Source organism: Oncorhynchus nerka, linkage group LG13 (assembly GCF_034236695.1).
Source record: "Oncorhynchus nerka isolate Pitt River linkage group LG13, Oner_Uvic_2.0, whole genome shotgun sequence".
NCBI classification, from domain to species: Eukaryota; Metazoa; Chordata; class Actinopteri; order Salmoniformes; family Salmonidae; genus Oncorhynchus; species Oncorhynchus nerka.
The window spans coordinates 44,078,183-44,150,271 of NC_088408.1; positions in this window are offsets into that span (position 1 = coordinate 44,078,183).

A 72,089-nucleotide genomic window follows, 5' to 3' on the forward strand; every position below is an offset into this window, starting at 1 on the left:
GCAGAGGTGTATTTAGAGGGGAAGTTGGTTAGGATGATATCTATGAGGGTGCCCGTGTTTAAGGCTTTGGGGGGGTACCTGGTAGGTTCATTGATAATTTGTGTGAGATTGAGGGCATCAAGTTTAGATTGTAGGATGGCTGGGGTGTTAAGCATGTTCCAGTTTAGGTCGCCTAGCAGCACGAGCTCTGAAGATAGATGGGGGCAATCAGTTCACATATGGTGTCCAGAGCACAGCTGGGAGCAGAGGGTGGTCTATAGCAGGCGGCAACGGTGAGAGACTTGTTTTTAGAGAGGTGGATTTTTAAAAGTAGAAGTTCAAATTGTTTGGGTACAGACCTGGATAGTAGGACAGAACTCTGCAGGCTATCTTTGCAGTAGATTGCAACACCGCCCCTTTGGCAGTTCTATCTTGTCTGAAAATGTTGTAGTTTGGAATTAAAATTTCTGAATTTTTGGTGGTCTTCCTAAGCCAGGATTCAGACACAGCTAGAACATCCGGGTTGGCAGAGTGTGCTAAAGCAGTGAAAAGAACAAACTTAGGAGGAGGCTTCTAATGTTAACATGCATGAAACCAAGGCTATTACGGTTACAGAAGTCATCAAAAGAGAGCGCCTGGGGAATAGGAGTGGAGCTAGGCACTGCAGGGCCTGGATTCACCTCTACATCGCCAGAGGAACATAGGAGGAGAAGAATAAGGGTACGGCTAAAAGCAATAAGAATTGGTCGTCTAGAACGTCTGGAACAGAGAGTAAAAGGAGGTTTCTGGGGGCGATAAAATAGCATCAAGGTATAATGTACAGACAAAGGTATGGTAGGATGTGAGTACAGTGGAGGTAAACCTAGTTATTGAGTGATGAAGAGAGAGATATTGTCTCTAGAAACATCATTGAAACCAGGAGATGTCATTGCATGTGTGGGTGGTGGAACTAATAAGTTGGATAAGGTATAGTGAGCAGGACTAGAGGCTCTACAGTGAAATAAGCCAATAAACACTAACCAGAACAGCAATGGACAAGACATATTGACATTAAGGAGAGGCATCCTTAGTCGAGTGATCAAAAGGGTCCAGGGAGTGGAGAGGTTGGTTTGGGGGTCACGGCGATTTAGACAGCTAGCCAGGACATCGGTAGCAAGCTAGCATAGGATGGAGGTCTGTTGTTAGCCACCTCTTGCGTTCCGTCAGTAGATTAGTGGAGTTCCGTGTTGTAGAGGGGGATTAGTCCAAATCACACAACAACAAAAAAATAAAAACAATAGATATAGTTATAGAGGCCCAAGAAGAAACATAGTAATAATAAAAATAAAAAAAATTGTCCGATTGTCTATTCTGAGAGCATCCGGTAAGACAGCTAACGGTTAGCAGGCCGCAGATGGGCATTCAGGTAACGTCGCGACGGAGGAGCCAGCCGGATCTCCTTCGGGTAGATAACGTCGGCAGTCCAGTTGTGAAGGCCCGGAGGGGCTCCGTGTAGGCAGTAAAACGGGTCCGGATAGGTGACTGCAGCCCAGGAGTGATTGACGGAGCTCAGGAGTGGTTGACGGAGCTGGCTAGCTTCCGGAGTAATTGATGTTTGCTCCGGAATCGACGAAAGCAGATAGACACACGGATAGCAGCCAGCTAGCTGTGAGATCCGGGAGTGAATGTCCAGAGAGCAGTTGAAATCCAGGGACATGGAGAGAAAAAAATCGGTCCGGTATGTTCCGTTCCGAGCCGCGCTGCGCCGTACAAAACTGGCGATAGATTTTCGAGTTAAAGGATAGCTGATGACCACAAACCGTGGTTAGCTGAATACGAACGAGTTGCCAGTAAAGAAGCTAACTAGCTTCTGATTAGCTTCTGGCTAGCTCCTGGCTAGCTTCTGGCTAGCTTCTTGGAGTTTCTGGCTAGCTTCTGGCTAGCTTCTTGGAGGATTGCAGATTTGAGGTAAATAATACGTATTTATACATATCAATTGGTGAGGCAGGTTGCAGGAGAGTGTATTGAAGATGAGTTGATGGAAAATAAAAATAAAATGTATGTGAAAAAAAGTTGGACAAAAGACGTCTGAACTGCTATGCCATCTCGGGCACCACCATTTTACCACGCGATACAGAGGGAGAAGCACACTTCCAGGAACGATACATCATTGAAGAGATATGTGAAAAACACCTTGAGGATTGGTTCTAAACAACGTTTGCCATGTTTCAGTCGATATTATGGAGTTAATTTGGAAAAAAGTTTGGCGTTTGGATAACTGAATTTTCAGGTTTTTTTGGTAGCCAAACGTGACGCACCAAACGGACCGATTTCTAATGCACAAAAAATCTTTCAGGAAAAACTGAACATTTGCTATATAACTGAGAGTCTCCTCATAGAAAACATCCGAAGTTCTTCAAAGGTAAATTATTTATTTCAATGTTTTTGCTGGTTTTTGTGAAAATGTTGCCTGCTGAATGCTAACGCTAAATGCTACGCTAAATGCTACGCTAGCTATCAATACTGTTACACAAATGCTTGTTTTGCAATGGTTTTGAAGCATATTTTGAAAATCTGAGATGACAGTGTTGTTAACAAAAGGCTAAGCTTGAGAGCAAATAGATTAATTTCATTTAATTTGCGATTTTCATGAATAGTTAACGTTGCGTTATGGTAATGAGCTTGAGGCTGTAGTCACGATACCGGATCCGGGATGGCTCGACGCAAGATGTTAAGCTACTGCATCGTAGTGCTTGAGCTGGGTTAGACCTGGGTTAGATCCCAGGCTCCGTCACAGCTGGCCATGACTGGGAGACCCATAAGGTGGCGAACAATAAATTCATAAAAAATCCTACAATGTGATTTTCTGGATTTTTTTTCTCATTTTGTCTGTCATAGTTGAAGTGTACCTATGATGAAAATTACAGGCGTCTCTCATCTTTTTAAGTGGGAGAACTTGCACAATTGGTGGCTGACTAAATACTTTTTTGCCCCACTGTATATATATATATATATATATATAGAATGACTTATCGTTATGGCGATTCTAGTAGTTATGCTATTCCGGCGCTCTGACTGTTAATGACCAAGAATACCTGGAAAAGAAATGGAAAAAGGACTCTACATGCTATAAAAATGCATGCATGTAAAGTATAAATAGCATAGCATTCTCTCAATTGAAGAGTAAACTAAGGTTAGCTAGCTGGCTAAACCAAACCAGCAATGCTCTTTTCAAGATAACTAGTTATCTTAAAACACATAAACTTCTATGAGATATCCCATTTTCTTGATCTTGATAAAGAACTCAGAAGATCCTCTATTCATTTCAGGTCTGTATCGCTCCCCTCCCTCTTTTGTTATCCTCTTCTCCTTCTGTCTTTGTCTCTCACTTGTTGTCTCTGCTCTATCCTGAGCCGTTCACTTTCAGAATACCACATGTGCTAAAACCAGATTCAGCATTACATAAGCATACTCTATGGTCTCCATTGCTGTGTTTGTTTATCTCCAACCAGAATAATGCTGCCTTATACTATATTTGCGGCACCTGAAGACCTACCGCTTTCGAACTAGCCAATAGTTTAATCCTCCCTGCTCGCCCAGAGTCTTTAGTATGGAAGCACATTTCCCCCCAAAATAACACTTGAGCAACATTAACATAATCACCAGAGACACTCCTGGTGTGGAAAAAGGCAAGTGTTCATTTTGAATGCCTTGACTGAAATTTGCCTAGACGTTTAGTTGAATTTGTGTGGTGGAGGTCGGAGGAACCCGCTGCATTTATTGTTAATGTGTTAACGATGCCAAGCCATACACAAGGTCAATAGGTCATGGAACTTACCAATGAAGTAATACTTCACCGACAGAAGCATCACAAGTGTGGCCACTGGAAAGCATCCCAAACCAAACAATATCCTATTGGTTACTTTATCATTAGAATGCATGGGCCTGCAGTCCTATTATACCTATTCATTCAACTTCCAGTGCTAAGGTGTGGGCAGAAAGTTGGCATATAAGCCCCTCTCAAAGCTATTATTTGTATACCTTGCCACTCGACAGCCCTGGCCTATTGACTTCTCCTGGCTCTCGTCCTGGCAATCGAAAGACACCTCACCTTGAGTGAGGTAGCGAAGGAGAGAGAATGGAGGCAGGAAGGGGAGGAGACAGAGGGGCACTTTGGATTGCCACTCAGGTTTTCAATTGGCGAGCAGAGACAGTCCTCTTTGGGATGACTGAGTGTCTGGGGGATCCGGAGGGAAAGCCAACCAAAATAAGGGTTGCAGCTTTACTGGGGGAGGGCGAGGGTGATGGATGATGGTTGTTAGATACAGTAATTGTGTTCAGGTAATTGACTGCCCCCCCTCCCTAGATATAAAATCCTCACCTTCATTCCATCGCTGTCTCTCCCATAGGAGGAAACATCAACTAAGCAAGGCTGAGCGTCATAGCCCTGGCTTTAGTTCTTGATTATCAAGCTTTGACTTTAGTGGCATGATGATTGACACACGATTATGTATGTGACTAAAATTACTAAACAAATAAACAATTGGGATATGATTATTTGCTATTAACTTTTCAGTATAGACAGTTATATATGAAGTCGTAACAGTTATTGCTGTTGTCAATGAGTTTCTATGGTAAAACCATTTAGGAAAGATGGGAGGAAGACAAAAGGCACTCACTGAAGAGGTGGCGGGGCTGTAGTGTTCTTACTCCTTTCCTGCATCAGCAAACGTAGGATGCATTAGGCTGTGGTCCTGTTTTAATAAAATTGTGAATATACTGCATGTCAAGTGCTGCAGTCAGATGACAACGCTTTTTTACTTGGAGTTGCGATATTCGTAATTCTCTAGCCCAGATCAGTGTGTTTATATCCTGTGATATGCACATCATGGTCACTGTGAGAGCAGGCATCCAAAATATGAAACATTCAAGTTCAATGATTTTCACTGTCTAGGGATTTCTCTCTTGTTCCGTCTCATGACTTGACTACTGTTGGTAATTACAATATCCTAGATGCTGAATTATGAAAAGCAATGCTTGTAGTAATTCCTATTCCAACACCTTCAATATGTCCATCTCTGGCGTTCTTCTCATGTTTTCACATGCTGTAGCTAGTGTTGCTAATTAGAATGCTTTAGACTGAATGAGCTGTGCACTGAACACAACAGCACAAATATAATTGTTATATAATCTAATCCAAAACTCTACCCCGAGACTCTCATTCTTAGTGATATCAGATTGCCTATAATTAAATCTTCCCCTTTCTTGATAGTCAATCTAGATCCAGTGAACTTTTTAGCACCACTTTTATGTCCACCGACTAACTTCAAGAACGCTATGATGTCATGCTATTGACAGTAAACACTTGGTCATATGTGTGAACAGCCCATTTAAGATCCTTTTATACTACAGTTCAATCCCACTTTTAGGACTTCACCATAAAGCACAACAATGTCACCCCTTACCAGGAATTATAAAACAACCTATTCCCAACTAGTCAGGCCATTGAAGGTTCTCTGCTTTTGGCTTGCAATTACATCAGAATGTCCAATCAAAAGTCTGAATACTGAAAGTGAGATGTGGTAGGTTTGACCTATCAGAGGCAATGACATTGCCTTCAGAAAGTATTCAAACGCCTTGACTTTTTCTACGTTTTGTTACAGACTGAATTTAAAATGGATTAAATTGAGATTCTGTGTCACTGGCCTAGCCATGTACACACAATACCCCTGTAATGATGGGGTGGTGAGTGGGACGCAGGTGCAACGTTTTAATAAAACAAAACCAATAACACAACACTAACATAAGGCAGAGTAGCGACACACAAGCACAATACCAACTGGTGAATGAAAATGGGAGAGTGATATGATGAAGGTAACAGAGTCCAGGTGTGAATCATAATGACAAAGTTGTGCGTAATGATGAATCCCAGGACCGGTGGTTAGTACACTGGTGACATTGTATGCCAGAGGGGAGGAGCAGGCGTGACAGTACCCCCACTCTGATATGTGGCTCCAGCCGCAGAACGGCGCCGACCCCGAGGATGAGGATTGGGACGATCGGGGCAGCGAAGGTGGAAATCACAGATGATGTTGAGGTCCAAAATGTCCTCCACCAGAACCCAACACTGCTCCTCTGGGCCATACCCCTCCCAGTCCACCAGATACTGGAGCCAACCCCCACGACATTGGGAGTCTAGTAGGGATCTGACAGAGTACGCCGGGCCCCCTTCGATGTCCAGGGGGGGTGGAGGTGTGTCGTGGGGGACAGCATCAGCTAGGGGACCAGGGACCACCTGCCTGAGAGGAGAAACATGAAGAGGGTGAAATACGGTAGTGACTGGGTAATTATAACCTGTATGTCACCTCATTGACCCTCTGGAGAACCTTGCACGGCCCCACAAACCGGGGGCTCAGTTTCATGCAGGGCAGGCGGAGTGGGAGGTTCCTGGTAGAGAGCCAGCCAAGATGGAACACAGGGGTCTCACTGCGGTGACAGTCTGCCTGTTCCTTCTGACGATGGATGGCGCGCTAAAGTCTCACGTCTGCATTGTTCCACACCTCTGCACACCAGAACCACTCATATACCACAAGAGCCATGGTCTGGCCGGGGTACACGGAGCCAGGACCGGCTGGAAACCCAAAACACACTGGAAAGGGGTCAACCCAGTGGAGCAGTGATGTAGAGATTTCTGGGTGTACTCTGCCCAAGGAAGGAAATGTTCCCACTCACCCTGCCAGTCCAGACAGTAACTCCTCAGGAACCTCTCCAGCTCCTGATTCAACCTCTCCACCTGCCCGTTAGACTGAGGCCGATACCCAGATGTGAGGCTAACCGTGACCCCAAGCTTCTCCAAGAAGGCCCTCCAGACTCGGGATGTGAATTGGGGGCCACGGTCCAAGACATGTCCCCCATGTCCCCCAGAAGATGTTCCCCAGAAGGCCATAATGCCGGAAGACCTGCTGGAAGAGTGCCTCAGTGACCTGGAGAGCAGTGGGAAGACCAGGAAGAGGGATTAATCGACAGGACTTGGAAATGCTATCCGCTACCATCAGAAGGTGGAAGATCAGTAACAATTCAATGGATAGATGGGACCAAGGTCGCTGAGGCACAAGAAGCGGCAGGAGCTTCCCTGCAGGAGCATTCTGGGGGACTTGGTTTGAGCACACATGTAACACGAGTTGATATACCGCGTAAAATCCTGCACCAAGGTGGGCCACCAGTATTTCTCAGTGAGGGAATGAATGGTGCGAGAAATGCCTGGATGTCCAGTGATAACAGCTGTGTATGGCCAGGTCAGCAGCCAATCCTTTATCCCTGTGGGAATGTTGAGGTGCATGGAAGGACAATTCCGGGGTGTGGGCTCCCTCTCTAGATCCTGGCGAATGTCCACATCACAAACCACTGGACTCGGGAGGATGGGATTATGGGTGCCCTCTGGACAGGAACCTCTCCCGAGTCGTAGATACGAGACAGGGCATCGGCCTTGATGTTCTTAGAACCTGGGTGATAGGTCAGCGTGAAGTCGAACCTGGTGAAGAAGAGGGCCCACCTGGCTTGGTGCAGATTCAGTCTCCTCACTGTCCATAAGTACTCAAGGTTCCGATGGTCGGTGAGGAAGATGAATGGTTCCTTGGCGCCCTCCAGCCAGTGTCCTCACTCCTCTAATGCCAACTTCACCGCCAAGACCTCCCGATCACCGACGTCAAGATTCCTCTTCGTGGGGGACAGTTTCTTGGAGAAGAAAACACAAGGATACATTTTTTGTGACAAAACTGCCCCCACATCCACCTCCAATACGTCTACCTCAACCACAAAAGGTAGTGTGGCATCTGGATGTTTTAGCAAGGATGCGGACATGAAAGCCTTGTCGGCTGCTGGAAACCAAACCAACCTACGAGACCCAGCCTTGAGGAGGGAGGATAGAGGGGCGGCGACGGTGCTGAAGTTCCTGATGAAGCGGCGGTAAAAGCTAGCGAACCCCAAAAACCTTTTAACCCCTTGATGGTAGTTGGAACTGGCCATGACCTTACCACATCTACCTTCTTGTCCTCCATCCTCACTCCCTGCGGGCTGATTTGGTAGCCCAAGAAGGAGACAGCCCTCCGGTGGAATTGGCACTTCTCTGCCTTGACGAAAAGGTGGTTGGCCAAGAGGCATTCCAGGACTGCTCGAGCATGAGTGATGTGATCTTCCAGGTTGGTCGAGAAGATCAGGATGTCATCAATGTACATAATCACCTGTCGTCTGAGCATGTCCCTGAACACCTCGTTGACGAATGCCTGGAACACTGACGAAGCATTGGTTAAGCCAAAGGGCATTTATTTTACCTTTATTTAACAAGGCAAGTCAGTTAAGAACAAATTCTTATTTTCAATGACGGCCTAGGAACAGTGGGTTAACTGCCTGTTCAGGGGCAGAACGACAGATTTGTACCTTGTCAGCTCGGGGGTTTGAACTTGCAACCTTCCGGGTACTGGTCCAACGCTCTAACTACTAGGCTACTCTGCCGCCCCAGGGCATAACCCCAGGGCATAACGAAGTACTCGTAGTAACCAGGAATCAAGCTGAACGCCGTCTTCCACTCATCCCCCTCCCGGATGAGAATGAGATTGTAGGCACTCCGCAGGTCCAGTTTGGTGAAGAACCGGGCTCCCCCCAGCAGGAGAGGGTACCGATACTTTGTGGTGATGTCATTTTGTCCACAGTAATCGATACAAGGTCGCAATCGTCCCTCCTTTTTGGCCATGAAGAAGAAACCAGCTGACACAGGAGACATGGACCTAAGGATGAAACCTTGTTTGAGCGCGTCTTGAATATAGTCCTCCATGCATTGGGTCTCAGCCACCGACAGAGGACAGATGCGTCTGCGTGTGTAGCACCGGAAAAACAGGTCAATGGTACTGGTGTGCTGACTCATTGGGTAGACTGGCTATAAAACATCCTCCCCCGTTGAGTCGCTGTAGACTGTGGAGATCTTCCATGGCCGTCCCCAGTTGAACCAGCTGATCATGGTGTTGATGAAGAAGTTGACCTTGTTCATCGATTGTATGGAAGATGTCCGGTTGTCCTGCTGCTTCCATATTTCGAGTTGGTATTCTGTAATGATGGGGCGGTGAGTCGGATAACTGTGTGATCACGCGCTCCATAGGCAATGAGAAAAACCTTTAAACAGGTCAACATTGACAAGGCCGCAGTGCCAAACGGATTACCAGGACGTGTACTCCGATCATGCACTGACCAACTAGTAAGTATCTTCACTGACATTTTCAACCTGTCACTGACTGACTCTGTATTACCAACATGTTTCAAGCAGACACCATAGTCCCTGCGCCCAAGATCACTAAGGTAACTTGCCTAAATGACTACCAACCCGTAGCACTCACGTCTGTAGCCATGAAGTGCTTTGAAAGGCTGGTCATGGCTCACATCAACAACATTATCCCAAAAACCCTAAAACCAATCAAATTTGCATACTGCCCCAACAGATCCAAAGACGATGCAATCTCTATTGCACTCCACACTGCCCTTTCCCATCTGGACAAAACATCTATGTTTGTGTTCAATACCATTGTTACGAATCCCTTTTGGCCCGACAGTCTAGGGGGGATGGTAATGAGACCCGTAACATAACTCATGCAAATTATTATTGTGACAAAGTAAAAGTGTGCACGAAATAACCACGACAACAGAAATCTACCGTCCAACTCTAGGTTTATTTATAAACACACGGTAATGGGGGGAGCAGGAAAAGGGGCTGAGCTGGTCCCAAGGAAAGAAACAATAAGTATTCAAAAACACCCCTAAGCTAGACTAGCCTACTTTAACAACAGCTAACTAACTAACCAAAAATACAGTGGGTGGTCCGCCCAGTTCTAACTAGTGTATTTAACAAAGTTCACCTACGGGTAGTGTATGCCCATGGGCGACTTGTCTTGGTTTCCCCCTTTTCCCACCAGCAAACAAACAAACACCATAACCAAAAACAATACTCACAGGTGATGACAAAGTGCTATGGAGGTGCTTAAACAAAAGAGAGGTTACGACACAAAGCAAGAGTGAAACACAGAGACCTACAGACATGGCATTTACAGAGAGATTGAGCTAGAGATTGAGCTAGAGATTGCTTCAGAGCAAACAAATGATGGGGTTTTTAAACCATGGGGAAGGAACTGTGATAGGGTAGGAAATAGGAGGAGGTGTGTCTTCTGATTGATGATTGATTGTTGACTGATTGGGGAGTGATGATTTTCACCTGTGAGGGGAGAAGGAGAGAAAAGAAACACACACACAGGATAACTGTATGCGTAACAACCATCTAGCTCAGTGTTCAATACCATAGTGTCCTCAAAGCTCATCACTAAACTAAGGACCCTGGGACTAAACACCTCCCTCTGAAACTGAATCCTGGACCCCAGGTGGTAAGGGTAGGTAACAATACATCTGCCAAACTGATCCTCAACACGGGGGCCCCTCAGGGGTGCGTGCTCAGTCCCCTCCTGTAGACCCTGTTCACTCATGACAGCATGGCCAGCGATGACTCCAACACAATTATTAAGTTTGCAGATGACACGTGGTAGGCCTGATCACCAACAACGGTGAGACAGCCTAAGGGGAGGAGGTCAGAGACCTGACCGTGTGGTGCAAGGACAACAACCTCTCCCTCAACATGATCAAGACAAATGAGATAATTGTGGATTACAGGAAAAGGAGGACCGAGCACGCCCCCATTCTCATCGACGGGGCTGTAGTGGAGCAGGTTGAGAGCTTCAAGTTCCTTGGTAACCAACAAACTATCATAGTTCAAACAGAGGAAGGCCCTAAAAAATGTCAGACTCCAGTCACCCTATTCATAGACTGTTCTCTCTGCTATGGCATGGCAAGTGGTACCGGAGCACCAAGTCTAGATCCAAAATACTTTTTAACAACTTCTACCCCCAGGCCATAAGACTCCTGACCAGCAAATCAAATGGCTTCCCAGACCATTTGCATTGCCCCTCCCTTTTTACTCTGCTGCTACTCTTCACGTCCAGATGCAAAGCGTGCCCAGAGTAAATTTGGATAGAAAACACTCTGAAGTTTCTAAAACTGTTTGAACCATGTCTGTGAGTATAACAGAACTCATATGGCAGGCGAAAAACTGAGAAAAATCCAAGGTTTGTAGTTTTTCAAGTGATTGCCTATCCAATATCCAGTGTAAATGGGGTCAGATTGCACTTCCTAATGCTTCCACCACATGTCAACAGTCTTTAGAAAGTTGTTTCAGGCTTCTATTGTGAAAGGGGAGAGAATAAGAACACTCAAAGCAGGTGGCGAGCTGAAAGAAATAAGTTGTTTATCACCGTGGCCGTGAGCGCGAGCTCTGTTCCCTTTCCTTTCTATTGACAACAGAATTGTCCGGTTGGAATATTATTGAAGGTTTATGATAAAAACAGCCTAAAGATTGATGATATAAATCGTTTGACATGTTTCTATGAACTTTAATGGAACTTTTTTTACTTTTAGTCTGGACTTGCATTTGTACATTTGGGATTCCTGGGAGTGCATTCCGATGAAGATCATCAACGGTAAGTGAATATTTATAACGCTATTTTTGACTTTTGTTGACTCCACAACATGGCGGGTATCTGTATGGCTTGTTTTGATGGCTGAACGCTGTACTCAGATTATCGCATGTTGTGCTATCGCCGTAAAGCTTTTTTGAAATCTGACACAGCGGTTGCATTAAGGAGAAGTTTATATTTAATCCTATGTATAACACTTGTATCTTTCATCAAAGTTCATGATGAGTATTTCTGTAAATTTATGTGGCTCTCTGCAAATTCACCAGATGTTTTAGAGGCAAAACATTTCTGAACATAACGCGACAATGTAAACTGAGATTTTTGGATATAAATATGAACTTTATGGAACATAAAATACATGTATTGTGTAACATGAAGTCCTATGATTGCCATCTGATGAAGATCATCAAAGGTTAGTGATTAATATTATCTCTATTTCTCCTCCCCTTGGCTGGAAAATGGCTGTATGTTTTTGTGACTAGGCAGTTACCTAACATAATCGTATGGTATGCTTTCGCCGTAAAGCCTTTTTGAAATCAGACACTGTGGTTGGATTAACAAGAATTGTATCTTTAAAATGGTATATATTACATCTATGTTTGAGGAATTTTATTTATGAGATTTCTGTTGAGATTGCACCCAGCAATTTCACTGGCTGTTAACGGGATATGGTCCCCAAGAGGTTTTAACCTGAATGACAATCAAATTCATAATTCCTAACAAAACACTCTTAGTCTGTCGAAATGCTATTAGTAATTTTCCACTCATCAATCACTCAATCGCACTAGAACTACAATACTTGCAAGTATTCTGGTGGACATCACGCACTGGTGGCAGGAGAATTAACCCACTGGCTGGGTCAAATATCCATAGCCCAACCTTAACCCATAACCCAACTATTGACCCAGCCTGCAACCTAGCAATAAGAATTTGTTCTTAACTAACTTGCCTAGTTAAATATAAAAAATATGGCTGGCTGAATGTTATGACTAAGTCACTCTCGGATAACTCCATGCATGGTTTATCCGAGAGTGACTTAGTCATAACATTCAGCCAGCCATATTTTTATATTTAACTAGGCAAGTCAGTTAATTAAGAACAAATTCTTATTTACAATGACGGCCTTGTTCAGTGGCAGAACGACAGATCCAAACAACCCCCCAAAAAATTTAGTAGAGTGTAACTTGCATCTCAAAGCCATGCATGAAAGCTGCCTTGACCTGTGTGGTGCACACATTTCTCTGACCTCAGTTTTATTGAAGTCCTCAATCTATATGTTTGCCTTGTAAAGGATTGCTTCTAGAAAGAGAGAAGGAAAAACACATTATCAAGACGAGCTAGCTACTAGTTCAAAGAAATTAAGGATCTAATCGTTTCAAAGAATTAATGATTGTATGGGTTACATTTATGAGATTAATACATGCATTTACTTGTCAATACACACAAAAGACAATACACACAATTATCACAAATAAAAAGTGTTATAAGTGATTTCACCACAAACATATTTCCAGGGTGCTGATGCATTCTCCTCACAATACAGCCTCATCCAACACCACAAGTAGGGGAAGGGTATCCATCTGCAAAATCAAGTTTGGCTTCAATGTCAGATCAACTCATATTGTAGCTAGCTACCTACCTAATTTGTTGTGATCGCTAACATGCTACTGAACCGTGACACTTGCATATTGACATAAATATTTGCATTAAAATACATCAACGTATTCACTTAAAATATATTTAGGCATATCATTAGCTAGCTACCTATCATGAATAAACACAAATATGAACGCTTATATTAGCTAGCTAAGCGCTAGCTAAGCGCTAGCCAGTCAATCAGTGGTGCTGACAGATTGAAACTGATATAAACAACATGTTTCACTCTATCCCATAAAATGACAATGGTACCTATGTATCATTTAACTAATACATTTTTTAAGTTTATCAGGAAGCTCAATTAATAAATTAGACACTCACCGGACAACTTTGGTATGTACTGTAACTAGCTAGATAGCTTAGTTTCCATTTTTCAACAGATTGATTGGTCATCAACGGTTACTGGTCTTAGAACTCATGTGTTTACAAGAAATGTCTTCTGGTAAACTGTTTGCCTCTATTGGCAATACATATTATTGTTGCCAAAGGTTTGCCACAGATTCACCACTAGCTGCAAACGTTCACAGCAATACATTTTCTTAAGCGATCAGTTCATTGTGATATTCATTAAATGTATTTAGAAGTAACAAGCTACAATCTTACTGATAAAACAAGTGATGTAGGGAGTTTGTATATAATTTCAACTTGCATGTGTTGGCAAGTAAACATGTTTCAATAAAACAGTAGATTAGTCTGTCAATATATGTCACGTTCTGACCTTTATTTCCTTTGTTTTGTCATTATTTAGTATGGTCAGGGCGTGAGTTGGGGTGGGCAGTCTGTTTGTTTTTCTATGATTTTGGGATTTCTATGTTTCGGCCTATTATGGTTCTCAATCAGAGGCAGGTGTCATTAGTTGTCTCTGATTGAGAATCATACTTAGGTAGCCTGGGTTTCACTGTTTGGTTGTGGGTGTTTGTTTCCGTGTCTGTGTTTGTTCACCACACGGTACTGTTTTCGGTTATTCACGTTACGTTTATTGTTTTTGAATTTCAGTGTTCAGTTTGTCTTTAAAATAAACATCATGAACACTGTCACTCAGGTTTTTGCCTGTCATATATATGAGTTCTGTTATATTCACAGACATTATTCAAACAGTTTTAGAAACTTCAGAGTGTTTTCTATCCAATACTAATAATAATATGCATATATTAGCAACCGAGACTGAGGAGCTGGCCGTTTTACTTTGGGCTCCTTATTCATCCAAGCTACTCAATACAGCCCCCCAGCCATAATAAGTTTTTAATCCAATAGGGGCAGGCAACAGGAAGGGCACGGGCAGGCAGGGGTCAGTAATCCAGATAGTTTGGGCAAAGGTACAGAATGGCAGCCAGGCTCAGGGTCAGGGCAGGCAGAACGTTCAACACTTGGAAAACAAAAAAACAGGAACAATCGAGAGACATGAGCTGAGGGAAAACGCTGGTAGGATTGACCAAACACAATGAACACGCCACAGACAGAGAACACCGGTATAAATACACAGGGGATAATGGGGAAGATGGGTGACACCTGGAGAGGGGGTAGACACAATCACAAAGACAGGTAAAACAGATCAGGGTGTGATAACGTACAACAAACCTCAAAAAATAATATCTAGGCCACCAAACTTAACAATGACGTAAACGCTATTAGACGTTGATGGGCAATCGTTGAGTACTGTCTGTATTCCTACTGTAGCAGCAGAATGCTGAATATGACACATCTCACAGACACAGGTTAGCATACAGGTATAGTTACTCAAAGACAAATATGAGTTTTAAAGCCAAAGTCATTCCTTTACTCTTCGTCATCATCATCAAAACATGTTTCCTGTTTTGCTCTTAATAACAAATTCCAAAATATTGACGGACTCCAGCCACAAAAGTCAGATTGTTCTCTCTGCTACCGCACGCCAAGCGATAACGGAGCACCAAGTCTGAGACCAAAGGCTCCTTAACAGCTTCTAGCCATAAGACTGCTTGAACAGTTAATCTGATGGCTGCCCGGACTATTTGCATTGACCTTATTTTATTGGCATTTATTTTTATGCTTTGCACTGACTCTCTTGCACAGTCTCGATGTACACTCACTGGATTCCAATCACACACTCACACATCCTATACTGACACTCCAACACACACACACAAAACCACACACACACATTAAAATTGACGCCACACGCTAGTGTGGCGGTCATGACATTTTGGCAGCGGGTTATTGTCATGTAAAACACTGCCAGTCTCACGGTAATTGACAGTTAATTAACATAAACACATTTAGCATCTCCAGGCCTCCGAGCATGCAAGCTGCATAAAAGCAGAAGAAGCAGATGCCTTCTTTGGGAACATTTACATTTAAAAAAGTATATTAAATCTATTTAATATACACCATCACAATAAATACATTGTTTATTTTTGTCGGGTCTAAAGAAACATGATATGAAGAAAATGTATTTCAGAAGAACAGAATATAAATCGGCTTACTGTATGTTGTCTGGCTATGCTCCATGCCATAGTCTTGTTCATTTAGCTGACATAAGTCCCGTACCATTATTATATATTACAAGATTTTATAGTAAGAAGAATATAATTAAACTTAGCTGAATAAAATAGAAAGGATATTTTTCCCATTCCAGAGCGAGTGCACTATATTGAGAGTAAAAGTTATCATTTGAAGCAGGTCCTGTGCACAAGATTTACAGTTATTTGACAACTTTAGTTGTGAATGATACACACCTTAGAATGTCTTAGAAATCAAAGCATACCATATTTGGGCTGCATGCAACTAGGCTATTGAAGATTTGAGAAAGTCACTAAAAACTTGTGCTCTGTTGCTTGCCTCAGGCTGCAATGCTGTTCTTTCATCAAGTGATCATATTTTCACACATCAGACTATTCTGGATCTTTTGTTGTATCTTTATTCATAGGTTTAAAAAGTAGATCTAGAATGGCCCATTATGGAAGGGGAAAAAAGACAATCTGTATGCACTGGAATAGCAAACAGAGGCCTCACGCTTTACCCCGCTGAACTGTTTTTGTGATGCAGGGCAGGCTACTTCGGTTTTATAGTGGAGCATGTACTTCATATGAGGAGCTGAGAAATGATTAGAAAAACCCTTATTTCACTCCAAGCATCAACCACTGTTTCAGGAGCATTCTCTCGCTGTGCACAGGTGATATTCCGCCCAAACTCTGTACGCTTTGGGCTCTCCAACCCTGGAGCTACCCAGTGCTCAAATTGGGAAATTAAGTGAAATCTGTTCGAGAACATTCAGAGTAATATGTTTTCACAACTAAACATATTTCACTGAACTGTTGACAGCCCCTCTGCGTACTCGAGAAAATAATAAAGGAGAGAGAGGAGGAGATGTAAACACATGGTTGTACCCTCTATAGTGCCCCTACTCGCAGTTGCATTACCAGGCGGTGATGCAACCAGTTAGGATGCTCTCGATGGTGCAGCTGTAGATCTTTTTGAGGGTCCGGGGACCCATGCCAAATCTTTTCAGTCTCCTCAGGGGGAAAAGGTGTTGTCGTGCCCTCTTCACAACTGTCTTGGTGTGTTTGGACCATGATAGTTTGATGGTGATGTAGACACCAAGGAACATGAAACTCTCGATCCGCTCCACTTCAGTTCCATCTATGTCCCATTACATTGAGAGAGAGGTTATTTTCCTGGAACCACGCTGCCAGGTCTCTGACCTTCTCCCTAACGGCTGCCTCATCATTGTCGACCACCACTGTCTCATCAGCAAACTTGGTGGTGTAGGAGTCGTGCTTGACCACGCAGTCGTAGGTGAACAGGGAGAACAGGAGGGGACTGAGCACACCCCTGAGGGCCCGAGTGTTGAGGATCAGCGTGGCAGATGTGTTGTTGCCTACCCTTTTTAAATGATTTATTTAACTAGGCAAATCAGTTAAGAACAAATTCTTATTTACAATGACGGGCTACCGGGGAACAGTGGGTTAACTGTCTTGTTCAGTGGCAGAACGACAGATCTTTACCTTGTCAACTTGGGGATTCGATCAGGTTCTTCTGATTCCTGCTTATAAGCAATTATTAAAACAGGATGCACCAGTTCAGTTCAGGTTCTTCTGATTCCTGCTTACAAGTAATTATTAAAATCAGGATGCACCAGTGACTCGGTTTATAAAAAAGTGGTCAGATGAAGCAGATGTTTAACTACAGGACTGTTTTGATATCACAGACTGGAACATGTTCCGGGACTCCTCCGATGGCATTGATGAGTACACCACATCAGTCATTGGCTTCATCAATAAGTGCATCGAGGAAGTCGTCCCCACAGGGACAATATGTACATACCCCAACCAGAAGCCATGGATTACAGGCAAAATTCGCACTGAGCAAAAGGGTAGAGCTGCCGCTTTCAAGGTGCGGGACTCTAACATGGAAGCTTATAAGAAATCCTGCTATGCCCTCCGACAAACCATCAAACAGGCAAGCGTCAATACAGGACTAAGATTGAATCATACTACACCGGCTCCGACGCTCATCTTATGTGCCAGGGCTTGCAAACTATTACAGAGTACAAACGGAAGCACAGCGTTGAGATGCCCAGTGACACTAGCCTACCAGATGAGCTAAATCACTTATATGCTCGCTTCGAGGCAAGCTACACTGAGGCATGAATCAGAGCATCAGCTGTTCCGGATGACTGTGTGATCACGCTCTCCGTAGCCGACGTGAGTAAGACCTTTTAAACAGGTCAACATTCACAAGGCTGCAGGACCAGATGTATTACCAGGACGTGTGCCCCGGGCCTGTGTTGACCAACTGGCAGGTGTCTTCACTGATATTTTCAACATGTCCATGATTGAGTCTGTAATACCAACATGTTTCAAGCAGACCACCATAGTCCCTGTGCCCAAGAACACGAAGAGAACCTGCCAAAATTACTTCAGACCTGTGGCACTCGCGTCCGTAGCCATGAAATGCTTTGAAAGGCTGGTAATGGCTCACATCAACATCATTATCCCAGAATCCCTAGACCCACTCCAATTTGCATACCACCCAAACAGATCCAAATCTCTATTGTACTCCACACTGCCCTTTTCCCATCTGGACAAAAGGAACACCTACGTGAGAATGCTATTCATTGACTACAGCTCAGCATTCAACACCATAGTACCCTCAAAGCTCATGACTAAGATAAGGATCCTGGAACTAAACACCTCCCTCTACAACTGGATCCTAGACTTCCTGACGGGCCTCCCACAGGTGGTGAGGGTAGGTAGCAACACATCTGCCACGCTGATCCTTAACACTGGAGCCCATCAGGGGTGCGTGCTCAGTCCCCTCCGGTACTCCCTGTTAACCCATGACTGCATGGCCAGGCACAACTCCAACCCCATCATTAAGTTTGCAGACAACAGTGGTAGGCCTGATCACCGACAACGACGAGACAGCATATAGGATGGAGGTCAGAGACCCAGCCGGCTGGTGCCAGAATAACAACCTATCCATCAACATAACCAAGACCAAGGAAAAGGAGGAACGAGCACACCCCCATTCTCATCGGCGGGGCTGTAGTGGAGCATGTTAAGAGCTTCAAGTTCCTTGGTGTCCACATCAACAACAAACTTGAATGGTCCAAACACACCAAGACAGTTGTGAAGATGGCACGACAAAGCCTATTCCCCCTCAGGAAACTAAAAAGATTTGGCATGGGTCCTCAGATCCTCAAAAGGTTCTACAGCTTCAACATCGAGAGCATCCTGACTGGTTGCATCACTGCCTGGTATGGCATTTGCTCGGCCTCCGACCGCAAGGCACTACAGAGGCTGGTGCGTACGGCCCAATACATCACTGGGGCTAAGCTGCCTGCCATCCAGGACCTCTATACCAGGCGGTGTCAGAGGAAGGCCCTAATAATTGTCAAAGACTCCAGCCACCCCAGTCATATGCACTTCGGTACCTCATGGCAAGCGGTACCGGAGTGCCAATCTATGACAAAAAGCCATCTCAACAGTTTTTATCCTCAAGCAGTAAGACTCCTGAACAGGTAATCAAATGGCTTCCTGTACTATTTGCATTGTGTGCCCCTCCTCCCCAACCTCATATATAACCTCCCCAATTTTATCATATATGCATAGTCACTTTAACCGTATCTACATGTACATACTACCTTAATCAGCCCGACTAACCGGTGCCTTATATCGCCTCGCTACTGTTATTTTTCACTCTTTTTAATGTTGTTTTTATTTCTTTACTTACCTATTGTTCACTTAATTCCTTTTTTGCACTGTTGGTTAGAGCCTGTAAGTAAGTATTTCACTGTAAGGTCGACACCTGTTGTATTTTGCGCACACGACAAATACACTTTGATTTAGTCAGAGTCTGACCGTAACTCCCCTTCGCTGCTTGCTGGAGTCGAAATTCTTGTTCTCGATGTCTCAACTCCTCTTCATTGTATTCCGGCTCAAATTAATAGGGCAGTATGTCCCTATGTTAGTATGTGAAAGCACATCAAAAACTGTTTCGTCTTCCAGCAGAAATTTTAATTATTTAGACAGTCCACGGTAACTTAGCTCCAGTTAAGTTATTATGTTAACTGTAAGGATTTCTTTCCTAATAATAATAATGTAAAACTAACACATTTATAGAGAGACATGTGGTCTGAAGGTCAACTTACAGAGGAGGAACTTTTTGAGGCAATTACATGTTTTCAGCCTGGAAAAACACCAGGGCTTGATGGTACAGTATGTATAAAAACATGACCCATTCATTTTTTTGCTCAGACTGCAAGCTTAAATCAACCAATTGCTTACTTGGTTGAGCTCTCCCAGCAAGACTTTAAAAAAATACTGTATGGTGCATAATTATGTCTGAAACACCTCTCATCACTCATAATTATGTAGGGAGAGATTGGAAAAACACCCCAACGTTTCCCTTGAACATTTTCACATATCAGTTCCAAATATCTCTAATGATCGCCTCAGAATGCACTCACTGTTCCAAAAAATATGATTGTTACGCAACAGGACAGTTCATTCGTGCTGGCCTCAAACCAAGGCACGCTGCCTGCTAATTATCTATAGACCATCTTTCAACTTGTAAATTTCAAATAAAAAAAATCTAAATTTGATTTTCTGAGAACAGTTGGAATTAGGGTGTGTACTGCCTCCTCATTCACATAAGAAAGTAGCGGACAACTTATGTTTGAGGCTTTACTGGGCAGGACAAACTTCTCTCTTCAACGAGAGCCCAAGCACATCCCCAGTGTTTCCCCAGATTAGTTATGAAGACATTGTGCATCTCTAGTCAGAACTGGCCTTGCAAAAACTTTTTCCGGCTGGTGCCCGCATTGCCTTACAAATAATAACTTTGGACATGTGTGTTCCTGTCAAAGAAAGTAAAACTGTAACTTTTAATAAATGGTCAACGGTGTTACCTCTTCATACTATCAATACAATTAATATTGCATGTTGCATATTTCATTCAATTTAAATGTCCACAATTTTTGGCATAGGAATTTCCATTTAAAAAAAAAAAGATCATAATGCATTTAATGTTTTAAAAAAAGGATCATAACCGAAATTGAAAACTGTACTAATCGTTCAGCACTAGACAGCAGGCTTGAACTATACCAGTGCAAAAAATAAATAAATGCTGCTTTAGTGCATCATTGTATCTAAAACACCGCTCATGATGTCTCTCAATCAAATCAAATCAAATCAGAATTATGTAGGGAGACAGTGTCTAGCTGTGAATTTTTCCTTTAAAGGTGGCCTCGTTTCCCTCGCCATCTTCTCTTTCTCTTTCCGAAGTGCCTTCTTCGTTTGCCAGTGGGCTAGCTTTTTAATTCTCTCCTCTTGCAGTGTCTGTGGAAAATAATGGGGGTGTTTGAGAGAAAATAAGTGAGGGATTACATAATATTAGTGGGACTGGATGAAGAGGCATGAGGGTGGAGATGGCTCAGGCTCATATGATTTTTAGACAAACTCCACAATTTCAGAGAGCAACACACAACAAATTGACCTATAAGCAGATCCAGTCGCACGTGGCTGGGCCTCAGGTTTCATCAGATAGGTAATCATGGTGTTGTCTGCCTACATTCCACACTCCACAAGCCTCAGCTCCCACGTGAATATCGAATTCACAATCCACTGGGCATAGACGTCAATTCAATTACCACATTTGTGACTCACCACTTGGATTCGGTCTTATGTATCACAATCTGAAATTGTGTTTTTTAAATTAGATCAAAGTAGAGACTACAAAATGGTATCATACACTTCATTTGAGGAACAATGGGAAAGTAATTCTGCTTTGAAAGTTGATCAACATGTACATTTACTTTTGAGAAAATCTCCTTTGAATGTTTTGCTATCAAGCGAAGAGCTCTTCTTTGTCGACACCCATTAAGCATCGTTCACACCCTCTTAAGCTTTAGCCCCACCCATCTCGTTTCGCTCTCGAAGTGCACACTTGACACAATGATTTGTTTAGCTCTGGTAACATGAAAACAGCCTAACCAGCCCTGCTGGCAACAATTTCATTACGCTTTTTTGCAGACGTTTACTGACAAGGGCCATATTCAAATAGTGTTGTACACACATCATGTAAGGTTAGCTAACGAGACAGCCAGCCAACGTTAGCTAGTTAATCAACAATGAACAGTGCCAACAATGCCACAGTGCTGGGAGCTAACCAACAATGTTCAATGTTAGCTAGCTGAATAATAACATCAGATAAGGAGCCAGCCAGCTAACATTAGCTAGCTAGCTAACAATACAATTTAGCTTGAAATGAAACCACTCTCTGTCAAAATTTTAAATATTGTAATATCTGACAATGTAATGTAAACTCACTCACTTTTGTACATCGCCTTGGTCCGTACAATTGACCTTATTTTAACGCCCCAAAAACGTAATGCTTCCAGATCAACTGTAATGTCAATACCATTGTAAAGCACAATTTCCCCCCTTTCCACCCGAATCAATTACATGATCTAAACGATTCCCGTTTCTGCATGTTTCAAGCAGGCAATGAGCCCCGTCGGGTCTTTTTTTTAAATGGCGGTTGGGGAAGCGAAAGTAATGCGTGATAGTGAGAAGGAGAGATGTTGTGTGGGAAAATTGCTTTTTTCACTCAATCTGTCCAACTAATCACCTTAACGCCTATAAAATGTAAATAAAACATTATAAAGAGTTTATAATGTGTCGAATTTGAAGGTTTGTCGAATTTGAATCGGGTTTTTAGGACGGTGCTTTAGTGATCTTAGAAGTAAACAGCGGCTTTGAGAATGATGATCGCATGCAATGATGACGCAAAAAATGACTAGAAATCCCCCCTTACCCCCGTCACTGTCCATTTCTTGTTTTTAAACGATGTGAGAAGTGCTACACCTGGTGGAGAGAGATTGTAAGACAGAAATAGTTGCTTTATGTGTGCTTGAATAGAAACTTAGTTCACACCCCCGATTTTGAAGTCAACACAGTCGCTACAGTCCCATTCGTTTTCTTTGTAGCCTTGTTTGAATGTTGCGCACATTTGTACGAAATGGGGTGAGTTTACATTAGCTAGCTAACGCTACACTATCTTACCTGTTTACATCATCGTGCATGGACACGTCTCCCTTTCAGGAATGCCATGCCACGGTTGCCCTTAGTTTGAAGAAAACATCGGTATACAGGTGATTTCTCCATCTCTTTAGCTATTATATTGGAATTCTTTTTTTTTTACTTGATCCTCCAGAAAGTGGAGAACAACACTTATGCAGCTCCACTAAACAATGCATGTCCAGCTCATTTATTATTGCAGCCAATCATGGCTAGTGGGAAGGTTGCTTAACCTCTTTCAGCTAGGGGGCACTATTTTTATGTTTGGAAAAATAACGTTCCCAATGTAAACGGCCTATTTCTCAGGCCCATATGATGGAATATGCATATAATTGACAGATTAGGATAGAAAACCACTCTAAAGTTTCCAAAACTGTCAAAATATTCTCTGAGTATAACAGAACTGATATTACAGGCGAAACCTGAGGAAAATCAAACCAGGAAGTGGCTTCTATTTTGAAAGCTCCGTGTTCCATAGCCTGCCTTCGCTCCATTTAAAGGGATATCCACCAGATTCCTTTTCCTATCGCTTCCTCAAGGTGTCAACAGTCTTTAGACATAGTTTCATGATTTTATTTTGAAAAATGAGCGAGAAAGATAACATCGCGTCAGGTGTTCGCATGAGTTTTGCTTGAGCAGCAGAGCTTGGGCAGCCATCGTCTCTCCCTCTCCTACTGAAAAAGACAGTGCCGGTTGATATATTATCGATTATATATTTTAAAAACAACCTGAGGATTGATTATAAAAACGTTTGACATGTTTACGTAGAAATTACGGATACTATTTGGAATTTTCACGTTGTCGTGACCGCTCGAGCGTGGGCATTTTGGATATAAAAATAATCTTTATGGAACAAAAGGAACATTTATTGTGTAACTGGTAGTCTCGTGAGTGAAAACATCTGAAGATCATCAAATGTAAGCGATTAACCTCTTGCTTCTACCCTCTACTTTTTTGAACATTCTGTTAAAAATTGCGCAACATTTCAGCGCCCTGCTACTCATGCCAGGAATATAGTATTTGCATATGATTAGTATGTGTGGATAGAAAACACTCAGACGTTTATAAAACTGGTTAAATCACGGCTGTGGCTATAACATAACGTGCGTTTCATCGGAAAGCGCAGGAAAAACTGATCACTGAAAATGGAAAAATATATTGCTGCGCTACTTGAACCCATTGATAAAGGTGAATCACAATTAATGAGGCTGAGGTTGCAGTACCTACAGCTTCCACACGGTGTCTAGAGTCTTGTCATTTGCCTACGAGTTGTTTCTTGGTCAAACACATGCAAGGCAGCGCATTTCTTCAGGTCTAGGACCGGATATTTTGGTTGAGTTTCTAGCCGGACATTTTTCCAGACGGACAGCTATAGAATATACTTCGTCTTGTGATTAATTTGATCGCTTATTAACGTTTACTAATACCTAAAGTTGCATTACAAAAGTATTTCGAAGTGTTTTGTGAAAGTTTATCGTCGACTTTTTGAATTTAAAAAAATGACGTTACGTTATGAAACGCTGTTTTTTTCGTTTATCACACAGTCTACATAGAACGATATCTAGGCTATATATGGACCGATTTAATCGAAAAAAAGACCCAATAGTGTTTATGGGACATCTAGGAGTGCCAACAAAGAAGATGGTCAAAGGTAATGAATGTTTTCTATTTTATTGTGCGGTTTTTGTGTAGCGCCAAATATGCTAATTTTTTTGTTTACGTCCCCTGCGGGTCTTTTGTGGTGTTACATGCTATCAGATAATAGCTTCTCATGCTTTCGCCGAAAAGCATTTTAAAAATCTGACTTGTTGCCTGGATTCACAACGAGTGTAGCTTTAATTCAATACCCTGCATGTGTATTTTAATGAACGTTTGAGTTTTAACTAATACTATTAGCATTTAGCGTAGCGCATTTGCATTTCCAGAGCTCTAGTTGGGACGCAAGCGTCCCGATTAGAAGCAAGAGGTTAATTGTATTGCTTCTCTGATTTGATGCTAGGTGTTCATAATGTTTTGTCTAGTGATCGATAAACTTACATAAACGCTTGGATTGCTTTCGCTGTAAAGCATATTTTCTAAATCTGACACGACAGGTGGATTAACAAAATGCTAAACTGTGTTTTGTTATATTGCACTTGTGATTTCATGAATATAAATATTTTTTGTAATATTATTTGAATGTGGCACTCTGCAATTCAGCGGTTGTTGATGACAATTATCCCGCTAACGGGATAGGTAGCGTTAAGAAGTTAACCAAAAAGGCTCGTAATTTAACCATTTTATTCATATTTACTATCAAATAAAATCAAACTGTCACATGCGCCGAATATAACAAGTGTAGACTTAACTGTGAAATGCTTACTTACAGCCCTTTACCAACAGTGCAGTTCAAGAAGAGTTAAGAAAAGATTTACCAAGTAGACTAAAATAAAAAGTTATAATAAATAGTGACAATAACAATAACACAATAAGACTAACAATATTGAGGCTATATAAAGGGGGCACTGGTACCAAGTCAGTGTGCGGTGGTACAGGTTAGTTGAGATAATTTGTACATGTAGGTGGGTGCGACGTGACTATGTATAGATAATAAACAACGAGTAGCAGCGGTGTACAAAAAGGGAGGGGGGGTGAATGTAAATTGTCCAGTGGCGATTTTATTAATTGTTCAGCAGTCTTATGGCTTGGGGGTAGAAGCTGTTGAGCCTTTCTGTCCTAGACTTTGCGCTCTGGTACCGCTTGCCATGCGGTAGCAGAGAAAACAGTTTCTAACTTGGGTGACTGGAGTCTCTGACAATGTAATGGGCATTCCTTTGACACCGCCTATTGTATACAGTTGAAGTCAGAAGTTTACATACACCTTAGCCAAATACATTTAACCTCAGTTTTTCACAATTTCTGACATTTAATCCTAGTAAAAATTGTAGGTCAGTTAGGATCACCACTTTATTTTAAGAATGTGAAATGTCAGAATAATTAGTAGAGAGATTGATTTATTTCAGCTTTTATTTCTTTCATCACATTCCCAGTTGGTCATACATGTACATACACTCAAATAGTATTTGGTAGCATTGCCTTTAAATTGTTGAACTTGGGTCAAGTGTCCAGAAATAAGTTGAGTGAATTTTAGCGCATTCCTCCTGTCAGAGCTGCTTTCCAGTTCTGTCCAGAAATGTTCTATAGGATTGAGATCAGGGTTTTGTGATGGCCACTCCAATACCTTGACTGTGTTGTCCTTAAACCATTTTGCCACAATTTTGGAAGTATGCTTGGGGTCATTGCCCATTTGTGATCAAGCTGATAGGGGGCAGTATTTTCATTTTGGATGAATTGCGTGCCCATAGTGAACTGCATCCTACTCTGTCCTAGATTGTTAATATATGCATATTATTACTATTGGATAAAAAACACTCTGAAGTTTCTAAAACTGTTTGAATTATGTATGTGAGTATAACAGAACTCATAGGGCAGGCAATCTTACAAACAAGAAGTGAAATTCTGAATGTGGGTCAACTTTGACGTCATCAACAAGATATGGATCTGGTAGCACTTCCTACGCCTACCACTAGATGTCCTCAATCAGTAGGAAGTGGAATGGAGCATTTGCTGTGAACTTTGACCGAATGGGAGGGGAAATAGTCAGTGTCCAGACAGAATGCCATTTTCCTGTGGCGCATTTCTCTGTGGGTGCTACCGTCGTTCCATTTGGCTGCAGCTGAAAACGTATGATCTGGTTGGAACGTTATTGGATATATATGATAATAACATCCTGAAGGTTTATTCTCTACTTAGTTTGACCAGTTTATTCGACCTGGAATATATATTTTTGAAGTTTTCGTGCGAGTTGTCCTGGACCAGCAGTCAGTTTTTGGGCACGTGAGCTGAAAGTGATAGCAAATGCAGCTAATTGGACACTAGTATTGGATATTATGGAACAAAACAACGATTTATTGTCAAACTAGGACTCCTTGCACTACATTCTGATGAAAGATCATCAAAGGTAATGGGAATATTTATGAGGTAATTTCGTATTTCTGTTGACTCCAACATGGCGGAAAAATACTTTTACGTCTGAGCGCTGTCTCAGATAATTGCATGGTAGCTTTTTCCGTAACGTTTAAAAAATATCTGACACAGCGGTTGCATGAAGAACCAGTGTATCTTTAATTATATGTAGAACGTATCTTTAGTCAAAGTTTATGATAAGTATTTCTGTTATCCCCCGGATATTTTGGAGGCAGTTCTGAACATGTCGTCAATGTAAACCGAGATTTGTGGATATAAATATGCATATTATCAAACAAAACATAAATATATTGTGTAATATGTCATATGAGTGTCATCTGATGAAGATTTTCAAAAGGTTAGTGATTCATTTTATCTCTAATCCTGCTTTTGTGACTAGCTTTGGCTGGAAAACATGGCTGCGTTTTCCCTTTGATTTGGTGGTGGTCTAACATAAATAAATGTTGTGTTTTTGCTGTAAAACATTAAAAAAATCGGACATGATGGGTAGATGAACAAGATGTTTATCTTTCATTTGAGGTATTGGACTTGTTAATGTGTGAAAGTTAAATATTTCTAAAGAATATTTTTGAATTCCCTGTGCCACCTTTTCAGCTGAATGGGGGGTGGAGTTCCCCTCGGGGATCGCCTTGCCATAACAGGTTTTAACTTCCTGACTGATGTCTTGAGATGTTGATTCGATATATCCACAGAATTTTCCTGCCTCAAGATGCCATCTATTTTGTGAAGTGCACCAGTCCCTCCTGCAGCAAAGCACCCCCACAACATGATGCTGCCACCCCCGTCCTTCATGGTTGGGATGGTGTTCTTTGGCTTCATTATGGCCAAACATATATATTTCTGTTTCATCAGACCAGTGGACATCTCTCCAAAAAGTATGATCTTTGTCCCTATGTGCAGCGGCAAACCGTAGTCTGGCTTTTTTATGGCGTTCTTGGGGCAGTGGCTTCTTCATTGCTGGGCAGCCTTTCAGGTTATGTCGAAAAAGGACTCGCTTTGTACCTGTTTCCTCCAGCATCTTCACATGGTACTTTGCTTTTGTAATGGGATTGATTTGCACTCTTCGCACCTAAGTACGTTAATCTCTACGAGACAGAATGCGTCTCCTTCCTGAGCGGCATGATGGCTGTGTTATCCCATGGTGTTTATACTTGAGTGCTATTGTTTGTACAGATGAAGGTTGTACCTTCAGGCATTTGGTAATTGATCCCAAAGATGAACCAGACTTGTGGAGCTCTACAAAGTTTTTTCTGAGGTCGTGGATTATTTATTTTGTTTCTTCCATGATGTCAAGCAAAGAGGCACTGAGTTTGAAGGTTGGCCTTGAAATACATTCACAGGTACACCTCCAATTGACTTAAATTATGTAAATTATGTAAATTAGCCTATCAGAAGCTTCTAAAGCCATGACATCATTTTTGGAATTTCCCAAGCTCTTTAAAGGCACAGTCAACATAGTGTATACAAACTTCTGACCCACTGGAATTGTGATACAGTGAATTATAAGTGAAATGATCTTTCTGTACAGAATTGTTGGGAAAATGACTTGTGTCATACACAAAGTATATGTCCTAACCGACTTGCCAAAACTATATTTTGTTTACAAGAAATTTGTGCCTTTCAAAGCACTTCATGGCTACCGGCGTGAGTGCCACGGGGCAGTAATAATTTAGGCAGGTTACCTTTGCTTCCTTGGGCACAGGGACTATGGTGGTCTAGTTGAAACATGTAGGTGTTACGGACTCGGTTAGGGAGAGGTTGAAAATGTCAGTGAAGACACCTGACATTTGTCCGCACATATATTGATTCCTGTCGTAGAAATATTGGTCCAACAATATTTCTCCGATACCAGAACTTGTGAATTCAAGGTAGACTTTATTCCAATATAACAAGCCTAGCTGGTCCATGCACCAACTGTCTTCCCAGCCTCGGTACACTCCTTTTATACAGTTTTCATCCTTACATCACATACAATTACTCCTCTTTGTGTTAAATGTTAATGATCAACTCTTTTTGGCTACGCGCCACTATTGTTTTCCCACCCTAAATTCTTCTTTGAGGCAGGCTTTTTCCCTACTCTACAAATCATTTAACACTCTACAAATCACTGAACCAATTATGTTGGTGGCGCAACTGTGACAGGTTGGTTGAAAAAAATAGGGGCCTCTACCAGGCTGCCAAGTACATTCATTATATAGATTATATCAGCACCCACCGGGTTATAGTCATAATTACATTCCTTATATTAATTATGACATTTCCTATCCAGGCATGCATCTGGATTACAATGTATGTCTATTGATTTTGTATATTGGCTTTTTTTATGCTATACAGGTATAGTTACAGGTACCTTTAGAGCTTTTAATCACTAACCGTTGATGATCTTCATCGGATGACACTCATAGGACTTCATGTTACAAAATACATGTATGTTTTGGTCGCTAAAGTGAATATTTATATCCAAAAATCGCATTTTACATTGGCGTGTTATATTCAGTAGTTCCAAAACATGAGGTGATTTTGCAGAGCGCCACATAATAAACATTGGTAATAGATACAACTATTATACATGGAACTTTATATACACTTATCCTTAAAATGGTGTAAAATACTTGTATGCTTGAGGAATTGTAATTATGAGATTTTGTTGTTTTGAATTTGGCGCCCTGCACTTTCATTGGCTATTGCGGTGGGGTTCCACTAGAGTAGTTAAGCACAAATTCTTATTTACAAGGACAGCATACTCCTTCCTCCCGGTTGGGAAATTGAACCTGCGTGCCCGCAATCTTTCGTATTATTGAAGGCTACCAAATGCTTCTCAAAGATGCCCTCTGGTGGTCAAACTAGCACTAACTAGCATTAATGGTACCAGTGGTTCACACTTAAATAACGTGCCATAGAATTCTGTGGCACCATGCAAGCTGCGCTGCAGTACTCTGCAACGTTTAACCTTTTGTGACTAGGGGGCAGTATTTTCAGTTTTGGAAAAATAACGTTCCAGTAGTAATCGGGATATTTTGTCAGGAAAAGATGCTAGAATATGCATATAATGCATTTATGTTGAAGAATACCCGTAAGCGGCAACATTGCGCAACTGGTCACCTGATGGCTCCCAGAGTGATTCTCGCGTAAAATACAGAGGAAGCCATTATTACAATCGGTCCTACTGAAAAACCAATTGTCCCGGTGGATATATTATCGAATAGATATTTGAAAAACACCTTGAGGATTGATTATAAACAACGTTTGCCATGTTTCTGTCGATATTATGGAGCTAATTTTGAATATTTTTCGCCATTTTCGTGACTGCAATTTCCGGGCGATTTCTCAGCCAAACGTAAAGAACAAACGGAGCCATTTCGCCTACAAAAATCATATTTTTGGAAAAAAGGAACATTGGCTATCTAACTGGGAGTCTCGTGAGTGAAAACATCTCTGGATTATCAACCCCTACCTGCCTTGACCTGTCATTTTCCTGCCCCTGTTGCTGTAATAAACATTGTTACGTCAACACAGTCTGCATTTGGGTCTTACCTGAAACGTTATATTGGGAGTATACCTGGTTTACTTTAGCCCCATATAAGATCTAAGTGGAAGCCTGAATAGGGCCAACCTCTGGACCGGGAACCTAGGCGTGAACTCAGCTGTAGCTTTGTGCAGTATGTGGGTCAGACCTGGGCGGCACCATTTAAAAAATAAAAAGTCACTATATGGCCCAGATCTGGCCATACCCTTTAGAATTAATCATGTTACAGTGTGTGGGCCAGAGCTGGACCACACGTTTCTTATTTGATGGTGCACATCGGTAAATAGCCCACCCAATTTACCTACCTCATCCCCATACTGTTTTTATTTATTTACTTTTATGCTCTTTTGCACACCAGTATCTCTACCTGCACATGACCATTTGATCATTTATCACTCCAGTGTTAATCTGCTAAATTGTAATTATTCGCCTACCTCCTCATGCCTTTTGCACACAATGTATATAGACTTTTTTTTGTTTTTTGCTACTGTGTTATTGACTTGTTTATTGTTTACTCCATGTGTAACTTTGTGTTGTTGTCTGTTCACACTGCTATGCTCTATCTTGGCCAGGTCACAATTGTAAATGAGAACTTGTTCTCAACTAGCCTACCTGGTTAAATAAAAAATAAAAAACAGTGTGTGGGAAAGATCTGTGCCAGGCCCTTTTCACTTCGATGGTGATGCAGTATGTATGCCAGTTTTGGGCCGGAGACCCAAACAAAGTACGTGGCCCACAGCTGTACTAGAAACATTTTGCTATCTGGGGCCGAATCTTTAAATGGATGTTTTGAACTTCTAACATGGTAGGGATAATAAGGACAAGAGTGGATTGTGACAATACCAACAAGAGCAGCCGCTCACCGATTTGTCAGCTTCTACCGCAGTTACACCTCCAACACCGCCTAAACAAGAACTATTCTAACGCTAATTACCGCTGATCTGATTGAATCCTGGCCTAAAATGAACCAAACCCGACCAAATAATATAAAATATCCACCTACTACTCCAGAAAGGGCTATAATGACTGCAATGGGCCATATAAGGACATGGACATTCAACAGTGTCAATCCTTTTCTGGCACAGACCAGTCCTGGTGCCTTATTGTAGCTGTGACAGTCTTTGTCTGGGGGCAGAGGTTCTTTGATTTATTACAGTGCCACAGTCATAATCTCTATATTTCTTCACTCTTCACTCGGTTTCATCCCAGTTCGACTGTCCTGGACCCTCACATCCATATCAGGCCTGTCTCCCATCTTCCCCCAGTAGCCCAGAGAGATTCATCATTATTACAGCCACGACAGGTCTATTACCTCCACAGACTAACAAAAGGGAGGAAAATAAACAATATTTTTCAAAGGAGACAAAAACATGTGAGGTCCACCTGATCATGCATTAGACGTTGTATGGTTGGGTTGATTTATTTGGACCCAGTTTCTAAAGCAGGCCTTACATTTATACGATTTGGGATCCACAACTAAATTCTGGGACTTCAGGTAAATCCTAAAGTTGTAGATCGCATAATGTGATGGGGTGAAAGACTAGCGATTATGGGGTCTTGCACTCTCCCAATCCACATCTTAGGTCCCGATTATCTTTCTACCATGCCAGAAATGTTCAGTCGTATCTTGTGTAATGAGGAGGTGCTTTGATACGACTTGCAACTTGTCCTGCTACAGCCACAGAGTAGTAGGCGGGCCAGGACACAATGTGAACACACCAGTTGCAACCTTTTGTACTGTGGTGACGATGTGAAACAGCTAGCAAGAAACTGTGTCACCAAATCTAATTGCTGTGGCCTGTCCTCACTTTCCACTTTGCACACACTTGTTGAATCAATGTTGTTTATACATAATTCAATTAAAATTACGTTAACTTCATATGGCTGCAGGGGCAGTACTGAGTAGCTTGGATGAAAAGGTGCCCATTGTAAACCGCCAGCTCCTCAGTCTCAGTTGCTAATATATGCATATTATTATTAGTATTGGATAGAAAACACTCTAAAGATTCCAAAACTGTCAAAATATTGTCTGTGAGTATAACAGAACCGATATTGCAGGCGAAACCCTGCGGAGAATCAAAACAGGAAGTGGTTTCTATTTTGAAAACTCCATGTTCCATGGCCTCCCTTTGCTGGATTTAAAGGGATATGAACCAAATTCCTTTTCCTATCGCTTCCTCAAGGTGTCACCATACATTGACTTTTCCTAGTAATGTACTGTATCGTTAGGAATACCTGAAGTTTCTACAAATGTGACAAGGTTTGGAAAGAGAGCGATAACTGGTCCACCCACGTAACATTCAGCACGTAGATGGCGCCAAAGCATCAACCTAGATAACCCATTATATCTTCAACCTCACTTCACTCATGCCACGGTCTCTGCATACAATATAGCTGATTACACGCAAGCACCATTCAATCTGATTGCACGCACAAACTACCTCACTTTCTTCCCTGAGGGGAACACCACCCCCCCATTCAGCTGAAAAGGTGGTGCAAGGAATTCAAGAATATTCTTTAGAAATATTTAACTTTCACACATTAAAATTAACAAGCCCAATACCTCAAATGAAAGATAAACATCTTGTTCATCTACCCATCATGTCTGATTTTTAAAATGTTTTACAGCAAAAACACAACATATATTTATGTTAGACCACCACCAAATCAAAGGGAACACGCCGCCATTTTTTCCAGCCAAAGATAGTCACAAAAGCAGGATTAGAGATAAAATGAATCACTAAACTTTTGAAAATCTTCATCAGATGACACTCATATGACATGTTACACAATACATTTATGTTTTGTTTGATAATATGCATATTTATATCCACAAATCTCGGTTTAAATTGACGCCATGTTCAGAACTGCCTCCAAAATATCCGGAGGAATTATAGAAAGCTAGATAACTAGAAAGCTAGAAAGTCAGATAACAGAAATACTCATCATAAACTTTGACTAAAGATACATGCTCTACATATAATTAAAGATACACTGGTTCTTAATGCAACCGCTGTGTCAGATTTTTTTTAAAGCCTACCATGCAATTATCTGAGACAGCGCTCAGACGTAAAAGTATTTCTCCGCCATGTTGGAGTCAACAGAAATACGAAATTGCTTCATAAATATTCCCTTACCTTTGATGATATTTCATCAGAATGTAGTGCAAAGAGTCCTAGTTCCACAATAAATTGTTGTTTTGTTCCATAATGTCCAATACTAGTGTCCAAATAGCTGCATTTGCGATCACTTTCAGCTCACGTGCCCAAAAACTGACTGCTGGTCCAGGACAACTCACACGAAAACTTCAAAAATATATATTCCAGGTCGAATAAACTGGTCAAACTAAGTAGAGAATAAACCTTCAGGATGTTATTTTCATATATATCCAATAACGTTCCAACCGGAGCATCCGTTTTCAGCTGCATCCAAATGGAACGGCGGTAGCACCCACAGAGAAATGCACCACAGGAAAATGGTATTCTGTCGGGACACGAACTATTTCCCCTCCCATTTGGTCAAAGTTCACAGCAAATGCTCCATTCCACTTTCTACTAAATGGGGACATCTAGTGGAAGGCGTAGGAAGTGCTACAACATCCATATCTTGGGACACAATCATGAAGTGGAACGACATTTATTGGACATTTCAAACTTTTTTAACAAATCAAAAACTGAAAAATTGGGCGTGCAAAATTATTCATCCCCCTTAAGTTAATACTTTGTAGCGCCACCTTTTACAGCTGTAAGTCGCTTGGGGTATGTCTCTATCAGTTTTGCACATCGAGAGACTGAATTTTTTTCCCATTCCTCCTTGCAAAACAGCTCGAGCTCAGTGAGGTTGGATGGAGAGCATTTGTGAACAGCAGTTTTCAGTTCTTTCCACAGATTCTCGATTGGATTCAGGTCTGGACTTTGACTTGGCCATTCTAACACCTGGATATGTTTATTTTTGAACCATTCCATTGTAGATTTTGCTTTATGTTTTGGATCATTGTCTTGTTGGAAGACAAATCTCCGTCCCAGTCTCAGGTCTTTTGCAGACTCCATCAGGTTTTCTTCCAGAATGGTCCTGTATTTGGCTCCATCCATCTTCCCATCAATTTTAACCATCTTCCCTGTCCCTGCTGAAGAAAAGCAGGCCCAAACCATGATGCTGCCACCACCATGTTTGACAGTGGGGATGGTGTGTTCAGGGTGATGAGCTGTGTTGCTTTTACGCCTATAACATAACGTTTTGCATTGTTGCCAAAAAGTTCAATTTTGGTTTCATCTGACCAGAGCACCTTCTTCCACATGTTTGGTGTGTCTCCCAGGTGGCTTGTGGCAAACTTTAAACTACACTTTTCATGGATATCTTTAAGAAATGTCTTTCTTCTTGCCACTCTTCCATAAAGGCCAGATTTGTGCAATATACGACTGATTGTTGTCCTATGGACAGAGTCTCCCACCTCAGCTGTAGATCTCTGCAGTTCATCCACAGTGATCATGGGCCTCTTGGCTGCATCTCTGATCAGTATTCTCCTTGTATGAGCTGAAAGTTTAGAGGGACGGCCAGGTCTTGGTAGATTTGCAGTGGTCTGATACTCCTTCCATTTCAATATTATCGCTTGCACAGTGCTCCTTGGGATGTTTAAAGCTTGGGAAATCTTTTTTTATCCAAATCCGGCTTTAAACTTCTTCACAACAGTATCTCAGACCTGCCTGGTGTGTTCCTTGTTCTTCATGATGCTCTCTGCGCTTTTAACGGACCTGTGAGACTATCACAGTGCAGGTGCATTTATACGGAGACTTGATTACAAACAGGTGGATTGTATTTATCATCATTAGTCATTTAGGTCAACATTGGATCATTCAGAGATCCTCACTGAACTTCTGGAGAGAGTTTGCTGCACTGAAAGTAAAGGGGCTGAATAATTTTGCACGCCCAATTTTTCAGTTTTTGATTTGTTAAAAAAGTTTGAAATATCCAATAAATGTCGTTCCACTTCATGATTGTGTCCCACTTGTTGTTGATTCTTCACAAAAAAATACAGTTTTATATCTTTATGTTTGAAGCCTGAAATGTGGCAAAAGGTCGCAAAGTTCAAGGGGGCCGAATACTTTCGCAAGGCACTGTACCAGTTAAAGTTAACAAATAATCATATCATGTATCTAAAACTAAGGAAGGCTAGTCCTGAAGTTATATTGCCACAATAGCACACATTCTAGGTCAGAATGCAATGTCCACAGTTAAGTGTAAGCTATTTATTGATACAGAACAGGAATTGACAGAGACACATGGGGGGAATGGATGGAGTGGTTGAAGGTTAACTTCTTAGGCCTGAAATTTTCATCAACAACCGCTGAATTGCATAGCGCCACATTCAAATAATATTACAAAAAATATTTATATTCATGAAATCACAAGTGCAATATAGCAAAACACAGTTTAGCCTTTTGTTAATCCACCTGTCGTGTCAGATTTTGAAAATATACTTTACAGCGAAAGCAATCCAAGACTTTGTGTTATGGATCGCTCGACAAAACATTATGAACACCTAGCATCGAGTAGCTTGGTCACGAAAATCAGAAAAGCAATTAAATTAATATTTTACCTTTGATGATCTTCGGAAGTTTTCACTCACGAGACTCCCAGTTATACAATAAATGTTGCTTTTGTTCCATAAAGATTATTTTTATACCCAAAATACCTCCAGAAATCCACAGGAAAGAGAGGTCACGACAACACAGACAAATTCCAAAAAGTATCCGTAATGTCCACAGAAACATGTCAAACATTTTTTATAATCAATCCTCAGGTTGTTTTTAAAATATATAATCGATAATATATCAACCGCAACTGTGTTTTTCAGTAGGAGAGGGAAAGGCAACGGCTGCCCAAACTCTCTTGCGCATACAAAACGCTGCTGGCACGCGGCCATACAATGACGCAATGTTATCTTTCTCGCCCATTTTTCAAAATAAAAGCCTGAAACTATGTCTAAAGACTGTTGACACCTTGAGGAAGCGATAGGAAAATGAATCTGGTGGATATCCGTTTAAATGGAGCAAAGGCAGGCTATGGAACATGGAGTTGTCAAAATAGAAGCCACTTCCTGGTTTGATTTTCCTCAGGGTTTCGCCTGCAATATCAGTTCTGTTATACTCACAGACAATATTTTGACAGTTTTGGCAACTTTGGAGTGTCTTCTATCAAATACTATTAATAATATGCATATATTAGCACCTGCGACTGAGGAGCAGGCTGTTTTCTTTGGGCAACTTATTCATCCAAGCTACTCAATACTGCCCCCCAGCCATAAGAAGTTAAGGATAAGAGGTTGTAAGGCTTGTAGGACTGTTAGGAGGGGAGGCAGGGGAGGATGTTATGCCACGTACAACAATCTTTCTTTTGGTGTGATGTGGCAACTCACTGTGGCGGGGCCACTCATGCTGGTGCTGAAAGAGAAAATACCTTTCCACATCAACGGAAGGACGGAAGGGAGAGTGGGGTAAGGGAGAGAAGAAAGGGAGAGAGGATAAAGGAGGAGGGATGGACTGAAGGGGGAGAGGAGTAAGGTGAGAGGAGGAGGGAGGGACAGTGAAGGAAATAGGGGGGATAGGGAAAAGGAGAAAGGGAGAGAGGACAAGGGAGAAGGGAGGGGCGGGAGGGGGGAGAGTACAAGAGAAAGCAGAGGAGGGAGAGGAGGAAGAGATAAGAAGGAAACACATTAGAATAAACAACATAAAAGGTGGATGAATGAAAAAGTAATTTAGCATATGTATAATAAGTACAGTTATCATGTATAATAAGTAATTATAACAAGGATTTTCTTCTTTCTTACAGGACAAAAATACAAGTCTCACATCCTATGTTAGTATGAACCACACTGTGCCCATCCTGAAGCTGGGGATAGAGATCCAAGACCAGACTTCAGGCTTAACAGGGAAGCATTGCATGTAGTCTTTCAGGTACTTCCCATGGAGAAGCTTCATGGTTTGGATCACGAGGTGGAGATTGTGGTTTAATCTATTGGCTTGCCTGTGGAACATTGTACAGGTTGGTGTCAGAGGTGTTCCCCATGCCACTTATGACAGTCTTTCAGTGTGTGCATACTGTGGCAGGGGACCTCCTGCTGGTGCTGAAATTAGTAAATACCTTCCCACAGCAGGGGGCCCTTGAAGAAGTGGGAGAAGTTTTCCATCAGTTGGCAGATCATGTGGCATTCAGGTAAGCTGTGGGGGCCATTGTCAGGATCAAGCTTCTGGGTGAGCCTGAGGGCCAGTCATACATCAACAGAAAGCTTTTCCCCTCGATACAGCTGTAGACCATCTGTGACTCCAAGGGAAGGTTCCTGGATCCAGGAGCTGCTCACGACTCTTGCATCCTAAAGAACAGCTTGTACCCACCCCGGGGGTACTTCTTGGTGGGAGATGGTAGATACTCATGTATAGAGGAGTCCATCTACCTCATAACACCTTATCGTGAACCTGTGAATGGGAGAGTACAGAAGAAGTTCAAAAACTGCCATACTGGGCCTCGCAACATCATTGGGTGTACCTTTGGGATGATGAAGACAAGGTTGAGGTGTGTCTTCTATTCATCCCTGGAGGTGCACACTTCATTTGCGCCACAAGTGAGAGAGACTGGCAGCTCAAGTCTCTGCTCTAGATGCCGATCCAGAGGATCTCCCCGATGGATCTGGTCTTGGCCATTGTGGAAAGGTTGGAGACTGTTTGATTGAGTGTGTGGATAGGTGTCTTTTATACAGGTAATGAGTTCAAACAGGTGCAGTTAATACAGGTAATGAGTGGAGAACAGGAGGGCTTCTTAAAGAAAAACTAACAGGTCTGTATGAGCCGGAATTCTTACTGGTTGGTAGGTGATCAAATACTTATGTCATGCAATAACATGCAAATTAATTACTTAAAAATCATACAATGTGATTTTCTGGATTTTAAATTTTAGGTTCCGTCTCTCACAGTTGAAGTGTACCTATGGTAACAATTACAGACCTCTACATGCTTTGTAAGTAGGAAAACGTGCAAAAACAAGTATCAAATACTTATTCTCCCCACTGTATGTACAGTACCAGTCAAAAGTTTGGAAACACACACTAATTCAAAGGTTTTTCTATATTGTTTATATTTTATACATTGTAGAATAATAGTGAAGACATCAAAACTATGAAATAACACATATGGAATCATGTAGTAACCAAACAAGTGTTAAACAAATCAAATATAGTTTATATTTGAGATTGTTTGAGTAGCTGCCTTGATGACAGCTTTGCACACTCTGGCATTCTCTCAACCAGCTTCATGAGGTAGTCACCTGGAATGCTTTGCCAAAAGACTATAATGAGCACTTGTTGACTGCTTTTCCTTCACTCTGTGGACCAACTCAACTCATCCCAAACCAAAATCTCATCCCACATCCTCAACAGCAGACTCGATAACCTTGGTTTCTCAAATGATTGCCTAGAGTTCAGTGTGTCAAATCGGAGGGCCTGTTGTCCGGGCCTCTGGCAGGCTCTATGGGGGTGCCACAGGGTTCAATTCTTGGACTGACTCTCTTCTCTGTATACATCAATGATTTCGCTCTTGCTGCTCTCTGATCCACCTCTACGCAGACGACACCATTCTGTATACTTCTGGCCCTTCTTTGGAGACTGTGTTAACAACCCACCAGACGAGCTTCAATGACATACAACTCTCCTTCCGTGGCCTCCAATTGCTCTTAAATACAAATAAAACTAAATGCATGCTCTTCAACCGATCGCTGCCTGCACCTGCCCGCCCGTCCAGCATCACTACTCTGGACGGTTCTGATTTAGAATATGTGGACAACTACAAATACCTAGGTGTCTGGTTAGACTGTAAACTCTCCTTCCAGACTCACATCTCCAATCCAAAGTTAAATCTAGAATTGGCTTCCTATTTCTCAACAAAGCATCCTTCACTCATGCTGCCAAACATACCCTTGTAATACTGACCATCCTACCGATCCTCGACTTCGTCGATGTCATTTACAAAATAGCCTCCAATACCCTACTCAATAAATTGGATGCAGTCTATCACAGTGCCATCCGTTTTGTCACCAAAGCCCCATATACTACCCACCACTGCGACCTGTACGCTCTCGTTGGCTGGCCCTCGCTTCATACTCATCGCCAAACCAACTTGCTCCAGGTCATCTACAAGACTCTGCTAGGTAAAGTCCCCCCTTATCTCAGCTCGCTGGTCACCATAGCAGCACCGACCTCTAGCACGCGCTCCAGCAGTTATATCTCCCTGGTCACCCCCAAAACCATTTCTTCCTTTGGCCGCCTCTCCTTCCAGTTCTCTGCTGCCAATGATTGGAACGAACTACAAAAATCTCTGAAACTGGAAACACATATCTCGCTCACTAGCTTTAAGCACCAGCTGTTAGAGCAGCTCACAGATTACTGCACCTGTACCATAGCCCATCTATAAATTAGCCGAAACAACTGCCTCTCCCACTACTGTATTTATTTACTTTGCTCCTTTACACCCCATTATTTCTATCTATACTTTGCACTTTCTTCCACTGCAAATCTACCATTCCAATGTTTTACTTGCTATAATTGTATTTACTTCGCCACCATTTCCTTTTTTTGCCTTTAACTCCCTTATCTCATCTCATTTGCTCACATTGTATTTAAACTTATTTTTCTATCCGTATTATTGACTGTATGCAAACAGGATGCGGCAGCGTAGCCTAGTGGTTAGAGCATTGGACTAGTAACCGAAAGGTTGCAAGTTCAAATCCCCGAGCTGACAAGGTACAAAATCTGTTGTTCTGCCCCTGAACAGGCAGTTAACCCACTGTTCCTAGGCTGTCATTGAAAATAAGAATTTGTTCTTAACTGACTTGCCTAGTTAAAAAAATAAAAATTCTTGTTTCACTCCATGTTGTTGTATGTGTCAAACTGCTTTGCTTTATCTTGGCCAGGTCGCAATTGTAAATGAGAACTTGGGGACCGTCGCCGAAAGCTCAACCTGGTGAAATAAAAAATAAAAAGCATCTCAGTTGGTTTGAGGTTGGGTGATTGTGGAGACCAAGTCATATGATGCAGCACTCCATCCATCTCCTTCTTGGTCAAATAGTCCTTACACAGCCTGGAGGTGTGTTTTGGGTCATTGTCCTTTTGAAAACAAATTATTGTCCCACTAAGCGCAAACCACTTGGGATGACATATCACTGCAAAATGCTGTGGCAGACATGCTGGTTGTATGCCTTGAACTCTAAATAAATCACAGACAGTGTCATCAGCAAAGCACCCCCACACCATCACACCTCCTCCTCCATGCTTCACGGTGGGAACCACACATGCTGAGATCGTCCATTCACCTACTCTGTGTCTCACAAAGACACTGCGGTTACAACTAAAAATCTCAAATTTGGACTCATCAGACCAAAGGACACATTTCCACCACTCTAATGTCCATTGCTCGTGTTTCTTGGCCCAAGCAAGTCTCTTTTTCTTATTTGTGTCCTTTAGTAGTGGTTTCTTTGCAGCAATTCGACCATTGAGGCCTAATTCACCCAGTCTCCTCTGAACAATTGATGTTGAGATGTGTCTGTTGCTTGAACTCTGTGAAGCATTTATTTGGGCTGCTATCTGAGGTGCAGTTAATTGCTGATTCCTGAGGCTGGTAACTCTAATGAACTTATCATCTGCAGCAGAGTTAACTCTGGGTCTACCTTTCCTGTGGCAGCCCTTATGAGTGCCAGTTTCATCATAGCGCTTGATGGTTTTTGCAACTGTCACGATCGTCCTAATAACATTCAGACGGCGTCCAGTCCCGCTGGGCACTGGCACCGTGCCTGAACTGGGCACCGGTGCAGAGGAAGGCACCGGTCATGGAGCTGGGCTGATCGCCGCACCCGGACTGGGCACCGGCGCCGAGTAAGGCTCCGGTCTTGGAGCGGGACTGGACACCGTGCCTGGGCATTGGCGCAGAGGAAGGCTCCGGCCTTGGAGCGGGACTGGACGCCGTGCCTAGAGTGGGCACCGGCGCAGATGAAGGCTCCTGCCATGGAGCGGGACTGGACACCGTGCCTGTACTGGGCACCGGCGCAGAAGAAGGCTCCAGCCATGGAGCAGGACTGTGGACCGTCGCAGGAGGTTCCGGACTGGGACCGTCACCAGAAGCTCTGGATTGGGGACCGTCACCGGAAGCTCTGGATTGGGGACCGTCACCGGAAGCTCTGAACTGGGGATACACAATTTATTTTGATTGGACTTTTTCTGGTTAATATGTAATTCCATATGTGTAATTTTATAGTTGTGATGTCTTCACTATTATTCTACAATGTAGAAAATAGTAAAAATAATGAAAAATAAGTAACTGGAATAAGTAACTGTGTCCAAACTTTTGACTGGTACTGTGTATTTAGGGAACAGGGTGCCAATAGGGTGCCATTTGGCTTGTTGATGGTCCCTTTGAAAACTGATATTATTTTCAGTCAGAATCTAAAGCATAGCGTAAAATAGGCCTACAGTGTCTGTATAGGTAGCCTACTGCTTTGTTAATCTGATGTGTAGTTCATTAGTTACATGGTTATGAACGTTGGCAAATTGTATTTGGCTGGCTTTCGTAGCTGGGTTTTTGTAGGCCTATGTTTGACATTTCAAACAGTACAGTTCCATGCTAAGCAAGGGGGAAACTAGGGTACAGACAATGTTTTTTTGATGATCCTCCCTCTCAAAGAGCAAAATATCTGTTTTGTATTCATCATCATTGTGTCTGCTGCATCACAGGGCTTAGCCATCCCTGTTCATTTCCATCCTGATGGCCCAGCGTGATCTGCAGGATCATATTTATTATGCAGCATCAATAAAGAAGCTGTATTACTGCAATGGTGTTGGTGCAGGTTTCTTCATCATCTTTCAAATTCTTAGCTAATTGGAGAAAGACTCCCTCCCTCTCATGCACTAGATATGCTAGACAACTGAATGAACCACTATATCTGTGAAGGAAGGAGAAGGAAGCAATGTCCCTTGCTGGACTGCCTGATTCTCCTGCCCAACATCACAACATTGGTACTAAAACAAATTCCTATAACCATTAATTACCAATGTATGAATATATGCAATTTCTAACTGAATCACAACTTCACATATATTAATATGGTGTACCTATGTTACTACAAGAAGGATACCAAACATATTTTCAAATCAATTAATTCATTTTTTATCTGGAAGCTTTTCAATTATGGCAGAGAATACTGCCAGCAAGACTGGTTCCTTACAGCTGCAGCAGCCTCCCTAGCAGCCTCCCTCTCCTCTGCCAACCCGCTCAGTTCTGCCTCATCCTCAGAAACCCTTTCTCTCACTCTCTCTCGCTGACTCTCCTCTCTTCCTTCTTCCCTCTCTGCATGATCCTTTAAAAACTTGAGGGTGTTGCTGCTCTTCCTCTGACCCTGGCCTGAATTAGAGGACTTGGAGCACTGCTGAGCCATCCCCGGATGAGGCAACCAGGGCAGGATGCATCATATAATTCCTTTGCACCAGAACCTCATCCATAAGGCCATACCACTGTCCTCTCTCCCTCTGTCATTGACCCCATTGGCGCTTCCTTCACCTCCTAGCACATGGGGTAGAGCTAATGATAAGCAATTACCAATTCTCTTAGTAGTAGATGGCCATAATTTATCAACCAAACATAAGATAATTACATTTTGGGCCCCATTTGGCCACCAAAAATACAAAACATGTAAACTATAAACCATAAGGACAATACCTTGTACTTAGTCTTGAGGTTCTCCGTTTTTTTCAACTAGAGGCCGGTGATATCCCCCCCAGCCCCACGTCCTTTCAGAACATCCTGTCAATGGATACACAGTAGGACAAGGAAATGGAAATAATTTACACATGAATATGATCACAAACATAACATGCACACACGTTTATACTGACTCCACACACACGCACACTCACATACAATCTTAATTCACGCTCCTGCTACTCTTTTTATCTTACATCCTGATGCCTAGTCACCTTAGCTCTATATATATCTACCTATATCATTCTAGTATCATTGCACATTGTAAATATGGTATTGGAACCGACCCTGTATAAAGATTCTTAGCCTTGAGAATAAGAGCATTGGGCCAGTTACCAATCGGTTGCTGGTTCAAATCCCAGAGCTGGCATGTTGGAAAAATCTGCCATTCTGCCCTTAAGCAAAGCAGTTAACCAACAACTTCTCCCTGGGCGCCGATGACATTGATTAAGGCAGCCACCCGCACCTCTCTAATTCAGAAGGGTTGGGTAAATGTGTAAGGCACATTTTGGTTGAATGCATTCAGTTGTGCAACTGACTAGGTATTTTTCTCATGTGTTTTTGTTCTACCTTATGTTATGTTTAGTACTACATTAATGCATTGTTGGGTTTTGGAGCTCGCAAAGGCATTTCACTGTAATTGAAAGAGATTAACATGAAGCTGATAAAACGTAAAACTAGCTATCTACATCAAAGCTTCACTGTAACGTTACTCACGACCAGGCAGACTTAGCTGCATTTCTCTTCCCAGTGAACAGCATGTCATTCTGCCCTCTCCACCGAATGAGGCTTTTAATGTCCTGCTCGGACCTTGAAACAAACAATGTTCAAGTTAGTAAAGATACATTTCCCTTCCCATCTGTGTAGATACTGTAACCTTAGCTTCAGGATTTTAGCGGTCAGGAAGAAATGCCCAGTAAAAGTTGGATCCGCAACCACTCGTTTTATTTACTTTTACCAAACAAAGACTTCTGGCCAATTCCCCAAGCTTGTTCAAAGCGAATCCTATTTCCCTATCCCTATAGATGGATGGCTGGTGAAGAGTTCATTATCTTCAAATCCATATTCCACTCTTCACATCTTCACCCATTCCTCGCCTTTTTCGCTCCTCCTTCAAATTGGTCATCAGTCATCGAAGACCGTCTTTTTTCTCACCGCCATTCGAGTCTAATGACATGAAAGCTAATTTTACACCCTCCAATCGTTCCATTTAATTACTGACTGTCCAAAGTCCTTTGCTTCAATCAATAACCACCATGTTGAAATTCTAGAGACGTTTCTGGAAAAAGGTTCTTCCATGTGCATATAATAATGTGAAGAAGACGTCACTAATCAAGGACAGGCAACAAAACAAGAAAAAACTGTGAATAAGTACATTGGACAAGACACTGGTGGTGAAAATTGGCCTCGGTATTAACATCTCTGTATATACATTAGCTGGATTTATACTGCTCCATTCTATATCCAGGGATGTATTGGCACAAAATGTGGGTCAACACTGATCGTCTGTTGTGATGACAGGCGAAGAGTAACATTAAAGTTAATTTAGTGGAATAGGTGTGTAAACACTTTGCACCACATGAAAAAGGTGCATAACCAATGGAGGGTTCACCAATTAATAAGGGAGTGTTAAAGGGATGTTATGTTAAGGACCAATGTGGAGGGCAGGAGTTATAGTTTGGTACTTTAGAGTTTAGGGTGGTAAGATTAAAATGAGGGCCTGCAGCAAGAAGGAGGAGACAGGATTAAGGTGGCAGTTATGGAGAAGATCAATAGAAGGTGGAAGGGCAGGAAACAGCTATGGAGAAAACCAATGGAAAGTGGAGGGGAGGGTGAGAATGTGTTATAGCATGGACCAATGGAAGGTGGTTGGTGACGAGTGATGGTGTAGCTGAGCGGCTGTGGCAGCTGTAATGGTAAGTGAGAGGTAATTAGACATAAAAGTCTACTATGCAGCACTCCATTCGCTGAACATAGTCCAGCAACAACACCGCCACATTTATCTTCATCTATTTAGCAGGCGGCACAGAAGCAGGACCAACATAAAACACTGTCTCCATCTCCCTTTTCATCCCTTGCTCCCTCCCTCCCTTTCTTTCTTTCTTTCTTTCTTTCTTTCTTTCTTTCTTTCTTTCTTTCTTTCTTTCTTTCTTTCTTTCTTTCTTTCTTTCTTTCTTTCTTTCTTTCTTTCTTTCTTTCTTTCTTTCTTTCTTTGTCTGTCTTTCTGTCTGTCCTTCACTTTTGACTTTCTTTTGATCCCATCCCTGCCAAGATGGCAACTGAACATGTGTATCTTGTGCGCATCCGTTTGATTGGAAGTGTTTTTTGTTGTAATCTTTCGATTTAGTCAACAAATTACTTTGCTCCAGTGCCATTGCTGGAAGCTTCTCCACCTGTTTGGTTGAAAGCCTCCTCTCCTACCCAGCCTCTTGACACAAGCCTCTCCCATGTGGGTGTGATACCTAGGCTACTACCGTGGTGTGCTGCACTGGCTCCCACCTTTCAGTCTGCTCCCGACTACCCAGGCCTGCTCCCTCCCTATCTAGTACAGGTACCCCCGCCACTTGTCCAATTCTCCCCCGAGCTTCGCTCACCGCTCCAGCACACACAGCACACACCACAGTCTCTGATCCAAATTGTATCTTTAGCTGGTGTACTTGTGTTGACTATTACTCTGGAACTTGTATGCATTTAGATTTGTATTATTTGGCTTATTTTTGATTAGTGTGCAACCGCATAGGCTTAATATTTTTTGATCAGAGTCTTAAAAAAGCGTATGCTCATTTCTCATGTTGATTTATAGGCTAAAAATGAACATGTTGCTTTTGTTGCTATTCTCTAACCCTTGACTCTTACACTGATGATGATGCATTTAGGGCCTGATGCCCTTTAAATGCAGAAAATGTTGAGTGTTTTTCCAATGTTGCATCCTGGGAGAAACACTCCACTTGCTCCACTATTGCACTTGAGAACTCCGCACGTTTTTCCCATTCGGCATGGGAGAAATCTCGCACTTGCGCTTACATGTCTGGATTGTTCTTTCAGTACATAACCATGTCTCTTGAATGTACACACCTTTTGAAATACGTTGTGTTAAATATTCTGGTTCCTCTGGACTACGGTTATAAGTGCTGTCTGTGAATCCCAATGTTGTTAAATGTTGACATGCCATTATTTAGCTGCTTTTTACTATCAGGAAATGTACTATCTAACCCAGGTCCTTACATTTCTAGCCCATTTGAATAATAAAAATCAGAATTGTCTTCTGAAACTTGATTTTGTGAATATTTTGATAAAAACGCAGACCAAGATGTATTTATGGTTTCTGAAACCTGGCTCAGGGAATCTATCACTGACAAAGACATTGGTGATGGTTACAGTGTTTTTTTTAAAGTCAGATTGCAAAATGTAAGGGTGGTGGTGTTGCTATATTCATAAAAGACATGTTTTCAGAGACCCTTCTGACTTCTGTTACCGAAACCTCATCTAGAATAGCTGGCTCTCTGGATTGTATTTTTAATTATTAGCCTTTTCTTACTTCCATAAAGCATTCCAGGATTGTACGATAAAAACATGCCCTTTCAAACAATACAGAATTAAGGGTAGAGATGTTACGCCCCTGAAAACAGGGGAGAAATAATCACGAGAGTGATACGGTGTTGTATTCTCAAGTCAACATTTAGTTCAATGAGAAAAAGACCGCGAATTTCCCCAGGAATATGGGTGGAGACCAGAGCAATCGATCTCCGGCTCATAGATTAAAAGCATTTCGTAGATCACAGATTAACACTTTTAGGCACCACAAAATAAAGTAATCAATATAACGTTTACACATTACTCTCACAATTCGTACCCTTTGACAGATTTGAACTTTAACACAATTATATGAATGTTATCAATCTCTAGCAACTAATACTGAATGCATATTTTAACCTTAGATGTTTTAAGATCCTCACAAACTATGAACTTACTAATACTTTTCAATGTATAACAGGCTATGAATATGTCCTTTAACCTGTCACACTCTCCCCGACAAAATAAATGTTGTCCCAACATTACCAACATTGTCTTCTTCAACAGTTCGTATGCACTGGACCTAGAAAATCCTCTTCTGTAAGGTAGTACTTGAGCAGAAGTCACGGGTCACAGTTCAAATATAACTAACAAGTTATATTCACAGTCCATATCTGTTGACCAGCTATATAACATAAGCAGTATTTTCTCCTACTATTGATCAACAGTCCATCAATTTTAATGATCTATATGCATAGTCTGTAAATTGTCTCTTTTGACAGTCTGTGAAATCTGACAGTAGTCCATGGTCAAACATGTCAACTCTGTAGCCTCATGTTTGCTGAAGCCCATACATGTAAGGTGGCTGAAAGTAACATTGCTGTAGTGATGGCAGCCATGGAACCAGTCCTGGTGCAGAGTAGACAGGGAACAACTGTGGCTGTGGCTGTATACTGTAGCAGGAAGGGATACCAAGCTGATCATAGGTGATACGTCTTGGAGGGTGTCTCTCTCTTTGTGGCAGCTGGTAGGCTGGTTCCTCAGGTTCAGCAGCATCAGTATATGAAGGAAAGGCACTTGGTGGACGATCATCAGGCAAATTTTCAGCAGGCAAGTTAATCTCCTCAGCAGGTAGGTCTTTAACTGTTGTCTCCTCCAGCCGCTTTTCAACAAGAGGCTGTGCTGGTAGTGTATAAGGGACTGGCACTGCAACTGTCTGTTTCACTGTTGGGGGTCTGTGTTCCCACTCTCTCGCTGGTTCAGCATTCCTCTCCTCAGGTACTGTAGGAGATGTGGGAACCTGTAGCGGATCATGATGAAGGTCATATTCATCCCCACTGTCTTCATCAGAATCTAGAGTCTGTGATGCAGGCTGGTGTCTCCTGGTTTTCTGACTTTTGTCCACTTTGGTCATTTCTGGTTGTGTCTCAAAAGGTAAGTGGTCACAGGACATGAGCAGATTTCTGTGCAGGACCCTGGAGCGTCCCCTACCCTTTTCTGGTCTCAATTCATAAATCGGCAGGTCTGAACCCATTTGTCTCACCACTGTGTGAATTGTATCTTCCCAATAGTTACGGAGTTTTCCTGGTCCTCCTCTTGGTGTCAGGTTTTTAATCAGAACTCGCTCGCCAGGCTGTAGCACTGAACTCCTAACTTTAGTGTCATAGTACTTCTTACTTCTTTCAGCAGCTTTCTGAGCATTTTCATTTGCAATGGCGTATGCTTCTTCCATCCCTCGTTTCCAGTTCTCCACATATTCTCGCTGGTTACTGGAACCTGCCTCTGTGCACAATCCAAAGAGCATATCAACTGGAAGCCTGGGTGATCTCCCAAACAGAAGATAAAATGGTGAATAGCCAGTCACTTCGCAACGGGTGCAGTTATAGGCATAAACCAGTTTGTTCAGAGACTCCTTCCAATTTGACTTTTGTGTCTCAGTTAGTGTCTTTAACATTTGCAACAATGTTCTGTTCATGCGTTCCGCTTGACCGTTTCCCATCGGGTGATAGGGTGTTGTCCTGGACCCCGCCATGCCACTGAGTTTCTTTAACTGATGGAACAACTGATTTTCAAATTCTCCCCTTGGTCATGGTGGATGCGGGACGGGAACCCAAACTTCAGGGCAAAATCATTGAAGATGAGATTTGCAGCAGTTTTACCTGACTTTGATGTGGTGGCGTAGGCTTGAGTGAAACGTGTAAAATGATCAACAATCACGAGGATGTACTCATATCCTCCTTTGCATCTGTCGAGATGAAGGAAGTCTATACATACCAGTTCAAATGGCTGTGTTATCACAATGTTTGTCAGAGGAGCTCTTGTTGCATGGGCTGGCCTTTTCTGCTTGACACAGCTACAAGTTTTAGTCACATAGTGCTCGATGTCAGATTGCATATATGGCCAGAAGAAGCGGTCACGTACTAGTGATACAGTGCGGTCAGTACCTTGGTGTCCCATGTTATTGTGCAACTCTTCCATCACTTTACCTTTGTACTGCTCTGGTAGAACTAACTGCTTGCGGGCTGTAGTGATTCTGTACAAAATGCCATCACTGTCTATTGTCAATTTGTCCCATTCTCTGAATAGGCATTTTGTCTTTGGACTGAATTTCTTTTGCTCTTTAACTGGCGGTTTGGAACCCGACAGTTTGAAATTGAGCACAGGACGGATGACTGGATCAGATTCTTGTGCTTCTCTAATCCCATCTTTTGGGATCGAGCTGGTTGTTGCAGTGGTTGTCTCACCTTCAGCTGATACTGACATAGATGCAGCTGAAAATGACCAAGGTACAACAGCCTCTTTCTGTACCTCAACTGCTTGTATCGTGGCGGCGATGGTGTCTGGTGGAAGCTCCTCAGAACATTCTCTCATCAGTGACTCTACATCCAGTGGCATCCTTGACATAGCATCTGCATCACCGTTCTCTCTGCCTGGCCTGTACTTTATTGTAAAGTGGAAATCAGCCAAGTCTGCAACCCACCTGGAAGTGGTTGCGTTCAGTTTGCAGTAGACAGAATGTAGCAGAGCGGGTTGTTATCGCTGTATACAGTGAAGGTGGGAGCATAGTACAAATAGTCATGGAACTTATCAGTGATTGCCCATTTTAGAGCTAGAAATTCTAGCTTGCTCGAGTGGTAGTGATAGTTCTTCTCAGCTGCTGTTAAGGTTCGAGAGCCATAAGCAATGACCCTAAGCTTCCCCTCTTGCTTTTGATAAAGAACTGCTCCCAAGCCTTGGTGTGACGCATCAGTGTGTACAACAAATGGCTGAGTGAAATCAGGGAAACCTAAAACTGGTGGGTGAAGCAAACACTCAATCAGCTGTTCAAGTGCCTGTTGATGCTGGTCAGTCCACAGGATTGGCTTGTTTGAGGGCACCACATGACTTACTTTCTTTGTTTTTGTTTTCCGTGGGTGGTCAGGTAATTTCTCTGAATCTGCTTTCAGGAGGTCATACAGGCAGCTGGCACTCCTAGAAAAGTCTTTGATGTACTGTCTGTAGTACGTGAGTAAACCAAGCATTTTTCTGAGCTGGCCCACAGTCTCTGGTCTGATTTCTTTCAATGCTCTTACTGCTTCAAAATCGGCTGGGTCAACTCGGCTGCCCTCTGCAGACACTATTCTGCCCAAATAACGGACCTGGGGTTTAAAGAGATCACACTTACTTGGTTTGAGTTTAATGCCATACTCTCTGAGACGCTGCAAAACTTTTCGCACATCATTCACATGGCTGTTGAATGTTTTACTGAAAACTAGCGTGTCGTCCAGATAAGGAATGCAGATGTTATCCCGGAGCCCTTCCAAACACTCCTCCATACACCGCTGAAAAGCTGCAGGAGCGTTCATGAGGCCGAATGGCATACGTATCCACTCATAGAGTCCCCACGGTGTCACAAATGCTGTCAGTGGTCTGCTTTCTTCAGAGATGAACCCCTGGTGATACGCTTTCCCCTGATCTAAGAGGGAGAACCAGGAATTACCACCTAAACTGTCCATGATGTCTTGGACCCGAGGGATGGGCTGGCGGTCGGGATGTGTCTTTCTGTTCAGGTCTCTGTAATCTATACACAACCGGAGGGTCCCGTCCTTCTTACGAACGCACACGACAGGTGAAGAATATGAAGAGTTTGACTTCCTAACCCAGCCCTGGACTATGAGGTCATAAATGTAACCCTTCATCTCCTGATACAGTGGCCTGGGCACTGACATGTATGTGCGCTTTACTGGTTCAGAGTCCTTTAGAGAAATAGTCATTTTCAATCGTTCAATGCAGCCAATGTCATTGTCTGATCTGGAGAAGGAGTGACACTCTTCTCTAAGCATTTTCCTAACAACCTCTCTCTGTTCTTCGGTTAGGTGAGTTAAACCTACTGGTGGATCCCACTGTTCAGTATCAGTACATGGGGTTCGAACGCTGGTGTGATTCACTGTGGCTGAGGTGACAGTTTTTCATAGACTTGGGCAGGTAACACAGTCATAATGGTTTGTACTGTACCGATTATTGTGCGTCCTAGCAGGGCAATGTCGTGGTCAGTGGGGTTAGAGACATCAAGCAGGATAACTGGAAAAACACCTTTACTGACTCTGACTAGTGTGTCAAAGAACTCAAGGTCATCTGGCCACTGCGGGTTCAGGTCTGGCTGGAAAAGCATTGTCATGTCATCTTTGAAAGGCTGGGAAGCTACACGGCACTCAATCTGAATGCTACTGTGTTTTGGTACAGCAACCTTCTCTTTCTTGGTTTTCACTGCGTATTCATCTGTCTGTTCTGCACTAACAGCCTGTATAAAAGCCCTCACCTTGTTTCTTTTGAGGCTTGGGAAAGCTGTTTTTACTGTACTGTATAGTTTAGTCTTTTCGGTCATTGTCAGGATGTGCTCGATAACATTGAAACCTATGATGGGATGAGATAGGTGACAGCCTTTCATTACCAGCACTGGGATGATCAGTTCCTTTGTTTGGTCAGTTTCAGAGGCTAGACGAAAAGTTGTTTCAATCCATCCCAGGTACGGCATTTCAGTCCCATTTGCTGCAGTCAACCTTAGATCATCAGGTGAGTCCAGGATTTCTGAAACATCTCTCAGCCTTGCGTTTGGGAGAGATTCCTCTTTCCATCGTTCATCAATGACTGATACCTGAGAGCCTGTGTCCCATAAAGCTTGGAGGTGGTGGCGATTCAGGTGACACTCAATAAGGCACTGTCTGCCGACTAGCGAGGTGACCTTACGGGGGTGGCAACCTTGAGCTAGGGATGGTAAGGAGTGGGCATTTTTCTCTGTGCAGGAAAACCTTTCACTGGTAGAGTAAATTTTCAGGTGAGTGCATTTTTTCTTATGTTTAGTCCAATGTTGGTTTTGACATACTTTGGAACAGTACAGTGTCTCTTTACATGATGAACATTGTTTCAGGTTCTCAAATGACACTTCTCTGGCACAATTTGCACATTTCTGGGACTTTTTGGTAGCTACGGTTAACACTCGTCCCTCAGCGGTAACCCGTTTCCGTTTAAAGGGGCCTCCCTTGATGGTCTGGCTCCCCGGATTTTACATCCAGCTTGAAAATGTTCTCCACTCCCACATCGGAAGCAGTGTGTGCAGCGTGCATCTGTTCTGGCCTGCTGGCAGACAAAACACCTCCTTGGAGCTTGAGCAGAGTGGTTGGTATACCGGTTAGGTGCATATTGATGCTGTGCAGGGTCAAGTGCTTGGGACCGACTGTAGTTGCTGTAATACTGCTGCTGGGAAACAGGTGGCTGGGGGTCCCTATCTGGCCTCCTAACTGGGGGTGGGGCATAGGCACAAGGCTGTGACTGAAACATAGGCTGCTGTAATGTCTCCTTAATCTGAGCAATCTCTGCACTGAGACCTTTTAGAGAAGCTACACCTGTCTTAAGTTCAGCTAACTCTGTTAACAGTTCTGCGGGTATCGTAGCTTTGGCTTCCTTCACAGGACACTTTGCAGATGGCATATCCTCTAACTGGACTACACTTACAGTTGTAGCAGGCTGTGGGGCATTAAAACGCTTTTTGTTTCGTCTTTCTCTCTCATTAGCACAAGCAATGTTAAGCTTCTCTAGCAAAACCTCATCTGATGTTTCGCTCTCTAGCAGGAGAGGCTGCATGTCTATCCTGATACTGTCACTCTGGAGACCCGTAAGGACTGTGTGTAAACACATGCTCTGGACTAGAGCAGGGTCATACTTAAGCCCTGATTCTGACTCCTGGGATGCAAACAGTACTTTTTGCCTCAAATCTAAAACGCGCATCAGGAAGCTTTGAGGGGTCTCCTTGCTATGCTGTGCTTCTGAAGCTAGCTGTTTGTAAAGCTCTCTTGCACTCTTCTCTTGGAAGTGGGAACGCAGGATACATCTAAGTGTGGGAAGAGTAAGCTGGGGTTTACCTTCCAAGTAGCTGCGTAGCTGTGAGCCTGGAGAAATAGCCCTGACTACTGCGTCTACTATTTCTACCTCAGGATATCCTCTGTTAAGTCCATTTTCAATCTGATGGGCAAGGCTGGAAAAAATCAGTTTTTCTTTTTGGCCCGGTTCACCTATCTGACCAGAAATTTTAAACTCTTTGCGCCAGTATGAGCTGGGCTGTGCATTGGGTGAGAGCGGCACGCTCCCCTGAAGATTGGCATGGTGTTGGGGCTGACGCAGAGAATCACTGACTTTGGCTGCAGTAATCTGCTCAGTTCCCACCCCTTGTTGTGGGGTTACAGTTCTCATTTCCTCTATTCTGTGATGTGTTCCGGCTGGTTCATTATCATGGTCACCTTGCCCTGTTTTGTTATCTCTGCCACTGATCATCTCTGTCATTTCATCTCTAAGTAGCAACAATTCCGACATGCCGCCATCTTCTAACTCTGTGACTTCCTCTCTTTCAAGGAACATCATAATGCGAGTCATTAATGCTATGCGGGATTTGTCTTTAACATCTCTTCTCTGTTCGCCTGATATTTCAAGGAAATCACATATCTCTAGTAATTTGTCTTTAGTCAGGGTGTGTAATTCTCCTACTACCTCTTCCTGTAGTTCTTCCAAGGCGCTTGTCATGTTGACAGAACAGGAGGAACTTTTACTGTGCAGGAGTTGACTCTGAATTAGATGGTCCTTACTGTCTCTGATGGTCGATCAATGGCCTCAGTTGACACGTACTTAACCACTAACTTCCAACTTCCCTCGAACAGCAACACTTTCCTCACTGCAGCCTGCCTGAGTTGTTATGTGGAGATTTAGCTGGCTCGGAATTCAGCGACCAGGGTGTGGAAACTGGACATCTGAGCAGCAATCTCAGCGGAGCCTCCAAAAATGTTACGCCCCTGAAAACAGGGGAGAAATAATCACGAGAGTGATACGGTGTTGTATTCTCAAGTCAACATTTAGTTCAATGAGAAAAAGACTGCGAATTTCCCCAGGAACATGGGTGGAGACCAGAGCAATCGATCTCCGGCTCATAGATTAAAAGCATTTCGTAGATCACAGATTAACACTTTTAGGCACCACAAAATAAAGTAATCAATATAACGTTTACACATTACTCTCACAATTCGTACCCTTTGACAGATTTGAACTTTAACACAATTATATGAATGTTATCAATCTCTAGCAACTAATACTGAATGCATATTTTAACCTTAGATGTTTTAAGATCCTCACAAACTATGAACTTACTAATACTTTTCAATGTATAACAGGCTATGAATATGTCCTTTAACCTGTCACAGAGACAACCCTTGGTCCTCAGATGAACTAGCTGAGATCATAAGAAAACGGAATGGTTTGTGGGCTAAAGCAAGAAGGTCTGATTCCACTGATGATTGGATGGCTTTTAAATGCCTTTGGACCAAATCTACTACTGATAATGGGAATAATCCTTTCAAATTTTGACAAGAGCGGAAAGGTTTCAAGTGTAAAATAAAATGCACAGCTCCCTAAACAACTGCTGGTTGACTCACAGTTGGAAACTGAAATAACCTTTATTCTGAACCCTTTTAATCAATATTATATTGATGCAGGTGGATTATTTAATAGGGTTAAAGGTCAACATGAGTCATCCGCGAAATTACCTGACACTCTCGAGCACTCCTTCTACAGGTTTTCCTTCTCGCCATTCTCTATCTCTGAGGTTCGTAGAGCCCTGAAAACAATTGAGGTAAAATAAATCATCTGGCCTTGGTGATCTACACCCCCGCATGCGACAATTAGCTGCAGAGATTATTGCTCCCCTTTAACATGCATCTTTAACCTCACCCTATAATGCAATGAAATGCCCAAGTTGTGGAAATCAGCAATGGTCCTACCTCTTTTGAAAGGAGGTGATAACACTCCACTGAATAACTATCTCTAAATGGTATATTCTGGCAAAGGTATTGGAGTCCCTAGTTAATAACCAGTTTAAGACGTACCTCCAGCAAAACAATATTTGAGTGGTATGCAGTCAGGTTTCAAGTCTAGCCACAGCACTGTCACAGCAACTTTAAAGGTTTTGAATGACATTCACTGTGGCCTGGATAAGAAGCTACATTGTATCTGTATTCATAGACTTATCAAAGGCATTTTACACTGTGTGTCCTGGTGCAGAGATTGAAGTGTATTTGGATTATTGGTCATGCTCTGGAGTGGGCTGTGAACTGTCAAATTGAACCCAGTGTGTTAAGGCAGATGGTTGTAAGTCGGACACCGTAGAGTTGTGTTCGGTGTGCCTCAAGGATAAATGAAGTCCCCTGTTGTTTATTATCTATATAAAAAACTGATTTAGATAACTGATTTTTATGCCGGGATGCTGGCCTTCTAGGCAGAGTTGCAAAGAAAAAGCCATATGTCAGACTGGCCAATAAAAAGAAAAGATTAAGAAAATAACACAGACACTGTACTGAGGAGCTCTGCCTAGAAAGGCCAGCATCCCGGAGTCGCCTCTTCACTGTTGATGTTGAGACTGGTGTTTTGCAGGTGCTACTTAATGAAGCTGCCAGTTCAGGACTTGTGAGGCATCTGTTTCTCAAACTAGACACTCAAATGTACTTGTTGTTCTCTTGCTCAGATGTGCACCGGGGCCTCCCACTCCTCTTTTTATTCTACTTAGAGCCAGTTTGCACTGTTCTGTGAAGAGAGTAGTACACAGTGATGTATGAGATAGTCAGTTTCTTGGCAATTTCTCACATGGAATAGCCTGATGAGTTTCCAAAGAAATGTCTTTGTATCTGGCCATTTTCAGCCTGTAATCGAATGCTGATGCTCCAGATACTCAACTAGTCTAAAGAAGGCTGGGGGTGTATTAGTTCTTTAATCAGTACAACAGTTTTCAGCTGTGCTAACATAAAGGGTTTTCTAATGATCAATTAGCCTTTTAAAATGATAAACTTGGATTAGCTAACACAACGTGCCATTGGAACACAGGAGTGATGCTTTTCTTCCAAAAACAAGAACATTTCTAAGTGGCCCCAAACATTTGAACTGTAGTGTATATATACATTGCCCGTCCAAAGTTTTGACACACTGTCATGACTTCTACCGAAGGTAACTCTTCTCCCTGTTCTGGCGGCCACCGATCCCTTTTTCATTTTCTGTTTATTTTTGTCTGTGTTCCTTTTCACACCTGGTTTCATTTGCGTTTATTTCTTTGTGTATATAGGGCACCTGTTGCCTGCCTTAGTTTGTGCGGGAATAAGCTTGTATGTATTTGCGCTCGATTATCTTTGATGTTTATTGTTTTCACTATTACGCACGTGTATGTAACACGAGAGCATAGTTTTGGGATTTTCGTTTATGCCATTTTTGTATTGGTGATGATATGATATGATTAAACACGCTTCTCAAAATTCCCTGCTTTCCTACGCATGACTCCTACACCTCTCACCGAGATGCACCTTATCACACACACTTACTCATTCCACTGTTTTTCTTTATTTTATCTCTATCTTTATTCGAGAACTCCTGGTCCATTGCCTACATCGTAGTTATTCTCAGCAGGATTGAGACGATGGGACAGGAAGGCACAGGGATTAAGCTTTTGGTACTGGACAGATCTCTGGGACAGGATGGCCCTCATTCCAACATCCGAAGCATTAACTTCCACCTCAAATTGACGCGAAGGGTCCAGATGGATGAGTTGGAAGAGGGGAGGCACTGGCTGGAAGGAGCAGAACAGCCATTCTTGGTCTGGACCGACCATAAAAACGTAGAATATCTCTGTACAGCCAAGCACCTCAACTCCAGGCTGGCCCGTTTGGCCATCTTGTTTACCAGATTCAATTTCACCATTTCCTACCGGCCAGGGTCAAACAATGTGAAGCTTGACACTCTCTCCCGGCTATACAGTTCCTCTGCCACATCCTTGACCTCCGAAACCATTCTCCCTACCTCATGCCTTGCTGCCACTGTGGATTGGGGTGTTGAGAACCTGGTTCGCGAGGTGCAGCGCTCCCAGCCGCTCCCACTGGGAATGTGATGAAAGAAAAAAAGCTGAAATAAATCATTCACTCTACTACTATTCTGACATTTCACATTCTTAAAATAAAGTGGTGATCCTAACTGAAAAAAGACAAGTAATTTTTACGAGGATTAAATGTTGGGAATTGTGAAAAACTAAGTTTAAATGTATATGGCTAAGGTGTATGGAAACCTCTTACTTCAACTGTGTATATATATATATTATTTTAAATATAACATTCAAATAAACGGAAACGGTAATGTTCTGAACAACCAATTGAAAAATTGCTATAGGGTTCGGGGGTTCAAAATGCACTGCTGCCTTTCAAATACTTCACTCATTGCTTCAAATTAGAGGTCTTTGCGGTTCCAAACAGTTGGACCCTTTCCAAAATTGATCCATGACTTTACCACCGGACATGCATAAATACATTTTACAAAAAGCTGTTCCAAATGGTTGGGTCTCTCGGTTCGGCTCTGAGAGACCTGTTCGGATCCGAGAGTAGAAAGAGAGAGAAAGAAACCTTCTGCAAAAAATGGCTATAACAAATTACATAAACGGTTTATTTACCCTAGTTCTCTGTTAACTCCAGGACCACCGACAGTTTTTGTTGTTGTTGCCTGATGCAGGACTCTCATGCCAGATGAGAGACTCTCAGACTGAAAATGCCTCCATTAGCTGCCACAGTTTAGGCTACCGATTATGGTGGAATTTACAAGATTATGTTATAATTCTTTTATTGCATCAAATTGTTGTTTGTGGCAACAGAATAGAGGGTTCTTATAACTCTCTATTGTGTCTGTGTGATCTGAAAGTGGGCCTCTGGGAGATGACAGGAGATTTACGATGTTTTTGGGGATACCGCATTCCAGAGCATGAGTTAATGTTTCTGTACTGGGGTAAAAGGGGGAGATGACTCCAGTATTGAGTTCGGGGGCCAGACACTGGTCTCCAAACAATGTTTGGACACTGTCTGCTGTAAAATATAAGTATCTTTCATACAAATCTTAACCTTGTGACCCATTCCATGCATCTGTTGTGTGTCATGTAGACTGAAGGAGGTTGGACTTTGCTATAAAATGCTTTGTCTCAAACCAGCTCATTGAGTTCTCATTGATCACCTCCAGGGGTGATTACCGACCAGCTCCATTACTGCAGTATTTAAATAATAAAGTTGGATTGTTTTGAAGAAATCTAAAAGTCTTTCCTTTTGATTACAATAATTCCACCACACGATAGATCAGAGTTCTAACTCCCCCTTGTGATAGTGTAGTCCAATGACAGAATGCCACCATCTACCACAAACGGTCGCGGCATAAGCTCGTAACTTTTAAAGGAATAACCACTGTAGCCCATTTCACTGTTGCGGACAATTTATGTTTGAGACTTTACTGTGCCGGGCAAACTTCTATCTTCAGACACTTCTCTCTTTGACGAGAGACCAAGCACTTCCCCAGTGTTTCCCCAGATCAAGTATGAAAACGTTGCTTGTCTCTAGTCAGAATAGCCCTTGCACAAGCTTTTTCTCCCATGCACATTTTCTGGCTGGCTGCCTTCATTACTGTTTTCCTTACAAATAATAACAGAGGACATGTGTGCGTTCCTATCAATGTAAGTGCTTTTTTCTGTATATCATGTTGTCATTTCTACTGTAGCATACATACAGCATGTATGGAGCATAATGTATTTACAGTTTTAAGATTTTCAAGTACTGGTGGCAAACTATGCATTCTGATTATAGCATAGATTGTAATGGACAGTTATGATGTGTGTAAGCCAGCAGCATACCACCCTGCATACTACTGCTGGCTTGCTTCTAAAGCTAAGCAGGGTTGGTCCTGGTCAGTCCCTGGATGGGAGACCAGATGCTGTTGGAGGGCCAGTAGGAGACACTCTTTCCTCTGGTCTGAAAAATAACCTAAATCCCCAGGGCAGTGACAGGGAACACTGCCCTGTGTAGGTTGCCATCTTTCGGATGGGACATTAAATGGGAGTCCTGACTCTCTGAGGTCATTAAAGATCCCATGGCACTTATCATAAGAGTAGGGGTGTTAACCCTGGTGTCCTGGATAAATTCCCAATCTGGCACTCAAACCATCATGGTCACCTAATTATCCCCAGTTTACAACTGGCTTATTCATCCCCCTCCTCTCCCCTGTAACTATTCCCCAGGTTGTTGCAGTAAATGAGAATGTGTTCTCAGTCAACTTACCTGGTAAAATAACAGATAAATAAATTTAAAAAATACTTTTTCGAAGGTTGTACTGATTATGATGTGCTAAGCTATTTTCCAGCCTTGTGTTGCGCCATGTTTGTTGACATTATACAATGCATGCTGGGTGTCACATAATTGTCACTCAGACCAAATATGTTATAATTAGGTGAAGGAATGGTTCACTAAACTTTTGAGTAAACTTCCAGAAGTGAATGAAGGGAAGTGAATGATTGTAGATGACACCCTCCCTTCAATATGCATACTGCAAACAGACCAAACTCATTTTGTCTCCTCTTATTATCTTTGGTTGACATGAAAAACATGGTGGCGCTCACAAACTAGCCATTGTCGAATCACTTTTGATTTTTAGACGTTTTTTTTCTAAATGATTTTGATAATTGATGAGCTCACCCGTGATGTGATAAATTGTAAATAGTATTGTGGTTTCTGTCAGATGAGAGTTAGCTAAATATGACCGCTTCTATTACGGCAATCTTTCTTCAGTTAGCGTTAGGACTAATGTATTCTACATTTTTCGGTTTGGATGATTGCGTTATGCTGTCGCTACTTCTGTGAATGTCTGAACATTGCATAAAAAAACTGGACACATTCAGGACATAACTTTGTGCAAAATGTTTCTGTGAAAAAACAGTTTGGCCAGCTCAAACGCTGACTGTTGTATCAATCGAAACTAGAATTTCTGAATGAGCATTCTAATCACCCCGGTTTGAGCTTACGCTGCAGGAACCACTATAGAATGATCACACAACGGGTGTTGGTACGTGTCTTGACAAGGGTAATCTATTTGCGTGCAGACAGTCTGTCTCAACACATTCTACGAGCCCCTCAAGGATACACATGTAGCGGCACCCACAATACTGTTTCACTCAATGTTTTCTTAGGGGTAAAATACAATTCACTCACAACGCAATTCACAATCTTCGCAGTCTCAAAACACTTGACCCCTAATAAAGGTTATTAGTGCAAATATACAAATATAGACACTAATGTTGAATTGGAGGATAGTGTACTAAAGTAAACTGAAAACATTGTATCGGTTGATGTCATTCACTTAGTAAGTCCTTGCCTGTGGTTAAAATGTCAGGAAAAGTAATCTTGTAAAATGTCCCTCCAGATTGCATGGAGCCAAGTCGTGTAGCTAAATAACTGTGAATCATTTTAGACAATGTGGTGGGGTAGTTCATTTGCTTCAGATGTAGGATCTTGGTTTAATCATGCTGTTACAGGATAACTTTTCTGCAATGCAGGAAATGTAAAACTTGGTGTATTTGAGGTTGAAAAGGCTTCTGAAATGTGTCATTTCCACTGTAAAATGTATGACTCCCTTTATTAATTGCTCTGCTGTAGCAAACTGGCTCAAATTAAAATCCCATATCTGTTTATGGTAAATTTAGTATTGGATGACAGCACTCTTGCAGCCCTCCCTTTTCAAACAGATTGTGTTGAATATCTCCTTAGGGGAGAGTGGGTAAGTTGAGCCAAAGTTATTTCTAGGAAACCTCTTCTAACAATATTGACTAAATAGCAAAAAATAGTTCAATTACCTTAACTGCTCAGTCCCTTGGTCACTCTCCCGTAATTGGTATTCTCTGTTATGCAGGTGAGTGAGGACCCAAAAGCGGTTTAACAGAAACAGAGTCTTTTAATGTCCAAACACAGGGAAGACATAAATCCTCTTCAGATGTATCGGTTGACAAAATAGACAACCCGCAGAGAGGGCGACAAATAAATAATAAAGTCCTCTGATCTTTACAGGAGAGTCCCCTTCTAGCAGCAGAGGAGAATAGCAGGGTTAGCGGCAACAGACTGCTGGTCTCTCCGGGTAGGCGCGGGTTGTAGAGGACAGAGGTACCTGATCACACGTAGCATCTGATGAAGAGGCAGATTACGACAGGACGGGACAAGGGTGAAGCAAACGAGAATCTGACAAAGACAGAAGCAGAAACAGAGAGAGAAATAGAGACCTAATCAGAGGGAAAAAAGGGAACAGGTGGGAGAGAGTAAACGAGGTAGTTAGAGGAGATGAGGAACAGCTGGGGGAAGGAAAGGGAGAGAAGGTAACCTAATACGACCAGCAGGGGGAAACGAAGTGAAGAGAAAGAACAGGAACAAGACATAACATGACAATACATGACATTCTCTCCGTTCTAATGCTAAAGTCCGAATACTATTCACTTTCAACTCTGTGTATAGACTTTATATTCCTTTCCTGACTGGTGTTTTAGCCGTTTCTTGAAATTGTCAATCACTTCTGGACCTGATGTGTCACTGTGTGAATGTTGTACAGTTCACAGAGCTTAACCAGGTAGATTCAGAAATGTGATTCCATTTTCAATACTTTTGTAAAATTAAGCCGGTTCATAGAGAATATAGTACAAGTCTGTCAAATAGAGTATAGTGCAATAGTAAATTTACCTGTGATGATTCTCGATATGAGTTCTGTCTCATATGCTGATGAGAAATCATGACTTGTCTAGAGTTTTAGTTCTCCTTATATACCTTTTTTCATGGGAAGCTCGCAAGGGCTGGGGTACATAATTGACATATTTGGCTTGAGGTTAACAATTTACATATTTGGCTTGAGGTTAACAATTTACATATTGAGGTCTCTGTTCCTCCGACTTTTTAGCTATATGCAGGGCCGTTTACTAAGCTAACAATGTTGCAACATCTTTCTCAATATGATGTTATTTCAAATCTATACCAGAAAGCACAGAGTCCCATAGTTGTTCTTCCGAGTGTTGATCGGACGTTTCCACTTGATCATACAACGAGGTTGTCTCCACTCCGGTGGTGGTGAGTCGAGGTTCAGGAGAGAGAAATCAATGATATCCTCCTGCTGTGTCTCCCCCTGCTGTTCAATGGTCGCTGATGTCGTCCATGGCCCAGTGAAGTCCCACTTATGTTTAAGAGGAGCTAGCCTCTTATGGCTGCATCCCTTGTTCTCAATTTCCGCCTGAAGACATAACCTAATCTAACTGCCTGTAGCTCAGACCCAGTGTCCTGCCCCGGCCTTACTTATCTTTGTTTTCTTTATTATTTTGTTTAGGCCAGGGTGTGACATGGGTGATTTATGTGTTTTGGCTTGTCTAGGGGTTTTTGTAGATTCATGGGGTTGTGTTCTTTTAGGTGTCTAGGTAAGTCTATGGTTGCCTGGATTGGTTCTCAATCAGACGCAGGTGTTTATCGTTGTCTCTGATTGGGAGCCATATTCTTTGGGTATTTTGTGGGTGATTGTTTCCTGTCTTTGTGTTTTCTGCACCAGTTAGGACTGTTTCAGTTTTCACGTTTATTGTTTTGTAGTTAGTTCATGTTAAGTGTCTCTTATTAAAGAACCATGAACTATAACCAGGCTGCGTTTTGGTCCGCCTCTCATTCCCAGGAAGAAAGCCGTGACACCCAGAGGCAAGTATATGCATATTCTTGGTAGCATTTGAATGGAAACATTCTGAAGTTTGTGGAAATGTTAATTGTATGGAGGAGAATATAACACAATAGATCTGGTGGAAGAAAATAGAAAGAAAGTGCATACGTTTTCTGTTTTTTATTGTTGTAGCATCATCTTTCACATGTACTATAATAGCCACTCAGTCCGATAAGATGCTGAAGATAATTTTGATGGATAACACAAGAGGGCAACTGTAGGTATGCAAAGTTTCAGACTGATAACTTCAGGAATGGGTGAGCTACATGACATTTAGCATGAAGTCACCCAGGTGTCCCACACAAGTTGCCCAAATGTACCCAAGTGGCCAAATTGGTGAAATTACCTATAACTTTATACAACAGTGCAAATAACTATATACAACATATCAAAAAGCAATTCTAACAAACACAAAACAAACAAAAAAATGTTTAAATAAAACATTACACCCTTTGGAAGTCCTCTACACAATATTTCGCTGCCTGTGCCAGGTCCCATAGCAGTCTCTTTCTGATGTAAAGCAGAGGCAAACTGAACAAGTGGTGCAGTTCATGCGACACAGAACACAACGACGCCTCCATGCTGTGCCCTTTTTGGCCCTGAGGCACAGTCATGCCTGCAGTAATGAACTGTGGCATATGAACACCACTGGAGGCAGGAGTAGAGGGGGCAGAGTAGAGGGGGCAGAGCTCACAGTCGGAGTCGCTATCACTGTGAAAGAAAACATTTTAAAAAGTTGTATTGTATGAGCCTTTTATCATCACATAAAATAAACATATGTATAGTATAGAGCAGAGGGAACAGTCACTAAGGTGAAGTAATGTTCCATTCAACTTCGGCCATTGTTGTGGGCCTGCCTTCCCCTGAACAGCACCCAATGGCTATTTCATATGGAAATGGTGAGGAGTAGCAGGCTCAGTGGCCATGTGTGTGTTTGCTGTTCTACTCCATTCCATTTGAATAAAAAATGGAAAATATATATATATCTGACATGGAATATATATACACACACACACACACACACACACACACCATACATTTAATTGCAAATTGCAAAATATATATATATATTCATATTTCACAAAACAGCATTAGCACTTACCCGTCCAGAAGTATGTCCTGTCCTTGCAGAAACAGCTCCTCAGTTCCTGTTTGAATCATAACACTCAAAGATTCCTCAAACATAAAATCTGTCTAACTTTCACTTTTTCACTTTCACTTTAGACTTTGACTTCGCTTTTCCTGATTTATTCGCCATGATACAGTGCCTTGCGAAAGTATTCGGCCCCCTTGCGACCTTTTGCCACATTTCAGGCTTCAAACAAAGATATAAAACTGTATGTTTTTGTGAAGAATCAACAAGTGGGACACAATCATGAAGTGGAACGACATTTATTGGATATTTCAAACATTTTTAACAAATCAAAAACTGAAAAATTGGGCGTGCAAAATTATGTGTTATTATGTTATTGGAAATGCATTCCAGGTGACTACCTCATGAAGCTGTTTGAGAGAATGCCAAGAGTGCGCAAAGCTGTCATCAAGGCAAAGAAGAATCTCAAACATGCAATATATTTCAATCTGTGTTATTTCCTAGTTTTGATGTCTTCTCTATTATTCTACAATGTAGAAAATAGTCAAATAAAGAAAACACTTGAATGAGTAGGTGTGTCCAAACTTTTGACTGGTACTGTAAGTCTAACCCTAGATCACCTCTCCTACTCTGAGAGGTATGATACATATCAAATCAAATCAATATGGCTCTTATCGCTGTCTTGACTCAATTCGAGACCATTTAAGTTCTCCGTAAGGAGTACAAATGTGTCTGAGACGAGACATATACTCAAAATGTGACCTGTTTCGATTCTGCAAGATATATATTTTGCTGATGATCTTATCCAAAGCAACTTGCAATAGAGTGCATATTTTTCTTAGTTTTTCCAAGTGGGAATTGAACACATAACCCTGGCATTGCAAGCACCATGCTCTGCCAACTGAGCCACACATGAAATGTATGACTGCTGCATGCACAAAAATGTACATTCAAGAACATGTTGCCTAGAAATATACATTTTTATATGGCTCTGTAGTTTGAGATTGTTTGTTTGAACATGTTCTTATTGAAATATTGATAATTTGATGTTACAAGAATGTATTGTGATAAAACCGATCTAACAAAGATACAGTAGGGCACCAGGGCTATATGAAAATAAATCATTCAGGGGGTTAATTTAACAAAACCAATACTTCAGCAACCTCCCCTTACGGGGATAATGACACTGAGGCTTTTTCTAAAATGCTTGGAGAACACAACTCCATACGAAATCTTTACAGATCCTTGATATCCCTCGGCTGTATTTATGAACTGCCCTCTTGAAATTCAATCGACAGGTTTTCAATGGGGTTCAAGTCCAGAGACTTAGATGACCATTGCAAAATTGGGATTTTGTGGTCACTTAACCATTTATTAGTGTATTTTGATGTGTTTTGGGGTCATTGTTTTGCTGAAAGATGCAGTTTATATTTTTTATACTATTTTCCCAATTGTTTTACCATACAAATGTTTTTTTTCATTCAGTATTTTTTGCTCATCTTTATCAAGAGTGCCAATACTTTTGGAGGTGACTGTAGATAGTTCCAATTGGCTGAGAAACCACTGAGTGTAGTAACTTAACAACAAAGTAGAGGATGTTGGACCACATCAGGGGATCGTTATAGTAGACGTAGATACCTTATTAGTCGTGTCCTGTTCCTTTTTCTTCGCTTACTCCACTTTTTGAAAAGCCATTTTATAAACTTAATTTCCCTTATTTTTTTAGGCAGTCATGACTCCACAACAAACACAGCCAGACACATGCACACAAGTATTCAACATTCAAACACACACACCAAGAAACACACACACATATCTCCGTTCTCTAGATAAGAGGTGACAGTATCTCCCGCGCCAGGTGTGCTGTCGGCAGTGACTGTGACCCCAGGCACAGACGGAGATCTTCAGTCGGTTGCACAGTGGGAAACAATTGACAAAGCTTTTTCAGCCATTCATTTTTCCACCCTTCCCTTCCAACTGTCTTTTATCGTTTATAAGCATGGCTTAGTTTTTTAAATCTATAAATATCATGTTTATCTAAACTGTGATGCATTTTCTCGTCATTTTGAGTGTTTTGACAGAGTGAAAAACTATTGGGATTTTCCCCTTCATATGAGTGTAGCTAAACTAGCCAATTTTGTAAGTAAGCCAATGAGGCAAAATGGTGTCTCAGATTACATTCCTTTTAGTTCTAAGTTTTGGGCCGAAAATGGTTTATTTTATTTTTTTACAAACAATGACACCTATTAAGTTTAGTACATATAAATTCAGCTAATTCTATGTATTTTAGGTCACTTTTTATGAAATGTGTATCAAATGGTAGCTTCCTAACTGCTAACGTTAACTAGCTAGCCTAACATAGCTAGCTAGTTCTTGTTAGCCATCCATGGGTTTTTGTTACATTTAATACACAGGCCTTCTATAATTTGTTCTATAATAGAGTGAATCAGATATACTGTTGTTCTTTTGCACACCACCTTCTTCAGTGACATGGTAGCTAATGTTAGCTAAACAAACACTGACTAGATCGTAGCTAAATTATAACTAGCTAGCTACATGAATAGTTGAGAGCTAGCTTAGGTATGTTATGAAAACATTCAGAAAACAGGATTGTAATGCATTTGAGAACTGTTTACCTGCCCAGAGTGGGTGAGAACGTACTTTGTTGAAGAACTTTCACTTCCTTATTTTATAAAATACATTTCACAAAGACATTTAAGATTGACAAAGCCAACATTCCAGCAAAGCCAATATTTGCACTAACATATCATTGACATTATATCCAAAATGTCAGATTTCATAACCTAATAGTACATCCGATAATAAGCACTAAGATTTGTTGACAAGCGGTGCAGGTTTCTCGAAACAACTTTGGAGGATTTTATATTTTGTGGTCATCGTCGTCCAAGTTCTTTCCCCCGGTGGCAAAAAGTGGAGATGGGAGTACCTTCCAGAATTACAACCATATCTGCAGCACTCCCCCAATCAGGATTCATGATACAACCGCCAGACGGAAGCCACTCCTCAGTAAAAGGCAGATGACAGCCAGCTTGGTGTTTGCCGAAAGGCCCCGAAAGACTCAGAACATGAGAAACAAGATTCTCTGGTCTGATGAAACAAACATTTAACTCTTTGGCCTGAATGCTAAGTGTCACGTCTGGAGGAAACCTGGCACCATCCCTACTACGGTGAAGCATGGTGGTGGCAGCATCATGCGGCAGGGATGTTTTTCAGTGGCAGGGACTTGGAGACTAGTCAGGATCGAGGCTAAGATGAACGGAGCAAAGTACAGAGAGATCCTTGATGAGAACCTGCTCCAGAGCGCTCAGGACCTCAGACTGTGGTGAAGGTTCACCTTCCAACAGGACAACGACCCAAAGCACACAGCCAAGACAACGCAGGAATGGCTTCGGGACATGTCCCTGACTGTCCTTGAGTGGCCTAGCCTTAGCCCGGACTTGAACCCGATCGAACATCTCTCTGGAGAGACCTGAAAATATCTGAAAATGCAGCAACGCTCCACATCCAACCTGACAGGGCTTGAGAAGATCTGCAGAGAAGAATGGGAGAAACTCCCCAAATACAGGTGTGCCAAGCTTGTAGCGTCATAATCAAGAAGACTCAATGTTCTATTCGATGTCAAAGTTGTGGAGTAAACGGTCTGAATACTTATGTAAATGTGATAATTCCGTTTTTTTTTTATCAGTAAACATTTTCTGAACTTTTTTTGCTTTGTCATTATGGGGTATTGTGTGTAGATTTATTTAACTAGGAAAGCCAGTTAATTAAGAACAAATGATTAGTCACAATAAAGGTCTACCGCGGCCAAACCCTAACACATACGACGCTGGGCCAATTGTGCACCGCCTCATGGGACTCCCAATCACGGCCAGTTGTAATACAGCCTGGAATAGAACCAGGGTCTGTAGTGACACCTCTAGCCCTGAGATGCAGTGCCTTAGACCGCTGCGCCACTCGGGAATAAGGCTGTAACGTAACACAATGTGGAAAAAGTCAAGGGGTCTGAATACTTTCCGAAGGCACTGTATAGCCCAGAAAATGATGCTGATTCATGATTTTGACTGGCTGAAAAAAGCTGCCTGCTTGTCTGTCCGACACATTCATTACTATGCAACAGCTGGAGATCGAATTTGAATATTGAAGCAATGTTGTAAATGTTGGAGAGACAAACAGCAAGATTTACACAAATCTCCGCTGTTGAAAACTAAATGTTAGTCTAAAAGAAATGTGGCATAATGTATATATGCTTTTTATAGTGGAGATCAAATGTATAAATTGCCTGGCTGGGCTAACGGGACAGTGGATTGCGAAGTCAGATGGAACTGAGTAAATAGGCATTTTAACGTCATAGATTTAGCCTGTGGTAACTTGTGGAATAGACACCAGCTGGAATGCGGTTTTAACCAATCAGCATTCAGGATTAGACCCACCCATTGTATAAATGCGCTTATGTCTGGCACGACTTCTGCCGAAGTCGGCTCCTCTCCTTCTTCGGGCGACGTACGGCGGTCGACGTCACCGGCTTTCTAGCCATCGCTGCTCCATTTTTCATGTGTCCGTTTGTTTTGTCTTGTTCCCTGCACACCTGGTTTACATTCCCCAATCAACCTACATGTATTTATTCCTCTGTTACGCATCATGTCTTTGTGTAAGATTGTTTTTGTTACGTGTATTTTGTCTATTGGTGATTTTGTTACGTGCCAGACGTTTGTCTATGTTCCGTGTTTTGGGCACGTTGTTTGTGCTTTTGATATTTTACTGAAATGAAGTGTGCGCCTGTTCACTTCACTCTGCTCTCCTGCACCTGACTTCGCCTCCGGTACACATCAAGCGACAATGTCAGTCATCAGTAACAAAGAGGGTGTCTTTTCCTGATCCTAAAATCTGCTCCTGCCTTCATCCCAGTCATCAGCAATGTGTTCACAATTACAATGATAATTTAATTAATATGGCCAATTTCAGAAAATGTTATAAAACATAAACATACTATAAACGTAAACACATTGTTTAGAAGTAGGCTATGGTGTTATGACGATATTATGACAGGTTATGACAAGTTGTCAGCTGTTATATCGTGGTTCTGACCATGTCATAACTTCTAATGATGCTAGGTGTCAAATAGACAGCATAGGGTGGCATACAATTGGCCCAGCGTCGTGCGGGTTGGGCCTGGGTAGGCCGTTATTGTAAATAAGAATTTGTTCTTAAACTGACTTGCCTAGTTAAATAAAAGGTTAAAAAAATACAATTAAATTAAACAAATAGTGTAACCCAAATACCAAAGAAGTGTAACCCAAATATCACTATCATGAGCTTATGATCTCTTCCTGAGGTGTAACATTTAATGTGTGTGTGTGGTGTCTTTGTGTTCCTGTGCCTGTGTGTACGTGTGTCAAAGTATGAGAGCATATTTTGTTTCTGTGATAAACACTCTATGTGGCGCTTGTCCTCACTGGATGGAATTGCCTACAGCATCTTAAACAGCAAGGCACAGCTCCGAGACACTTGAGCGCAGGTGTCTTGACTACAATTTTCATTCTGCATTATTCAACGGGCTCTTCCACCTTTAAAATAAGTCCTATCCCATCCATTATTAAGGTGCTTTTTTACTCTGGCAGGAGGTACTTTCAATTATTCAAAGGCAATATAGAGCATGGCAAGGGGTTAACAGGACTTTTTGTTCGCACTGAACGGCAGCAAGGTACGCCTGTGGGGTGGGGTGGCGGTGGGTGGATATAGGATTGATGACACAGGTCTAGTGGTGGGGTGAGAGAATGTGTCACCTGGGGATAAAGCTGCAAGAGAGAGAAACGGAGAGGGCGGTAAAAGCCTCTGGAATGGCTGGGAAGTTTTTTAGTCTCTCCTCGCCACACTGTCACAATCTGTCAACGTACCATGCCACTGACCGCCGGTTGAGTCACAAAGGTGTGACCGTGTGTGACCACGGTATGGTTGAAGGGATTGCATTGTTTACCCTCATGTGCCATGGAGCAGTCTGCCAACAAGGATTCAAATTCCATCATAACATTTCCATTAGCATGACCTTGTTAAATATGGTGTTACCCACAGCAACTGACACTTCCAGAGAGATTGTCATTCCAGTTTTACAACATGCCTGTTGTGTGCCCCCTAGTTATCCACTTGAACAATGAAAATGGAGAATATTTATTTGACAGATAATATCAAGTATATAAAGGTTGACCATCAGTGCCTAAAATAATGTGTTACATGATGCTTCTGCTCCCAACACAGGTCAAGTACTCTGTGATCCAAGTTCAGTACTTTTCTCCAATATGCATATAGGCATGAGTTCAGTTCATTGACTCATTCAAGCCTACATTGAAGACTTAGCTATATATTCACATTTACAGAGATTATGGGCTTAGGATCAATCCACGTAATACGAAACCAACTTTTCTGATCATTAAGTTCTTATATTAAGCATCATTTTGCAATGTTATCTTTAAATTATTCATTTATTTGATGTTCCATCTCTTCAATTTATAATGTAATATATTGGAAATTAAGAATTTAACTGTCCATAGCCATGAACGTGATCAAGATGTACATAATAATAAATGCATTTATTATGTTTGTCACGGCTGTTGAAGGATGAGGACCAAGGTGCAGTGTGGGGAGTGCACATTTTACTTTATTTGAGAATGACGCCGAAAAGAAAAAAAACCAATACAAAACAAACCGTGAAGCTAAAGGCAATAGTGCCCGCAAACAAAGACAACTTTCCACAAAGAACGGTGGGGAAAAAAGCTACCTAAGTATGGTTCCCAATCAGAGACAACGATAGACAGCTGTCCCTGATTGAGAACCATACCCGGCCAAAACATAGAGTGCCCACCCCAACTCACGCTCTGACCAATCCACAATAGAGACATAAAAAGGATCTCTAAGGTCAGGGCGTGACAATGTCTCATTAAATGTAATAAAATTGTATTAGATCGTTGTCTATTTCAGTCTAGCCCCGAATGATTATATATCAGAACTGACGATCAAATTCTAATACTAATAAAATGCAACAACCAGCATATCTCAAGGCTTATACATCTTTACACTATCTTAAAAAAACAATGTATGAGAGCAGATCGTAACATATAGAAACTCCTGAGTTACTTGATCGAGGCTGAGTTCATACACTTACTAGTACACTGAGCAGTCGTCATTATGGTAAGGAATGCTTCTTAAGACAGGGATCAACCTTACAGTTGGTAAATCCCAGGAGTTGAACACTTTCATTAGAAATGCTGCAGCTCCCCCTATTGGTATGTATAAGTTGAGCCTATTAGAGGATGAAATCAAAGTTCTACAGCTCTTCATACTCTTCTCTGTAATGTGTAGCCAGCCAGGAAACAACAAAGCCAGAATACATTTGTGCTATATCGAATGGTATCACTGTCAATGATCTCTGACTGCAGTTTGCCTTAATGGCCCAAGGTGCATCCCTATTCCCTTTTTTGTTCATTACATTTGGCTAGGGCCTATAGGGTTCTGGTTAAAGCTTAAAGCTTGATGCTCAGGTCAACAGTTTGAGAGCTTTAGAGTAGCGTGTTTTCTTTGTGGCTACCTTCTTGTCCTTTGTATTTGTATTGATTATGGATCCCCATTAGCTAATGGGGAAAAGCAGCAGCTACTCGTCCCCGGGTCCAGCAAAATTAATGCAGTTTATACACTTTTAAAACACCACAATACATTCACAGATTTCACAACACACTGTGTGCCCTCATGCCCCTACTCCACCACTACCACATATCTACAGTACTAAATCCATGCGTATGTATGGTGCGTATGTTATCGTGTGTGTGGAGAGATTGATGTGTCTGTGCCAATGTTTGTGTTGCTTCACAGTCCCCGCTTTTCCATTAGTTTTTTTTTTATTCGTTTTTTAAATGTAATTTTATTGCTTTTGTCAGTTACTTGATGTGGAATAGAGTTCCATGTAGTCATGGCTCTATGTAGTACTGTGTGCCTCCCATAGTCTGTTCTGGACTTGGGGACTGTGAATAGACCTCTTGTGACATGTCTTGTGGGGTATGCATGGGTGTCCGAGCTGTGTGCCAGTAGTTTAGACAGACCGCTTGGTGCATTCAACATGTCAATACCTCTCATAAATAAAAGCAGTGATGAAGTCAATCTCTCCTCCACTTTCAGCCAGGAGGATTGACATGCATATGATTCATATTAGCTCTCTGTACATCCAAGGGCCAGCTGTGCTGCCCTGTTCTGAGCCATTTGCAATTTTCCTAAGTCCTTTTTTGTGGCACCTGACCACACCAC